We start from the raw sequence: 66,755 nt of genomic DNA on the forward strand, positions 1-66,755 counted from the left end.
TTTGATTGATGTTTGTGTGTAGCTCTACACTCCATAGTCCGCCGAACGTAATGAGAATTAAAATTGTTTTGCATAACAAAATGAGCAACAACAACAAGCAAAAACATAATTATTTAATGATCTGCCTACTCGTAGGTTTATTTGAGTAGCATATTTCTTTTGTTGGAGTATTTATTCTCTGGAGAATAAAAACATTTTTTTGTGGAGATTTGCTATGGTAACAGCTCTTTTGGGGCAATAAACTCTCCATCATCTATCTTTCCACCTGCACTTATGATAATTGTTTTAAGGTTTTTGCTGACTTTGATTTTTTTGGGTTTTAATGTTAAATGAAATGATCACGTTTCATCGAGACCGGAAGACTTGGTGGGGAGGCCAGAAGTGAGACCCGTTTTAACTTTCATAGCTCTTACAGGGTGAGAGAGATAAAAATAATTACAATTGGGGGTCACTGGGAAAATCGATAAAAATGAAGATATTAATAGATAACATAAATACATAAAAAAAATATTTTAACATTTTTTTATTCAAATATTCATGAGCTCTTTTATTTAGGTTAAAGTGCCTCTAGTACATATGTGAAAAATTTAAATATAACTTCAGCAGATTTTTTTTTTTTTTTTTTTTTTTTGAATTTAAATAGCAAATTCGCTGACCTTGCATTGTAGAACTTTGCTGCCAGTTGGTTTTTTTGGTTGGTTGGTTGACTTACGAATTTCCGTTTTATTTGCTAAAGAGACATAAGCTCGGTTGCAAACAGATAAATAATTGAATTTGTGTGGGCGTATTTTTTTTTTCTCTATTAACATAATTTAAATGTATTAAATCAGAACTTGAAAATGTTAAGAGAACAAATGCAGAATAACATGCTTTTTTTTTTTTTTTTGAATCGAATAACTCTTAAAAACCTTAAAAAAGTATAAATTAGAAAAACTGCCAAGAGTTAAATAAGATTTCAATTTTCAATAATATTTGGAATGAGTTTGATGATTTTAGATATATATTTTTTTCGAATTGTTTAAAAATTTCTAATTTAATTTTCGTAATAAGTACTACAGCTTATGAAAAAAATTGCGTATGTCGGTCTACGCCTCCGGATAACCTCCATATAAGGTTACATCTCTATATATTCGGTATTTTAAGGATTTTAGCGGAATTATTCACAAGAATTAGCATATGAGAAACAATTACCTATGAAGGAACACGTCTTCGTTTAGCCCATATATAACGGAGATTCATTTAAGGGGTATTTATACCCTACACCACAGGGTGGTCAGGGTATTATGTCTTTGTGCAGGTCGCATTTATTGAAATTTTGCACAGATCATTTGATTGGCCCAAGGACGAACCCTATTGAAATTGGAGATAATCGCTCAAAATTTAGATATAGCTCCCATAAATATCTTCTTCCGATTTGCCTTTTATTGTGCACCCAAATTAAGCCTGAAAATATGTATGCCGAATTTGATCGAAATCGGTTCAGATGTAGCTATAGCTCCTATATATCTTGTTCATCCGATTTGTAATTTTTGTCCACCGCCGCCGTAATATGCACTCTGCAACAACAATATTCAGGGAAATATATCAAATACAGATCAGAAATACATTTGCTAAACTTTATCGAGATCCAAATGGGATGGAATTTGGCACTTACGACCGAATTGAGTCTAGAAGCCAGTATGTCAAATTTTGTGAATATCGGCTCAGATATAGCTATAGCTTCCATATATAATGTTCATCCGAATTGTTATATTTGTTACCCACGACCGTAATATGCACTCCGTAACAACGATATTCAGGGAAATATATCAAATACAGCTCAGATTGCCAAATTTTATCGAGATCGGTTCAGATTTGGATATAGCTCCATATATATCTTTATCCGATTTCAAATTAATTGTGCACCAAATGGGCAATACAATTCCGAATTTAAAAATACAAATGCTTCGGGATATTTAGTCCTTTGAACTTTAAATTATAATTATAATCATAGCGTGTATGATTGAATTCTTCCATAAAACTTTTAGTTGTTATGTGGAGCTCTACTAAATTAGCAAAATGGTGTAGGGTATCACAAAGTCGGCCGCGTCCGACTTTAAGCTTTCTTTACTGGTTGTCTACGTATTTTTATACATTCGATACGACCAAAACGTGCCTCATCGAAATAACGGTTTTAGACCCTAGGTCTCTTTGAACCAAATCCGTTTCAGGACATTTGGAGTCGATCTAGCGATGTCCGCCCTTCCGTGTCTGGTTGGCTGGTGCACACGATAACTCTCCAAATGATTATCCGACTTGATCCAAATTTGGTACATCGTAATATTATTTTCAAACTTAGATCGAGTTAGGAGATGGGCAATATCAGTCCACTCCTTCTGGTTCCTCCCACACAAAATGTCGACATTTTCAAAGAAATTATTTGACTGCACAGAAAGAGAAATGATAATCCGATTTTGCTCCAACTTTGCAAATCCTAATATTTGCATTAGTGCTAGGTCGGCTGCGATGTAAGAGTCATATTATTTTCAAATTACACACATAACAATATTATTATTGACAAGGTCTAGTGTGAAAATGGAATATATCGGTCCACTTCTTCTGGTACCTCCCCCACAAAGGGTCAAAATTTCGAATATTTATGAAGCTCATAAAACCCGAAATTAACATCCGATTCCATTCCGACTTGGCACATCTCAATATTTCCATCAACACAAAAGCTGTTATAAAGACGGTAGAGATCGGACCATTCCTTCTGGTACCTTCCCCACAAAGGTTCAAAGTTTTGAATAACCAAAACGATTAAAAAATCCGAAATAAGCAACCGATTCTCTTCATATTTTACACATCCCATCATTTCTACTAACACAAGATCTGCAGTGAAGATGGGATATATCGGTCCCCTCATTCCAGTACCTCCCCCATAAAGGATCAAAATTTTGAATATTCATAAAAGGTGAAATTAACATCCGATTCCATTCAGACTTGCTAAATCTCAATATTTCTATCAGCGCAAGATCTATTATAAAAATGGTAGAGATCGGACCATTTCTTCTTTCGATCTTTCATCAGTTTCCAAGACGTCATTTTTGCTGCTACCCTCGTATATATATTTTTGTATTTGCCAACTATTTCATCAAATGTTAACAATATTTTTTTCTATTGATTTTAACGTCGTATGTGACTCAGGTGTTGCCTCCCCACACACACTCACTACTCACTCACTCCGACATACGAATATATTTAAATTATTTTTTTCATTCATTTTCTGAGGAGTGTCAAGTAAAACTACATTCATTGAATAATAATTGTTTCGTTTCGTTAGAACCTGAAAAATTACGTTTTATTTTTTAAACAATATATCTCCATGGGATCTCAAATAAATGAAACGATGGCGCGTTGTTCTAGGCTAAACAGCGTAAACACCGGTGTCATTTTGGAATGCAAAAAAAAAAACTGTTGTTGTAGGTGCCCAAATAGTGGGAAAATGTATGGCATTGGAATGCTTCTAACCTAACGGCTGTGGTGTGGGAAAATTGTGACATTTTCAAACGTTATGCAGTTGTTTTTTTTTATAACAACTGGCACCTGAAAGTTTTATGCGGAATGGTGTAGTCGCCAAAATTCTAAGAGATTATGAGAATTTTTTGATAAATGAATTTATTTTAGGAATTTTTATTTTGGTTTTTTTTTTATATACGAATTCAGGGTGAGATGAAAAAACTGCAATCAATTTCAGACTGCTGTCATTTATAAGCCACTCGTCCGACAGCCGTTAAAATTATTCCAGTGACACCTCATTCCAAGCGTACAAAATCATGTTGGTGAGAATTTTCCGGAAAAAAATTATTCGTGATGCAATTCAAGCGGGATAGTGTAATTTCTTTGTATTTGGCTGGAAATCACGAACGGCCATCGTTAGGGCACCCCAGCATTTTAATGTGAATAAATCTTTTGTGTCTCGTACCATCGCTCTCTACCGTGATACTGGTAGCGTAGCCCGACGTCAAGGAAGTGGACGGAAGAAAACAGCAACACCAGCAGAAATGGTTCGAAAAGAAAAAAAGCGACAAAACCCACGTCGCAATGGCCGGAAATGGCTCGTGAGCTGAAAATATCGAAATATTTTATTCAGCAAATATTGAAAAATGAGCTGGGGGTAAAGCCATTGAAATTCCAAAAATGCAAAAACTTACACCGCAACAGAAAGAAAATAGACTCAAAAGAGCTACAGAGTTGCTTCGCTTGGCCGAAAGTGGTTTTCTCCGATGAGAAAACATTCGTTGTCCAGCAGTTTCTAAACAAACAAAATGATCGTGTTTACTTGCCAAAGAGGTCAGCTGAAAATCTGCACCGATTCGGTTCGGCCACCAGAACTCAAGCACCGGCCAGGGTGATGGTGTGGGCCGACATAAGAGCCGATGGTCACTCTCCACTCGGATCAATCGACCGTGGCATCAGAATAAATGCGAAAATATTCTGCAGGGTTTATTAAAGCCTTGGGCACGCAAACATTTTGTCCGCAGATCTTGGACATTTCAACAGGACTCTGTACTCGGTAGGCGCCACCCAAGAATGGTTACAAAATGATGTTCCTCGCTCGTTTTATTTCCAATGCACAATGGCAGGCCTCCAAAATCTCCGGAAGTATTTTGGAAAGCAAGGTTGGTACTAAAAAATACCAAAGTGTCGATCACCTCAAGCAAGCGCTTCGCCGGGAATGAGCCAAAATACCGAAAAGCAACGTGTGACGGTTTCATTGGCCATTTGAAGGTCATAATTCGTGCCAATGGCGACAAATTCGGTAACCTTTTCTATAGAGGCGTCCTTCTGGTCGTCTATAGACACGTTTTCTAACCGTCTTTAGAGACATCTTTCCAACCGTCTTTAGAGACGTCCTTATGGCCGTATATAAAGATGTCCTTATGGCCGTCTATAGAGATGTTCTTTATTTCATTTTTAGATACGTCCTTTAGTCCATTTATAGAGACGTCCTTTAGGGTCTATAGGGACGTCTTTCGGGTCACCTGCAAAGACGTCCTTTTGACCGTCTATGGAGACGCCTTTCTGTTCGTCTAAGGACTGTGGACGTATATATAAATGTTCTTGGTTTCAAAAAACTGACATTTGCAGATTATTATAGTGGCCGCAAGTCAAAGGCAATATAAGAACTTTTTGATAGTTTAAATATTTTTGTCAAATTTTTTATTTCAAATTTTTATACAATTTTGAATAGGCCATCACTGACCTTTGACAAAAAATCTCCCTCGAAAACAAAATATGCCATGGCAACCCTACCCTGTCTCTTAGTCAAAATCCATACTTTCATTTGCCCTCATCTCTCAACACTTGAGTTTTAGTACGCGACGACTCCCACCCACATCCATGTGTTTTTTTTTTTCAAATGACATCCATATTTGTAGCTCTAAATATTTATATAACCTGGGGCGTTGTTGTTGTTGTTTTTGCCCTGCTGCTGCTGGAAATGTCTCACATAAAATTAACTTACATTTTTTTCCACATTTGCTTTCATTGCTTTTTAACGAAAAACATAAACAAAGGCAAAAACAATTGAAGAAAACCAAAATTTTTACTCTGTACATGTCATTGTGTTTGGTTTTGAGAAAAAAAAAACATCCAAGCCACTTCACACCATATCCACAGTATCGAATGGATAGATGGGTAAATATATGGACAGATTTTAGTTAGTTTAGGTAGCAGTGCATTGCTGTCGTTGGGAGCATGTGCAACAGCCACTTGAATTTTTTCACTGCCAAATGCAAATGAATCTGGGTTTAGTATTTGAGTCCAAATAAGAGCTGTTGTTGCTCTTGCTTTTTTATGTGTATCCGTTTTTTTTCTATTTTTAAATATAATTTAGGTTAGTTCTTGCATCTCTTTTTCCGGTAATTGTGTGTGAAAATTCCAAGCATATCCTGAAGATTGAAATTATAAAACCGGAAATACTAAAAGTCATATGGGCTACGCGCAAAAGACATTTTCGAAGCAGCTTTATTTGTTTTGGTAAATAAATGAGTAATAAATAAAACAAATAAAGTGATAAACGTTAACACGAAAATACAAAATAAAAAAATACACGAAAAGGTCTTTTATAGAATAAGGGCCTTCAAAGAGTCTTCCAAAAATAAAACATTTTGAAAAGGATATTTTAGAGATCGATGTCCTTCAAAATATGCCTTTAAAAAAATAATAATACATTTGAAAGTCTTCTCTCTAGAAGAGAAGATTTTTGGAATGTATTCAACTGTTATACAATAGAAAAAGAGGTCAGAAAAAAGTCCTTGAAAAACTCTGTTTGGAAAAGAAAACACTTTTGAAGGTCTTCCGCAAGACCTGAAAATGTATTTTTACAAAAAAAATACATATTTTCTATAGAAAATATAAATTATCTTCAGAAGACATTCTTTAGAAAAGAAGACCTAAAAAGATCTTCTATAGAAAAATACCTTAAAAGCAGCTTTATAAAAGGAATTCCCTTAAAAGGCCTACAGTGAAGAGTTCAAAGTGATTTCTATAGAAATAAAAAATCTCAAAAATATCTTCTACAAAAAAGAAGACCTTTAAACTATCTTCCGCTTGGTCGTCTATAGCTCTTTATATGGTGCTTCCATAGAAGAGAAGACATTCAAAAAAAGTCTTCCATTTTTACAAGGTCTTCTTTAGAAGAAAATCTTTTGGGAAAAGAAGACCTGTACTAGGCCTTCTCTATAAGAAAACACCTCCTAAAGACCTCAAGTTTTTTTTTTCGCAGGAGATTTATATTCCTGTACAACACCTCGTGAATCACTTCTTGATATAAAATACCTTTACAAGGTCTTCCGCAAGATCTTTTATAGCAAGAAGTGATTCACAAGTCGTTGCATAAGAAAAAAAATGTCTTCTGAAGACAAAAATACCATCACAATTTCTTCTAGAAACAGAAGAATTTCACAACGCCTACTATTGAGAGAACCCCATCTCAAAGACAAATAAGGCATTTACAAGGTTTCCCTTAAAAAGAAGACAGTCCTCAGCCAATGTTCGGTTATTTAAATATATTTTGACTGCAGTTGTGATTACTCAAATGTTTGACCCCCCTCTATGAGTAGGTTCCGAAGGAATGGGTCAATATTGTCCATTTCGTATCGCAATTAAATAAATGTGACGTAAATATTGCGACGTGGCAGTTTTGGAAAATTTTGGTGACTTCCTTCACTTTATATAATTTTTATATAATTTTATATTTATATAATTTTTAATTTAATTGGGTTAATAAAAATATTGTGTTGTGTGTAATTTTAAGACAATCCGACACCTACATCACATTTTATAAGAGTTATAATTATTCAAACTTTTGACTTTGTGGGAGAGGTACTTGATGGAGTGGACCTATTTTGTCCATGTTCGCACTTAACTTAGCACTGATGGATATATTGGGATTTGCAAAGTTGGAGCAAAATCGGATTATCCTTTCTCTTTCTGTGCAGTAACTTATTTTCTTTGAAAATTTTGACATTTGAGGGGGAGGTACCAGAAGGAGTGGACCGATACTCCCCATCTTCAAACTCGATAAGGTTATGATGTACCAAGTTTGGATCGAATCGGATACTCCCTTCGAGAGTTATCGTGCGCACCAGCCAGACAGAGAGGAGACCTACGGTCTCTCTAGCAATATGGCTGAGGGTATAAAAATAAAAAAAGTCAAATAGAATTAGGTCCGAAACTTCTGAAAATATTTTGAAAAACATTTTTTTGAATCTTCTTTCTGATTTGTATTTTGAGTTCTTAGCGAAATCCTTAATAAATTTTATCAGAATTCTGACCGATATGTCGGAAGAATTTTTTTTTGGGTGACAAAATGTTTTTCTAATTAAAGAAATACCAACTGTAAGCTATTCGCAAATTCAAGACCAATTCCAACCATTTCTCTAGAAACAATTTGGAATAATTTAATAAGAATTTTTTCCGACACCTCCGAATAAGTTTTTATCAAATTTATTGTAGATTTTTTATAGAAAGATTTCTGGCATTTATTTCGAAAAAAACGTAAATAAAATTCAATCAGAATTTTGTCCGACACTTCTGATAGTATTTTTGTAGCAGACATTTTTCAGGGTTCTCAGCGGTATCCTATAGCTTGATTTTTAGTATATTAAAAAATTCCGTCGCATTGCGTTATTTAACATGGTAAGTTAAGCTAATTGGAAAAACATTCAATGAGCGGTACCCTTAGATTTACGATATTTGATGGTAAAGGTCTCAATTTCCAAACAAGTCAGCCGTTGATGTACTCTTCTCTCCTGTAACGGAACATCTAAATTCTGGGCCATAGATCAAGCATTCACATGGCGGAGGGTAAAAAAAAGCGGCCCAGCCCGGAAGTCGTTTTTGTCCTGTTTATAGATAAGATATGTGCTGTAGGTTTCTTATGGGTTCGTCTTCTGCAGAAGTCCCTAAATAGAGAAAAATTTTGATTTTCCCACTTATGACAACTTTATTTTGTCTTTGTCGATTTTTATTCTGATTTATCAGTTTCTGGCTACCTTTCTCAAATTTCCGTATCCATATTTCAAACCCACGTAATTTTTCGTTTTTTTTTTTTTTTTAAATTGTCATTGATTGATTTCCCAAACTATTTTTCAAATCATAATTCCATCTTTATTCAAAGTGTAATCGTGGATAATAACAATAATAAAGTAATTCATAACAATGCATATCTAGACATGTAATTTACTTTGACATCTTCTCAGGGCTTATCCTCCTCCAACAACAACAACTTTAAAGTGATGCTAGGTATAACCCAAATAAATAAATCACTTTTTGATTGATCGTCGGTCAGAAAGAAAATTGCCGCGAAGAAGATATTCTTGAACTCCTTCTCAGTTTTTAAAAAGCAGAACAACAACTCTTAATCAAAAGCGAAGGTGGGTGATCGAGGGTGTGCCATGACAAAGAAATTTGAAACTTTTAACTTTTGAGGCTAAGCATCCACCATCGTTGCCTCCCTGCTCCTCCTCCTTCTTCTTCTTCGTTTGCTTCATTTTTTCAAAGCCATTATCTACGCTTATATATTTGTAACAATCAATTTAAAGACAAAAAAAAACATCTTGAAAAATGTCTAAACTAATGCTCCAATTTTTTCTGGTATCGTAAGAAAACAAAAGATGAAAATTAATCTTTGTGAGAAATAACAATGATTTTTCAATATTTTTTTCTTTCGTTTTTGTATGGATCGATTATTGAATATGATCCAGTCTTTGATGGTTCATGTTCTTAAGAAGGAGGGAAAAAAACAAGTTATGAATGACTTTTTAATTTTTTTTTTTTTTTTTGGGATAGAACAACACCCTCTTGACACCTCTTCTTACCCTCAGACAAAAATACTCAACGAAATCGGGGAGTTGAGGAGTGGTGAAGTAAAGTCGGCTTAGCTCTGTTCTGTTTTTTTTTTTTGTAGATAAGCACTTTACCTTTTTGTGTTTGTTTTTTTATTTTGCTTTTTCATTTTACAAAGATGCTGCTCTAATTCAAGGGAAAAAATGCTGACTATGCCACCTTCGCCTTATCATTCTTATCTGGCATTAATAATAAAAAATTGTTTTTTGTTGACTATCTTTTCTAAAATTTTTGGGTGGAAGTTACACACAAAAATAAAGATACGTCATTCAAAGATGGAAGGAAGAAAGATGAAAGAGGTATGGGTACTTTTTTTGGGAATTTGCATTTGTAGTATCTTCCCCTTTCCATACTCCAACAAAGTTTCATGGCAATGTCTTCATTTGAGTTCGTAGAGACTAAGTCTCGATAGCTTCGCCTAGATAAGAAAATTTAAGATTTTTGGACTTCAGGAAGAAATTAAAAAAAAAATCTCGAAACAGTGCTAATGTCCGAAGGAACCCCAAGAATTCTAGGGATATTCCTGTGTTTTAAACCGAATTTCATATTTTCTGGCATTTTGAGCTCTCGGCAAAACTCAATTTGAGATACATAATACGTCCAAGCAATGTATGACATCTTCTTCCAAATCTTCTCAAATTCGATCAGAAATCTTTCAGTGATTTCTGAACAAATTTTAATAGACCCTTTTACACGAATTTCTAGCCTAAAGAAGAATATAATATATTTAGATAGAGAAATAATATATATGGAGTGCTTGTAATGACGAAAATATATTATCTTTTCGGAAATTAAAGAAAGATTTCAGTGATGTCTTTCGAAAAAAATTCTATCAGAATTTTGTCCGACATTTCTAATGATACTTTTATGAAATCTTTTTTTAGTTTTTTTTTTTTTATTGTATTATATTGTATTTTGGATCTCAGTGCCATGAAATGTGGAATATATTACAGAAATATATAATACAACCCTTAATAAGTTCTATCAGAATTATGTCCGATAAGTCTGAGAACTTTTTTTGAGTGAACATTTTTTTCTAATTAAAGAAATTTTTACGGTAGATTTGTCTTTCGAAAAAAAATAAAAAAATTCTGTCAGAATTCTGTCCGACATTTCTGATGATATTTTATCAGACATTTTGTAAGGGTTTTTCCAATGCATTGTTTTATTTATTTCGTTGATAATTGAAGAAAAGTTTCAGTCATGTCTTAAAAATATGAAAAAAAAATCAGTCAGAATTTTGTCCGACATTTCTGATGATATTTTATTAGGGGTGTTTCTTATGTATTGTTTTTTGGATTCGTAGTGGCATCAAAATTGGCACATATTACAGGTCTAAGACAAACTTTAATAAATTACACCAGAATTCTGTCCGATATGACTGAGGACTTTCTTAGGAAGGCAAATTGTTTTCTAAATTAAAGAAAGGTCAAAGGTAAATTTGTTATTTATTCATAAATAAAAGATAAAATCCCAATCATTTCGTTCAAAAAGTAATTTGGAAAAAAATTGCAATCAGAATTTTGACCGACACTTCTGATGATATTTTTTATCAGATTTTTTATGTAATAGCTTGTTTTTTTGATTCTCAGTGATCATTGCTTTTGAAAATAAATATGAAAAAATGCAATCAGAATTCTGACAATCAGAAATCCGACACTTTTGACAACAGACATTTTTTCGGTCTTTTTGTATTGGTTTTTATTTTGGATTATCAGCGAACAAAATGTTGTACATATACTAGGTCTGAGCAATGTCTCAACTCTAAGGACTTAATAAATAAATAAATCCAGTCAGAACTCCGATTCATCTACGATTCGATTTATCTGCGTAATTTTTAAGGGAGACAAAAAATAACCAAAACGCCTTAAATAACGTGGACATATACATCCAACTTTTAATATCAAAATAGCAGCCATCTTTCGCCGGTCCGCATTTTTAATACACTCCACAATTTGGAAAGAACTAGAAAACTGTAAAAAATCCGTTTCTAAATTTTAGGTATTAGTTTTATAGGGCTACACATAGGCGGTAGTACCCCGTACGAAGTCCAAATACCAAATTTGATAAAATTCCGGTGGAAAATGTTACCCAAAATCCTCAAAACACAGAATATCAAGGGTACGGTTATACCTAAACTTGGATCTAAATGAACAATAGTTTGCAAGTATTTTTCCTACAAATAGGGAACCCAAACTGCCAAATTACAGCAAATTCTGTTTAAAAAATCGACTCCCGACAGCCGAAACACCTTAAATCTGGCGGTACAGTTTTAAATATATATGGTCAATACCAAAAATTCTACGGTCCTAAAATACATCTCAGCAAAATTTTATCCACCTACTTCATTTCGTTCGGAAGCTAAAGTGATTTCTACAGACGGAACGACGGGCGGACTTAATCGGCATAGAATCTAACACTTATCACAAATATAAATACTTTGTGGGGTCTAAAATGTTTATTTCGAGGAGTTACAAACCTAATATACCCCCACACAACATGTATTCTATTACAAAATGTTTTCGGCAGATTCCAGAGAATCCCACCAATTGCTTTGTTTCATCTCAACTTTTTCCTCAACACATGTTGTGAATGGTCACTTGCCCTAAATTATGACCAATTATGGAGTTCGTTTATTCGTCTGTCATGAAGTAATATTCATTTAACACCAAACACGTGAACATCTCTTGAGTCCGACGAAATTTCTCTCAGATCACTCGTCACAACATTTCTCGTCATCTACTTTCAAATTAAATTTACATACACCGGGCTATTATTAGTTGTCATTTACATATCTCGCAAGAAATTAATTTGAGTCTAACCAAAAATACCCAAACGAACACAATCGACATTCGGCGGTTTTGTTGAACCACGAATAATCAATTAGTGTAAATAAATTTACATAATGATTAATTGGTAGTTAATGTCTTCTTTTTCCGTCCACGAAAAAAAAGAAACTAGTATATTTGTGTACGAAAGATGTATAAAAGTGAGGAAATTTCAAAAAAGCGCGTGTGATTCCAAATGTGGTACACTTATTCGAAAGTTCAAAAATAATCAGCTTCAAAGAACTTATACAGACTGAGATGAGAAAACTGCAACCAAATTCAGACTGCTGCCATTTCTAAGCCACTCGTTCGACTGCTGTTACAATTATTCCAGTGACAGCTCATTATATGGTTTACAAGCATACAAAAGCATTTGGGTGAGAATTTTCCAGAAAAAAAGTAATTCGTGATGGAATTCAAGCGTGATAGTGTGATTTCTTTATATTTGGCTGGAAAACCCCAGGTTTCTATCGTTAGAGCACTCCAGCATTTAAATGTGAATAAATCTTTTGTGTCTCGTACCATCGCTCGTTACCGTGATACTGTTGTCGTAGCCCGACGTCAAGGAAGTGGACGGAAGAAAACAGCAAACATCAGCAGAAATGGTTGGATGATCAGCAGTTTGTAAATGAACAAAAAGATCGTGTTTACTTGCCAAAGAGGTCAGCTGAAAATGTCCACCTTCGGTTGGCCACAGAACTCAGAATTCAGAACACCATGGAGATGGTGTGTGTGGGACACCATGACAGCGGATGGTCGCTCTCCGCTCATATTAATCGACCGTGGCATCAGAATAAATGCCGAATATTATGTCGGAAATATTCTGGAGGGTGTATTAAAGCCTTGGGCACTCAAACATTTTGGCCGCAGACCTTGGTCATTCCAACAGGATTCAGCATCATTGCACTCAACACGCGCCACACAAAATGGTTAAAAAATGAGGTTTCCCGCCTTATTTCCAGCGCACAATGGCCACCAAAATCCATTGGACTATTGTGTCTGGAGTATTTTGGAAAGCAAGGTTGGCACTAAAAAGTACAGGGTTGTCCATATTCGACGGACCTTTGGGCCCATTCCAATTGACGAGGCTTGTCCGCAGGCAACATTCTTTGTGTCAATTGAATTTTGTTTTGGGGACCTCTCAACATTGGCTCGTACGGCAGCGATATTCTCGGCCGATCGCCTTGGTCGACTTTTATATGGCCTCTTCGGATTAGAAAGAGCTTTACCAGTCGAAAATTTTTCGTATAAACACTAATTGTGCTTAGAAGGCGCACTTCTCACATTTTTTAATGTTTTAAAAGCACGTTGAGTTTTCACAATTGACTTCTTCTGTTGAATGTAAATTTCAACTATTTCAGAGCGCTCGCGTGGCGTGTATTGGTTCATGGTAAAAATCTGCTTGGACTGACGCTTCAAACGCGGTATGTCATTAAGCGATGTGACATCTCTGTCAAAAGTTATGGCGTTGCCAGATGGGTCCGTCGAATATGGGCAAACCTGTATATCAGAGGCATTCTGGGCCAAAATATGGTATATTACGTTAAAAATGAGAAATCTCTCTAATTCTTTTTCAATTTCAAATAAACAAAGATATTTTAAAACAGTATGTCTCACAATAATTCTATTTATAGCTTTGTTGGATAGCAGAGCGCACTTTTCACATGACCACAATCTTGAGTCATGTTTCTTTATTTTTTCTCTTCTTATTTTTAATATCAGCAAGAAGTTGTTTGCCACAATTATCTTCATTATCTACATAATATACATGCCATTGTTAAGAAAATATAAAAACGGAGAAAAAAACGAGCGAATAGCTCCACTTTAATATGATAATCAGTAATTTGTTTACTAAAGCAACTTTCAGAGAAACTGGAAGAAAACAATAAAAAAAAAAAAAAAACAAAACTGAATTATTTATTATGACGATGGGAAGGAAGCATTTGAAAACCACTTCATTCATACCTATCTTCGTTTATGGCAAAACAAATTTGAAATCATAACAAAAATGCAAACATTTTGCGTCTTATGACTAACTATCCGAATTTAAAACTCTATTGTCTATTGTCGTCTCTTCGAAATAAACGTGGGAAATAAAATTGTCAGCAAAATTTTTATTAGCAAAGAAATATAAACTTACTCTCCTCCGACTGAAGCAGAATTTCATGACAACAAAATGATTATTCTAATTACAGTTTAAAAGAAGATATCATATCATTTTTTTTTTGCATGGCATTTCAAAACTGTCATCATTCCGGCGAAAACCCCAAACAAAAACTGAAACTGATGAAACATCAAAATTTGCTTGTCTTTATAAATTTATAAACAATTAGCAGCATTCCGGTCATAAAAACAAAAAACAATGATGGCAGCACATTTAATTCAGACCACACGTGCGCACTGGATATTTCCTTGGAAGAGAAGAGAATTCATGCAATTTCAGAAATGAAATTTCGAAATTCTTTCAACTGTAAAAATAAATAAAAGATAAGCTTTTCATATTTTTTTTTGTATTTTAAGAAACATGTTTAGTTAAATCAGTTAACGTTTTGTGTGGTTTGTCTTGGTCTGTGCACTCTTAAGAAGCGTTCAAAAAGCCATTAAAACCAACTCGGAGACAAAACAAAAGCGACAAAACCAGAACATAATGTTATTTTTTTTTTTTTCATTTTTCTTGGCTAAATAAAAATTTCTTTATTTTTTTTTTTTTGACATAGTTTTTACGTTTTGCTGTGAACACATTATTACATTATGGTATTGGAATTATGGGGGGAAGTATGAAAAATGATGTAAAAAATATAACATACAAAATAGTGTATTAGGTTAGTTTTGCCATCAAAAGATAAACAACTAATTAACGCCATTTTTTATTTGAGTTTTGAATTTTTCGCCCCAAAATAGCTCTATAATTGCTCAAAAGTCCGCGGAAGCTATAATCCCTAATTGTTTTCAAAAATTATATCCATAACAGTATATTACATTATAGCTAACGCCATCTATATTTCGAATGTAAATACTAATACATAGTAGCATATATTTGGCAGCTTAAAATGTTATTGAAAAAAGAGGAAATTGCAGGAATATTGAATTTAATTATTATTTTTTAATAAAAATTTATTTTTTCAGAATTAGGTTTCTTGGTGACAAGCAACGGCATCTACATTTCAACTTTGATTACACTTCCCCCATAGAATAGGTCACTAGCTGCTGTATTTGTATATATTGGATATATGAATTTGTATTTTGGATATATGAAATTCGACCATAAAAATTTAAAAGCACCCAAGTTCGGCCTGGCCCAACTTTTAAAAGCCTCCACCATTTGCAAGGACCTGGAAAAACTTTCAAGAAATTTCGTCGAAAAATACCGATTAAATGGAATACGTTATATGGGGGCTGTACGAAGACGAAGACCTGCATAAGTCGCAGAATGTGGTGCCCCATTGGGAACTTCAAATACGAAATTTAAAAAATACGAAAATAAAAAAATTCCATTGAATAATTTCGCTAATATCATCAAAATCCCGAATAAGAGAGGATTGTTATATGGGGACTATGCGAAAACGTGGACCGAAATGGTCTATTTACGAACATAATCTGGCAAAATACACATGTGTGAAATATTTTAGCTTTCTCTCTCAATACCATGATTACAACAGGCTAACGCCACCTCTATCTCAATTTTTTAATGACAAAAAATTAAATGATCCTGTCTCGTTTCCGAAGTCTACAAACGTCATCTATAATTGGAAGTCTCTTCTAATTTTTGTATACAGACAAAAAAGAATGACTTCTCAGAACGATCGACAATAAAATACCCGTAATGAAAATTAGTATTCTTGGTCACTTTTCTTCATACCTTGCTCCGCTTAGATTCAGACCTAACCGTCTTAGAGAGGAAGATGGAAAACCAGGTGGCGTTATATATTGGATTCGCTATTAATAAGACCCCATTCATAAAACATCCTTTGATTCTGCATGGAAAATGTACTCTTCGAACACACATATTAAAGAAATCAAACTTTAAATTAAATGCATTTCTGATTTTTTGTCTCTAGAAATTATTTCCAGAAATCTAGGAACGCCATTTCAATTTATACCCTGCTACATATGTGTAAGTAATGTTCTCTTTGTAGATTCCAAGCTATATCTAGGAAGGAAATTTCAACTCCTGAAAGAAAAATCACTTCAGGCTTTAGAAATTATCGAACAGATACTTGATATATTGATCGGGATAATGTAATGTCCTAACCCTACCACCGCCATCTATATTTGAACGGGAATTTCTGCCAAAGACAAGGACATTATAAAATGCCTATAAACGATGGGCAAAAGAAGAAAAGTCCTTTTCGAAAGATATGCTTTAGCTCTTGAAAATGCACTTTAGGCTTTAGAAATTATAAAAAAGGTACTTGATATGAAATCATTGATCTGAATAATGTCATCTGCGAATCCTACCACCGCCATCTATATTTGAACTATAATTTATACAAAGTCAGACAATAGATGGCCCATAAACGATGGAAGAAAGAAGATAAATCCTCTCTTCATAGTTAAAAACACTTAAATCTCGGAATAAAAATGTCTATCTGTCTTTGTGGTTCACTCCAAGTTTCAGATTACTTAGCTCTTCTCTGAAGATCAACAAAATATAAATCATAAATATTTAAAATAAAATAACTTTCTTTGGAATTTTGATTTTTTGGAAAACAAAACATTTGGTCCTTCGACTAGCTTAAAGCACTCACATTGTTTGACTTCTTTACCTTGCTAAAATTTAATGGGGAAAATTTATTTATTTCGATGTTTGACAAGTTCAAAAACAGGGGGAATTTCTGAAAATTTCTGGAATCAAGTCTAAAATTAAAAAATACAAATGCTTACTTAACGCCATCTATATTTCAGTTCTTGTTTGTTTCTTAATTGGCAGTCTGATGGCATTACTCCCGATGTGGCATTCGGTACCGAGAATTTTTTTAGTAAGAAAAGCATAGCAGCGCTGAAAATTATAAAAAATCCAAAAAATATTTGATCCTTCGACTAAATTATTTACATTTTTTAAAATGTGATGTACCACCTTGAAACTATGGGTTGCTTTTAATAAACGTTGTTTGTTTGACTTCTATGACTTCCTAAATTTTTCATCGGAAAATTTATTTATGTCTGTGTTTGACAAGTGCAAGAAGTGACAGAGTTCCTGGAAACTCGCCTTGGAAGTCGGCAATTTCAAAATAATCGACATGGAGGACGACATATATACTTCTGCACATGCATTTATATTTTTTATAGCCTCTACCTTTGAAAGGAGGGTATATTAACTTTGTCATTCCGGAGGTTATATTAATTTTGCCATAAATTTTACTAAAATGTCTGTATCATGATTTATTACTTTTCTCCTTGGAGATTCTTTTGAGAAAGTCGTAGAAATTCTCTATAAAATGTTTGGTCCTTCGACTATCTGTTGGAAACTTAAGGTTATTTTCAATGAGAATCAAACATTTTATTGTTTTTTTTTTTCAAAAGAAGTCAGCCAATTATGTTACTATACCGAAATAATTCAAATTTAAAATCAAAAGTATACCTCGAGGTATAAAAAATTATACCTCTAAACAACAAATTAGAGATGGCAACCTGCTATTGGTATTACGAAAAATTCAGATCTGGGTATTTTTATTTGAAATAAGGTCGCCCTGTATTTATTGTACCATGATTTTTCAGGTCGGACTTTTTTGCAAGTCAAAATATGGGTTTTATCATTTCATTATATCCTTCTGAAAATTAACAGAGACTCCAATCTACCACTTTCTTCCTTTATTCCAAGGTCTGTAAACCTTCCTAGCAAATTGCTGGCTTCTAGAACTTATAATTCTAATTCCCACAAGAAATGTTCTTAAGAAAAAGCCGCCAAGAAAATAAATCCCCCCAACCCCTCTCACCTTAACCACATACATTTTAATATCAAACTATTTATTTAATGATAACCTCCAGAGACCGCCTAATAAAGTGGAAAATTCTCCATCTGAAAATTAAACAACTAACAAATTTATTTTCCCTAAGAGATTAAAATGTTAGTGAAAAAATTCCCATAAAATTTGGGAATTTAATTAGAAAACTTAAGGGAGTCTTTAAGACAATATGAACTTCATTGACCTTTGCTCCAAGATTCTTAAATGCCTTAATTCCTTTGCTTTTCAAGTCAAGCGAGAAACCGAATTCGAAAACCTACAGAAGACAGGTCAGTAAAGTTTGGGGTTTTCTTCGTTTCGTTTCGTTTTTTTAATTTTCTTTAAGACGCCCCTTATTTACACTTGTCTACAGCGGTGGTGATAAGAAAATGAAACGTCATCTATGCCGGTTAAGGGAAATTGTTATGCATTTTGTCTGCCCTCTCCCTCCTTCCCTTTACTGTCTGACCTGGGGAATGCATGCTTGGTTGGAGCTTCGACTTGAAAACAATTTTGGAAGACCCAAACCTAGACACGCATACACACACACACACCTTAACATATTTACATTTGAGATCATAGATCATAAGTAATTAATTACACCTATGTTGTTTTTTCGGGAAACCTTTTTTTGACATTGTGGAAAATGAGAATGAGGGAGGGGGGAGGTAAACAAAAGAAAAGTTACATTGTCTTCAAGATAAGAAAAGAGGAAAAACGTATGTAGGAGGAGGTTACCCTCAAGAATGTTGTGTAGCCATGTTGTTGTAGAGCTCTACAGGTATTTCATGGGTTCGTCTGTGTGCGATGTATCTTGATTGATATGTTAAAATGTTATTGATTGTTGCCAGAACCACCATCCAACAATATTGACATTTAACAAATCATAAAAATAAATATTGAAACTCGGTTTGGAATTTATTCTTGTTGTTCTTTGTTCAAAAGTTTCTAGATTCTTACACCTCAAGTTATTTGTTAAGCTGACTAGACATGATAAAGGGGGAAGATCTACGCAAGGTATTTGAGTATGGTGGAGAATAATGAGTTATGTTTATTTAAAAGTGCCATAATCTGACAGCTAGAATTTTTCTTTTGTTTGAATACAAAGAGAATTCTTAGGAGTTGGAATTTGTCAAATCTGTTAGATTATTATTGAATTTTTATGGAAAGAAGTAAAGTCTTGAAAATTACTGACTAGGAAACCGAGCAAACGTATATCCGTCTATTCTTTAAAATCTTAAGGTTGTATCGCCAAAATTGTTGATAAGGTTTCAGAAGCTATGTCTATTGTTTCACTCAAGGATCTCTAATTTATATTATGTAAAAGGTTCTCCATTAAGAGGCAGAGCAACCCGTAAAAAATACGTCTATATTGGAATTTTGTGCGAAGTAAACAATGATAGTTATTGAATACCTAGTACGGCTTCAGATCCGCATACATTCAAAATTGGATGGAGCTAATATATGATAGCTATATCTCAATCGAACCATTGCCCTAAAGGATATATTATGACTTTGAGAAGATCGAAATATAAAATCGGATGAATTATATATTGGGAAGCTAGAGCTATATCAGAATCAATTCGGTCTAACAAATTGGCTTGCCTTACTTTCTGTCGAAACTTGATCGTATGATTCGAAATTCAACCAAAATGGATGAATTGATCTGAAAATTCAAAATGTCTGTATTGAGATCTCTGCTGGATTTTGGTTAAGAAATACGTTCAGGAAGCTTACGAAAGGTACTAAATTTGGTATTTCGTAAACAGATACTGCTTGAAATCTAAAACTTGGCATTAGGATCACTGTGTGTGGTGTTGAGATTTGGTTGTGGTTTTAAAAATGCGTACTAAAATTTACGAAAGGGTACAAAATTTGATATTTGGGTAAGGGATTTGTGATAATGAAATGGCTTTGTAAATCGATACTGCAAATGCACGAACGGTACTAAATAGTAGCATATATGCTACAATTTGGTATTGGATAAACAGATAGTGATTGAAATTTGGAATTAGAATCGCTGTTCATGTGTAGCCTGGACATATGGGGGTGATTTCGGAAATGTGTACCATATAATTGTACGAGAAGTACTAAATGGTACTATATTTCATATTGGGTGAAAGATAGAGATAAAATTCTAAAATTTGATATTTGGATAAGTGTTGGTATCTGAGGTTGAAATTCGATGGTGTTTGCGAAATGCGTCCTATATCTATACGAAAATTACTAAATGGTACTATATTTGTTTTTGGGTAATGGGATATATAATAATTGTACTATAATTGTACTAGAAGTACTAAATGGTACTATATTTGGTATTGGGTGCTTTCACAGTTGAAATCCTCAAGATTGATGAGGATGTTCCTATTGGTATCTGAGGTTGAGATTTGTTGGTAATTTAAAAATGTGTCTTATATTTGTACAAAAAGTGCTAAATGGTACTAAATTTCGTATTGGGAGAAGGGATAGAGCTGGAACCCTCAAATTTAATATTGAGATCTTTGTTGGGCATTTCGAATAATAAAAAGTGTAGCACGAGCTATTGGAACGAATCTTAAATTTAAGGGTGGGAGGCAACTCTAGTTTGGTAAAAACTCTCGATTTTTTTCAAAAAATTTCCAGAGGTATTTGTACCCTGAAGGTGTTTTTTTTTTCAGGGGAGCGGACTTGAATACTCGGACATTTGACCACAAAGTCCGGGTACAAGACCCGGGTTAGTATCATATGTGGTCACATTACGGGGTTATTTAAAACAATTCGGGAGTTATATCTACATTTTGGATTTTTCGGACCTGATTTTTTTTATAATATCCCCCAAAGTCGAAAAGCTACTCCCCAAAAAGTACTTCAAATTATAGTTGACACGATTACCTTTCCAAAAATGCTACAATATGTGCTATTATCTTTCCTGGCTCCAGCTATGTGGATATTTAAGCTTGTACAAACCGATTCGGTCCGAGTGTTGAATCCGGAGATTCAGGGTAATGGTGTCCCGGGTATAAATACATACCTCTGGAGAGAATCCCAGAGATTTAACTAAACTAAAGTTAAGCAAAAAAATGAGGTTAGCGAAGAGGCCCCATGAAAAAATGACTTTTCCGGATTCAATATATGAATACCTACCTCTAGACAAATTTTAAAAAAATTCGAGCTTTTTTACTAAACTAGAGTTAAGCCATTGCATTAAATTTCCAGGAATTCATACTGATCCCGAAAAAACAATTTTTTCTATGGGGGTCTGTTCGCTACCGCACTTTTTTCGTTGCTTAGCTTTAGTTTAGTAAAAACTCTGGGATTTTTCCAGAGGAACGTATTTATACCCAGGACACTATTGCCCTGAATGTTCGGGGTTTGTTCAGGTTCAAAAATCTATTTTCCTTAACTCTATTTTCCTTAAATCTGGGATTTGTTATAAAGGTATGTATTTATATCCCGGAAAGTATTTTTTTCTTGGGGGACTGACAGCCGGATATTTGAAAACCCAGGTCCAAGGCATGGATCTATTAAGCCGATATAAACAATATAAGAATCATTTGAAAGCTAATGAAAATACCTACCCACCACGTGGAGCTATATACAGCGTTTCGGAAGTTATATCACAATTACCGATTTTTTTATAAAACTCGAAAGTGGAAAATGTCCCATTTTGGAAGTCCACATGACTATTTAACCTTCCCAAAAGGCAACATAATGTTTTATTATACGAATTTCTACTAAAATAGAGTCAAAGGAAAATATCCTTTCAACATTCTATGTTTTTTTTTTTTTTTAAGAAATTAATTTCTCCCACATTTTTTTCTCACAAAAATAAAAAAAAAATATATCGGTCATAAAACGATTTCATCGTAAAATTAAACACCCAATAAATCACGGACAAACAAAAGCAAGAACAACAATAACGATATTATTGGCTTACCTTTCCTGCTGCTTTTTTATAGCGTCTCGTTGCTTCGTGAATTAAATCCTTAACCAGAAGATTGCCATCGCCACAAGGGACGAGAATGCGTGTGTCACCAAAACAGACGGTTACTTTCATGATGATGATGATGAATTTGAAATTTGTGATTCAAAAATTCAGTTGATTACAAAAATTTAAACTCCTCTAATTCCTTTTGTGAGGCGTGAGAGAGAGTTACACTTATTTTTTTCTGTTATTTTTGTTTAAAACTTCGTTTTTAATGCACTTGAATTTCCTTTTTTGTATTTTGTAGATTTTATTTAATTTCTTTCCACACAATAATATTTTTTTCCTCTTCACTTTTTTTTATTTTATTTTGATGATTAGTTATTTTTTAATGAGAATTTCGTTTCTACTGAGCAAATCAGTCAGTTAGTGGGGTTCGTTGTTGCTGTTGTTGTTGGTTTTCTCGTGGTTTGTTTAGTTACGCTGATGTTGATGATGACTGTTATTATTTTTGTTGTTACATTTGTGTAATTCTCTTACTCATCAACATTCTACTCATAGTATTGCATACTCTCCCGATGTTTGGCTACGTTAATTTTATTACAACAAGAAAAATGCAAACGTAAAAAAAGCAGCTGCATTGTTAACAGACACACACACACACGCATACACAGAGAACCAAAGAAATGTGTGTAGTTGTTTTACCACTCGTAACGTAGTAGTTGTTATTGTTGTATGCCGCGCTGCTGCTGCTGCTTGGTGGCCCTCTTGTCGGTTTGACACACAATAATAATACCAGTAATAATAATAACAACAACAATGCCAAGAGAGGGATGTTAGTTAAGAACACACGACGGACAACGGCAGCAATACAAAAGAATGTCGGCGACAATGGTTGCGTTTGGCTGGATGGCCCTTGTGTTGTGCTGGGTCGTTATTGCTGTTGGTGTTGTTGGTAGAAAAAGCGATGCAGACGTCTCTGTTAACGATTGTTTTTGTTTTTATTTAAGGACACTTGATCAATTTTCAATACGATCGAGAGACGACGTTAAGAAAACAAGTCAGAGAGTGACTAAAGGAGAGTTAATGTTAAGCAAACTTCCTTTTTGCATACACTTCAACACTTGTTAGAAAGAGTACACTACACAAACACACACGGAGAGTACAAGATAAGAATATCTTTTTTATGAGAGCGAGAGGTAAAAAAGGAATAATAAACAACAAAAGGTAAAAGAATTTGTTTAACTTGTTTTAAATTGCAAAGAAATTAATGGATTTTGGATAATCTTTCTTTCGTAATTATTCTTTTAAATATATTTTACTTTCTGTTTAAATCTGTAATACACAAGGTATGACCACTTTATTCTCACATATATACGTTTCTTTTCGGGGGAATATTCTTTTTTTAACGTAAAAAATTATCAATGTTTCAAAATTAACTTATTTTTCATTTCCTTCTATTAACTCCGTATTCTTTCTTTTATTTCTACTTTTTTTTTTCTGTTATTGGTCGTATTTTCGTATTCATACACCACACACTCGCTCGCTGATCGAAAATCAAACTAACTACATACAAAAACTTGTTTTTTGCACTTTTATTTGTTGTTTGTCTGCTTCTTCTTCTCGTCTTGTGGTGAAGTCGTTGTTGTTGTTGCTGTAAATTCTTTGACTTAACTTTATTGGTAAGGTAAGGTAATAATAATTCGTTGTTGGCTTTAATTAACTTCGCACGATTAAAAGAAAAACAATCACCGAATTCCCGCAACGGCTTTTTTAATACTTTTATTTATTTGTATTCCGCTTTTGCCACAATTTATTTTCTTTACTTTTTTATTGGTAACAAAAAATACAAGTTTTTTGTTAACGGCTTCTTCTTCTGATTGTAAACTACATTTTTTTAGGAATGCGCGCGCCCGAGCATCGTTTCACTTCACACGTTCATGTCAACAACTCGAATGAATTAGGGATAAATAAGCCGAGCTCGCATTCGTAGGGTTAGGGATATGTAAGTCGACAATGAAATAGAGATGTGTAGGTCTAAGAACAGACTCTATTAATGGAATGCAAGTTTATCATTTTTAAAGGTTTATTCAAGTAAATCGAATAGTCTTTTTACAGTTTCATATATTTTTATTTAACGGAGAATTAGTGCAATAAGATAAAGATAAGAAACAAAAGTAATATTCATCTTATACCTGTATACTAATCCACCATAAAATGATGTCTCATGTTTATGTCTAAAGTAGCATACACACTATGGAACATTTTTGCCGTTGGTGGAAAAATTTTCTTTTTCGCGTTCGATGCTTAAAAAGATAAGCAATTGCACTTCTTTTTTATACAAGAGAGTGACAGACAGTAGATCTGAATCATTTTTGTATCTTAAGCAGGTATAACTCAAATTACTGAACTTTGACATGGCATCTTCTCAAACCTTTACTCTTATACAAGATATCTTTTGTTGTATACCAGTCGTAAAATAAAGAACTCTGAGTAAACGTCATCGTCCAGAAATCTAAATAAATCAACATGGCTAATATCCGTACCTCCAGATATAAGGTATTCTGTTAGCCTCATTTTTCTCATTTTTTATTTAAGTCCATGATTTCCTATGGGCCCACAAATATTTGGTAGCCACATTTTCTATAGAATTATCGGTATTTGTAGTTCATAATGGGTTCTAACTCTAGTGACAGAACACTATCTATGTATGTTCTACGTTTTCATAAGTCAACCATATAACGATTCCTTCCGATATCAGGTATTTTGATGAATTTATCCAGATTATTCTACAGTAATTTTCCAAAATCTGTATTTGAAACCCGCAATAGATAACAGCTCTAGTAGCAGAAAAATGTTTATGCAGGCTATACCTTTGGTACAGCTTACCTATACCGGTACCGCTCAATTTGTAAAGATTTTAATTACATTATCCCACCTCTTGTTCGAATTTGAATTACGATACCTTTGATTGTAAATGATTTATGTTAGAGGGTATAAAAAGTTCGGCCATCATTTATTTTTCGGTTTTAAGGTCATTTAAAAAGTGAAAATAAGTAAAGGACAGGCAGGACATTTTAAATTATCATATTTAAAGAATAGATCAGGTCAGCAGGATTATTATTTAATAGTGTTGATGAAACTATTATTAATATAAGAAAAAAAGTACAACTGTCTCAAAAGTGAAGTGCAAAAAGCATTTAATTCCAAAATTTGCGTTTGCTATGAAAAATATTGCAAAAATACAAGAAGGGCTATCAATCCAGTTTACATGCCCTCAAAGCAGGCAACCAATTCCGTTGGCATACTCCCTTAAAACATATGTAACAATGCTATCAATTCCCTTTGCATGCAATCGATAGGTGCATATCTGTCTCTTTCTTGACTATCGTCTCTTTGTTATTCTTTATGATTTCGCGTTGCCAACCACAACTTACATTCATTGACTTTTCGTCCCTTCACGTGCATTTGTTTTGATTCCCTACCAAAACAACAGAGAAGCGTTTTATTTTTGCGCCCAAATAAATTATAATAAATAAATTTTAATTAGTGAACTATACATACACCAAGAACATGTCAATAAAACCAAAGAAACAAAAGAAAATTAAAAAATCTCCCAAAATTCCGGCAAAAGTTGTAAACGAAGATGTGGAAATGTCAGCTGAAGATGAGGACGAGGAAAACGAAGAAACCCCATTAAGAACTGACAACCACCAGGATGTATCCAATGATGAGCATGAAGACGATGGTAATGGTTTGGCCATTGAAAGTCCTGCAGAGGATGGTGACGACGACGATGATGATATGGATCTGGCCAATTTCCGTCCCGGAGAAGATCAACCAAAGAAAAAACGTAAAAAAGGCATTATTTACATTTCAAATATACCCAAGCATATGAACGTTACACGGATACGGGAAATTTTGGGTGAATATGGAAAAATTGGCAGGGTATATCTGCAGCCAGAAAAGCTGCCAGGAAGTAAGTCAGCAAAAGAATGATTTTGGAATTTTAATTAATTACTTGGATTCCTTTTAGGTGATGACAAAAAGAAGAAGAAAAAACGCAAACCTTTTGCCCGCCACTTCACCGAAGGTTGGGTGGAGTTTGAATCGAAGCGAGTCGCCAAACAAATTGTTCCCCTGCTGAATAATAAACAAATATCTTCACGCAAAAAGTCACAATTCTACGATTATATTTGGAGCATGAAATACCTGCCACGTTTCAAATGGTGTCATCTCACCGAACGCATGAACTACGAACAGGCTGTGCACAAACAACGTCTTATGGCCGAGGTGTCACAGGCCCGCAAGGAGACGACATTCTTCCAAAATAATTTGGATAAAAGTGAATTTATTAAGAAAAAAGAAAAGAAAATGAAAAAAATAGAGGATAAGAAAACAAATAAAGTGACTGTGGCATAAGCTAAGTGTAAATACGTACCAATTGGATAAAGGATATTGTTTAGAATTATGAAATATGAGACTTCTGGGTTGTAAATATGGAATTTAAAGATATACATTACTACACTGATTACGGTGTGGGGTAATTAGAATAAACAAGAAATATGTTTTTGACTCGAAAATTTGCCAAGGATATATCTATGAAGCACAAATTTTGCGGAATATATTTTAACAACTTAACGGATTATCAAGATCTCATAACTACCTTCAATCAACATTCATTGAATTGAGTACTATATATAATAGGAAAAAGTAAAAACTCAAGATATCTTCTTATGGCTCGAAAATTTTTCAAGATGATGTATGTGAAACACAGGTTTATTCCGCAAAAATATCACCAATCAACAATCATTTTAAGGATAATTATTTTTTGTGGGATAATTTAAAACTCAAGAAATCTGCTTTTGGCTCTAAATGTTAAGAAATGCAAGTTTTACCAACAATCAAGTCATAACAACTCAAAGGATTATCAAGATCTTTTTATAAAAATCTTCAATCAACAATTAATTTCAAATAGCAAGATACGAATCCTCAAGTAATTAAATGGGATCACTAACAGGTAATATTTGAAATATATATTCCCATCATATTTGAATGACAGATCCTTTGATTCCTATATGAAATCTTTAGTAAATACATAAGATTGAATGGGTTAAACTAGTCGAAGTGTACAATCAGTATATATCATTTGATAGTCAAATGTGTCTTTGGACCAAATCCGTTTCAGGGTATTTAGAGTTGGGCCCAATTGTCAATTCTTCTATTCGACTGGAGCCGACTTTAGCTTCATTTGGTAATAGCAAACTTAAATCTAGAGTTCAAAATATTCGATATTAATGTATCAATAAAGCGAAGGGAGTACCCAATAAAGCTTAACGACGGCACAAGCTTCAATTAAATCAAACTTAGGTCAGGTGCAAAAAATTTACTATATTGGATGACCCCTTATTGTTCCTCCCCTACAAAAGGTCAACGTATTAGATAAAAATGCTCGTAAAATGTGAAATCTGTTTCCGATTTACCTAATATAGATAGATAAATCTTGCGTAAAGTCGGTTCATATCTGTCCATCCCTTCTAAAAAAGGGTCAACATTTCTACAACTTATACATCACATATAAAGTGCATGGAGTCCAGAACAAGAAACAAACGTTGGATATAATAGTTGCTTTAAACGTGGGACCGTCATGCAAAGCAAATACTATATATTCTCCGATATTTGAAATGATTGGTAGATTCAATTTTGTTTTCTCAAAAACTACTGGGCTTTAGAAAAAAAAATACTTTTACAGAACCGAATTAAAAAAATATGGAAATTAGATATAGTTGATGGTAACATGCACAATACGTTTTTTGTGAAAATTGAAGACGTTATTATACCCTGATGGAAAGTTAATGGGAACAGAATGTTGGTTTAAGCTTTTATTACATTAATAGTCCTTTATAACTTCGGAGACCACCCGTTGATACACTATTTCCCTGTCATCTCAGATAGGTCTTTGTCTTCACGATTGCATCCGAAGTCCTAACGGATGTATCGGGGAAATTGTATAGTCAGCAACAACTTATGTTATCTCGGTGACAGCATCCCCACATGGAGGTGACCAACACTGAGCATTTGGTCATTAGATTATTTAGATTACTGATGATGTCTGTGTTTGATGTTTGTGGGTGGTTTGGACTTAAATTTGATATTGAGGTCTCTGTGCTGACATCATGAAATTTTATATGGATGTCACTGTGGTTGAGAGGATATGGATATGGGTACTCAAATTGTACTAAATGGTACTGGATTTGTTAATAGGAAAAATTGTAGGGCTGAAATCCTTAAATTTAATATTGAGGTTACTGTTGGTTTCTACGGTTTACATATTAAGACGTTGAAATAGTTTTAGACAGAAAAACTGGTTGTGGGTCCATTGTGCAATGGTTTTACTAATATCCTCCTCAGTAAATTTCAAAGTGATAGATTTGGAAGTTTTCTTGGTGTAAAAGGTAAAAAAATTCCTTTAATCTTTTCGAAAGAGGGAAACCTTAAATAATTTTTAAAATTTGAGAGGATGAACATTTTGTACGATGTATAAAGTTTTGATTATAAATTATTTCAAACCGATTAAATTGTGCATATTGACGCCTAACAAAAACTGTCGGAATCCATCTTGAATTTTAAGGTGGACTTTTTACTGACGAAATAGGGGGAACTTGCTAGTATTTATATAAATTATCTAGTCTGAGGATACATATCCGTTGCAAACCGAAAAATTGGAACTTCATACATCGGGTTTCTGTGTAAACATCAATTTTTATACCCTCACCCATATGGCTAGAGAGTATATACCATTCGATATGGCCAAAAAGTGCCTTATCAAAAAACGGTTTTAGACCCTATCTAGAAATGTCCGTCCGTCTGTCTGGCTGGTGCGCACGATAACTCGTCCATACTTGGTACATCGTAATATTATTGTGAAAGTTAGATCAAGTTCGAAATTAAAAAAATATATATTTTACTCCACAGAAAGAGAAAGGATGATTCGATTTTGCTCCAACTTCACAAAACCTAATATTTCGATCAGTGCTACGTAAGGTGCAAAAATGGACAATATCGGTCCACTCCATTAAGTACCTCCCCCACAAAGGGTCAAAATTTTGAATAACCGAAACGATTATAAAATTCGAAATAAGCATCCGATTTTCTTCACATTTAACACATTTCCTTACTTCTACCAACACAATATCTGCTGTGAAGATGGGCAATATCGGCCCACTTCATATAGTACCTCCCCCACAAAGGGTCAGCATTTTGAATAATTATAACTCTTATAAAATGTGATGTAAATTGTCTTCAAATTAAACACATCACCCTATTTTTATTAACCCAAGGTCTGGTGTGAAGATGTGATATATCGGTCCACCCATTCTGGTACCTCCCCCATAAAGGGTCAACATTTTTGAATATCCATTAAGCTCATAAAACGGGAAATAAAGATCCGAATCCATTCAGATTTGGTATATCTCAATATTTCCATCAACAAATATGGTGTGGTATAAATATGGTAGTGATCGAACCATTCCTGCTGGTACCTCCACCACAAAGGGTTAAAGATTTTGAAAAACAAAACCCTCAAAGAAAGCGAATCCAATTCTCTTCAAATTTCACACATATAAACTATTTTACAAGACGTGTTATGAGGATGATATATATCTGGGAATCCCTTATGGCACCTCACCTACAAAGGGTCACAATTTCCAATACTTTTATCTGTCATAACTTGCGAAACAAGTCAGCGATTTTTTACAACTTCCTATATCTAAATATTTATCTCAACCAGAGACTTGAGATGAATATATGAAATTTAATGATTTGGAATAAAATTGGACATAATTGTTTGATTTTCTTGTAATTTTGCCCATACCATTAAAGTGAAGGAAGTAGCTGAATGTAGTCCAAACCTGGCACGTCCCAATATTTATATCATATTTATACAGGGTGAGATAAAAAAACTGCAACAAAGTCTAGCTCCATAAAAAGTTTAGATTTGTTCGAATTGGCCACCTTTGATACGAATTATGGCCTTCAAACGGCCAATGAAACCATCACACGCTGCCCGAATGTTGCTCTACGGTATTTTGGCCCATTCCCGGCGAAGCGCTTGCTTGAGTTGATCGACATTTTGGTATCTTTTTGTGCCAAGCTTGCTTTCCAAAATAGTCCAGAAAGAATAGTCCAACGGATTGGTATCCGGAGATTTAGGTGGCCATTGTGAGCTGGAAATAAAGCGAGGAACCTCATTTTGTAACCATTCTTAGGTGGTGCGTGCCTAGAGCGACGGTCAAAATGTTTGCGTGCCCAAGGCTTTAATACACCCTCCAGAATATTTTCGCGATAATATTCGTTATTTATTCTGATGCCACGGCCGATTAATACGAGCGGAGAGCGACCATCGGCTGTTATGGCGACCCACACCATCACCATGGCCGGCGCTTGAGTTCTGGTGGTCAACCGAAGGTGAACATTCACGAATAACTTTTTTTCTGGAAAATTCTCATCAGAATGCTTTTGTACGCTTGTAAACAATATAATGGGCTGTCACTGGAATAATTTTAATTGTCAGACGAGTGGCTTAGAAATGACAGCAGTCTGAAGTTGTTTGCAGATTTTTCATCTCACCCTGTGGAGGGTCAACAAATTGAATAATCATAAAAAAATTCAAAATATATTTAAATAATCGAACATTGACTGAGGGTATACATCTGTCGGCAAAATCGACTGATACTTTTTAACTTGTTTAAAGGAAAATTCCCTTTGCACTGAAAATGAAATCTCAACTATTCACCTTTTCTTGCGATGCTCTATTGTTTCAAGGCCACCAACACACACAGAAATAGTTATTATACCCTCCACCATAGTATGTAGGGTATATTAAATTGGCCATTCCGTTTGTAACAACTCGAAACATTCATTTTAGGATATTTATTTTTAGCATAAAATTCTATGTCGATTTAGCGAAGTCCGCCCGACTGTGGAAATCACTAAAGCTTCCAAACGGTATGAAGTAGGTTTATAGAACTTTACTCAAATGTATATTATGTCTGCAGGACTTTTGGTATTGAAAATGGGCCATATAGGTCCACGTTTTGGTATAGCCCACATGTAATTGTACTTCCCTATTTTCGGTATTTTGATGATTTAAGCGACATTATTCACAGAAATTGTTTCAAATTTGGTATTTGAAGTTCGTAATGGATACTACAGCCTATGACAGAAAATTTGTCTATGCAGGTTCACGTCTTCGTATAGCCCTTATATAATGGTACCTCCCGATATTCTGTATTTTGATGATTTTAGCGACATTATTCCACGGAATTGTTTCAAATTTGGTATTTGAACTTCGAATAGATACTACAGCCTATGACAGAGAATTGTCTCTACATGTCCACGTTTTGGTTTAGCCCTCATATAATGGTGCCTCCCTATATTCGGTATTTTGATGATTTTAGCGACATTATTAACCGGATTTTGGTATTTGAAGTTGGTAATGGATACCGCAGCCTATGACAGAAAATTGTCTGTGCAGGTCCACGTTTTGATTTAGCCCTCATATAATGGTATCTCCCTATATTCGGTATTTTGATGATTTTAGCGATGATTTTCACCGGAATTGTTTCAAAATTGGTATTTGAAGTTCGGAATGGATACTACAGTCTACGACAAAAAATTGTTTCTGCAGGTCCACTTTATAGTACAATGGTACCTCCCTATATTCGGTTTTTTCATGATTTTAGCTAGATTATTTACCGATTTATTTTCAAGTTTGTATATTGTTATAACATAGAACAAAAGCTGCTTATGCAGATCCACGTCGTCGTATACAGAATTTGTAACGCATTTCTTTTTTTTTTCGAAAATTGCCAAATTCGTTACAAATGGTGAAGGGTATTCAAGGTTCGGCCTGGCCGAACACTCAGGTTTTTACTTGTTTCGTTTTTTTTTTTTTCAATTACGTCTCAATTGAACTCAAACTAGAACTTGTACCATGAAGTAAGTTGCAAAAAACAGGTTGTCTGTGTGTTCGGAATTTTTGAATGACTTGGTCCACTCTGAGTTGCCATTGCAAATGCGGTTCCTTATTCAATTACAAAACAAATAATTTGATTTTTTTATATTTTTTGCTATGGCAAGTAGTTTCATTTTTTATTATTTTGCTTTACAAAGAAATTTACATAAATCTTAGAATATAATTAACAATAATACATATAATAATAACAATAACATAAGTATGTGAGATTTAAAAGAAGTATTTTGTTTGTTGTTGCTGTTTTTTGAAGAACAGGAAAAAATATAAGTTTGTAACACAAGTTGTTCTAAACAAAGAAGTAAAAGAATTTGTTTTTGCACTTAAACACTATTTACAACTAGATTACACTAACATATACAATTTTACATAGAGATATTAACATTTTTTTATTTATAGTAATACGAATGATGGAATATTGGTTTGAAATGACGCCTCTCTCGCTCCACTCTTGATCTTTGGATGGGTATGAAATTAATCTTCATAGAATGCCTTGACAATTTCATGAATACTTTCATAGGTTCCGGTAATGATACCCAACAGGGCAATTATCAGGATGATCATGTTTTTCAAATAGACCCAGGTACCCAAATTCTTGGGGGTTTGAGCTCTTACCACGAAGTCAATGAATACGGGGAATACAAAGGCCAGGGAGGTGGAACAAAGGGCACCAATCAAAGAGATAAACAAATGCAATTTGGGTACCAAAAGGGCCACGCCAACTAAAATAGAAAATTGGAAATCATCATCACTCCTTCCCATTTTTAGGACATCTTTAAGGCTACTTACATGTCAACAAGACCATAATAAAACGGAACATAACCTGCACCGTTATGGGACGTCTCTGGGCCACGGCCATATTCTGCTTAACTGGGGGCCATATGATTTTCATCATAACAAAGAATTGTATGGGATAGCCAAAGAAGACACCCAAGGCGGCAGCAATTTTTACGGCTTGCGACAATCTAAAAAAAGAGAAATTAATTTTCAATTTCGAAAATTTCAAAGCCCAATTCTCCTTCCAACTCACTTATCATCTGGATTCAAATTCAAGGTGATGCTACCTTCCACATTTTCACCCCATTTCGTGTAGCTCACAAATCCGGTAAAGGTAAACAGCAACGTAATGATCAGCATTGAAATATTCAAAACACCAAAACGTTGATTGAATTTCTTGGGTTCTTTCATTGAATTGCGTATGGGCAAGATCAAGGCGATACCCTCGAACGAGAACAGGGCCGTGCCGAAAAACAACGACAATTCAGGTCCAAATTTAAATAGATTTCTTTCCGAGATCGATGGCATTGGTCCATCCAAGAAGGCCAAACACAAGGTGGCCACCAAACCAAAGAGCAGGGCAAAACTGGCAAATGCCGAGACAGGTGAAATATATTTCAAATTGGTCATCAAGGATGGTATCATGGCCGGCAGAAGGCAGATCAACATTGTTAGGCTCAAGCTTATGTCAATGCCATAGCTTTGGAGGATCTGTAAAAAGGAGTACAATTTTAGATTTTCTTAGAAAAAATTTCAGTCACAGAAAAATTTCTCTCTGGTGAGAATCGAGGCCCGAACTTTTTCTATCGAAAAATCTCAGCCTCAGTGAGAACTAAGGCCTGAACATTTTCTATCGAAAAATCTCAGCCTCAGTGAGAACGGAGGACTGAACTTTTTCTATTGAAAAATCTCAGCCTCAGTGAGACCGGGGGCCTGAATTTTTTCTATCGAAAAATCTCAGCCTCAGTGAGACCGGTGGCCTGAACTTTTTCTATCGAAAAATCTCAGGTTCAGTGACATCGGAGGCCTAAACTTTTTCTAGTGAAAAAATCTCAGCCTCAGTGGAACGGAGGCCTGAACTTTTTCTATCGAAAAATCTCAGGCTCAGTGAGAAGTGAGGCCTGAACTTTTTCTATGGAAAAATCTCAGCCTCAGTGAGACCGGAGGCCTGAACTTTTTCTATGGAAAAAATCTCAGCTTCAGTGAGACCGGAGGCCTGAACTTTTTCTATTGAAAAATCTCAGCCTCAGTGAGACCGGAGGCCTGAACTTTTTCTATGGAAAAATCTCAGCCTCAGTGAGACCGGAGGCCTGAACTTTTTCTATGGAAAAATCTCAGCTTCAGTGAGACCGGAGGCCTAAACTTTTTCTATTGAAAAATCTCAGCCTCAGTGAGACCGGAGGCCTGAACTTTTTCTATCGAAAAATCTCAGCCTCAGTGAGACCGGAGGCCTGAAATTTTCCTATCGAAAAATCTCAACCACGGTGAGAACTGAGGTCTGAACTTTTTCTATCGAAAAACCTCAGGCTCAGTGAGAACTTTTTCTGTAGAAAAACTTGAGGCCTCATCTCTCACTGAGCCTGAGGGTTTACCATAGAAAACCCCTGACGAGGGCCGATCCATAGAAAGTAAGTGATGAACTTTTGAACTTTTTAATTTGGAATATTTTCATGGTAGTTCGGTCCTTACCTGATGCAAATTCTCGGTGATGAAAACAAAATAAATCGAACAAAATCCAAATTGAGTGACACACAAAAACATTTCCACAATGAATTTCATTAGCTTAGCAAGACGGCGAAATGGTTTCGGACCGGCTTCAAAACATTTCTCAACGGTTTCGGGATAATCATAGAATGTGGCCGATTTGTTGCGTTCCACGGCCAACATGGAACCTTTGATCAACATTTGTTCGCAATGGACACAGATCACAGCAATGATGGGCATTAAAATTGTGGCACCAATGAGGCCACCATTTTTGTAGCAATCACCCATGGCAAAGAGACCGGCTCCGACACTGCCCTTAAATAAATGGGCGACTGCTTCAAAGACACTGTAACAACAACAACAAAGACAATTTGTTAAAAGAAAATGATATGGATTTTCTAGTTGTGGCCTTGATCTTACCTTGTTTTGTGTTTCGATTTCGATGTGGCCTCCACATCTTGTGTTTCATTGAGATCGGCTCTCTTGGTGGTGGATTCCATTGGTATGCCCATTTTGTTTTATTCTCTAGTTGATTCGGTGTTGTGTATCACAGTAGTTTCTCAGGTAGCAATAATTATTTGTTTCTTTTAATATTATACTAAATTTATTAAAAGTAATTTAGTTTTTTTTGAGGAGCCAGCCTTCTTAATACTGAAGTTTTGCGATAAAAGTTAATCTGGTAAAAAAAAAGATAAAACAAAAAATATAAAATTAATTATTGCAGAGGCCAGCTTCCTCTTAACAATGTAGGGTATTTTTCTGCATTGATCTTAAAGTACCGTTAACGGTTTATGCGCTCTTTTGTTTGACAGGCATTGAGCGGCCACTCAGTGTTGTAAAGTATTGCAAATGACAGGTGTAATCGATTACACAGTGCAACATAAAAAAATAATTATGTGAAAAATAAAAGTAAAGATAATGAAAATATAGCTAAAAATAGAGGACATATGTATAGGCGTTTTGAAAGTTTACATAGCAAAGTAAATTAAATAGAGAGAAAGTTCCCTCCTCTTCCACATTTTTATACCCTCTACCTTTCTATGGAGGGTATATTAGCTTTGTCATTCCGTTTGTAGCACCTCGAAATATTCATGATAGGCCCTAAAAAGTTTATGTATTCTAGATCAGCGTAAAATTCTAAGGCGAATTAATGACTTCCGTCTGTCTGACAGACGTGTGTCTGTTGCAAGCTATCTTTTGAACGAATTGAGATAAAAGGCTAAAATTTTGAACATATGTGTATTTTGCCAGTAGGCAGGTAAATGGGTCATGTCACTCCACGTTTTCGTATATTCCCCATATAACAGTACCTCCCGATATTCGGTATTTTTATGATTTTAGCGACCTCATTTACCCGAATTGTTTCAAATTTCGTATTCCAAATTTAAAATGGGTAGTACAGCCTATGTCTAAAAATTTCGTATGCAGATCCATGTCTTCGATAGCACTCATATAACGGTACCTCCCGATATTTGGTATTTTTATGATTTTAGCGACAGTATTCATCGGAATTGTTTGAAATTCCGACTTTAAAGATCTTAAGGTGTACTACAGCATATGACAAAAAAATACTAATGCAGGTCCACGTCTTCGTATAGCCCCCTTATAAAGGTCATAATTTAAATGGTATTTTTCGGAATTTGTTGAAATTTTTAAAGTTTCTTCCAAATGGTGGAGGGTATTAAAAGTTCGGGCTGGTCATACTAAACTGCTTTTTTACTCGTTTTTTTTTTGAAATCCCTACGTTTCCTATGTCTTTGACAATATTACAATAGGGATACGAGGATTATTTTGGTGGAAAACTTTAACCATTAAGCGAGATGGCGGACGAGTATTTTTGGTGTTTGTTTTCATAAAATGGTTAACCAAATCCTTTAAACGAGATCCTTACATGTGAAAATATACTACAACATTATTTGTTATCAAAATCTACGATGGGTCTCAGAATACATCATGACTATAAATCTTACCTAAGTGCTAGGATTACCAAAACATGATTTTAGAAGGATGACGCCAAAGACAAAACTTTTCCTTATATAATTTTCAAAAAGTCACCGCAATCTATATTTCCATCATAAATGTGTTTAACTGTTGCAGACAAAATTGTGCAAATATTTCTTATTTTCATTTTTCTTCTGTCTTTTTTTTTTTTTTTTTGAGTTGATTCATGAAAGTAACATAAAATTACATTTTAGACGGAAATAATCAAAAGAGGAAAAAATCTACACCAAATTTCACTATGAGTTTTCAAATGAACTATATATCTAGGTATAATAGTTTTTTTTTATAAAAATAATATTCAAAATTGTATATTGAAAGTTAAAATTATAGGTTAACGTTTTTGATCGTTTATACGTTTTATACCTTTTTTATCTGGGCCAAAATCTCCGATTGTGAGTCTCTTTCTTAATATAAAGAAACATTCCTTGCAGACTACGTAGGTCCACGTTTTGTTATAGCCCGGATTTTTAGTTATTTCGAGGGTCTTGTTAATATTTTCCAGATAGATTACTGAAAATTTGTATTTTGCTTTCTTCGAGGATAAAAATCCTTCCGACATAAGATATTTAATATAAGTGTAATTGAAGGGACCCCTCCAATAAACCTATGTATAGAAGGAGCCTATATATAAAATTAAAAATGGATCGGAGGATTCGAAACCCTTTTGTAGTTTTGCTCTTCTGATCTAATGATGACACCTGCATCAAGAATTTTTTGCACCCTTCCAAATAGCCATATCCCTATAGGCTCCTTTTTTCCAACAAAAATCTATTTAATCATTACTCAAATACAAATTCTAACAAGTTCAGTATCATTTTGAGTATTATCAAAATCAACTATTTAAGTGAATTTTTTTTTCGAAAATTTGAAGTTTTTTTGGGGTGGTACCAGAAAGAGAAAACCGATTAGAATTTGAAAAAAGTTAAGACAATCGGAAATTGATTTCCCATATTCAGGGAGTTAGTATTATTCAAAATGTTTACCCTTTGTGGGAGTTAGTGAGAATGAGTGGACCAATATTATCTATTTTAGCACCAGACCTAATTCTTATACAAATGTTATGATGTGGAAATGTCGGATAGTCCGATCGCCTAATGTGAGATTTTTTCAACAATTTTGAACTTTTATGGAGGAGGTACTAGAAAGAGTGGATCAATATTATTAGATAATATATCTATGTTTGGTAAACATTTCGACTATGTAAAATTTGGATGCAATTGGGTACTCCCTTTGAGATTTATAGTGGGCACAGATAGGCATATGGACATGGATAGATCGATTTCAAAATGCACTTCGTCCAAAGAGGCTTGGGATCTAAAACTGTTATTTCTATGAGACCGCAAGGCTGAGAGAATAAACAAGTAAAAAAGCAGTAAGTTCGGCTGGGCTGGAAATTGTAAAAAAAAAACCGAATATAGCCCTTATCTTTGAGGTCTATACGAAGACGTGGACCAGAATAGGCAACTTTTGTCATAAGCCATTACAATATTCAAATACGAAACTTGAAAAAAAATCCGGCGAATAATGTAGCTAAAATCATTAAAATACCAAGTATTGGGAGGTACCGTTGTATGGAGGCTATACGAGACGTGGGCCTGCATACGTATTTTTTTTCTCATAGGCTGTAGTACCCATTTCGAATTCTAAATACGAAATTTGAAACAACTCCGGTGAATAAAGTTCCTAACATCAACAAAATACCGAATAACGAGGGGGGTCCTGTTTTATGGGGGCTATACAATATCGTGGACCTATAAAGACAATTCTCTTCCAAGGGGTAAAGTGCTTAAAAAGAACTTATTGTGTAAATTTTCAGACAATTCCATTGAAAAATTTAGCTAAAATCACCACAATACCAGGTATTGAGAGTGTTATGGGGATATACGATATCGTGGACCTATATAGACAATACTCTTCCAGGGGGTAAAGTACTCAGAGAGAACTCCTTGTGTGGCTTTTCAGATAATTTCAATAAATATTTTTTTCCTACAATTATCAAAATACCGATATCGTGGACCGATATAGTCCACCTTCGAACTTGACCTGCCTGCAGACAAAAGACAGATCTGTGCAAAATTTTAGCTTCCTATCGCAATTCGTTCTGATTCTAGCGTGATTATTACATTCGGACAGACGGATGGACGGACAGGGCTAAATCGTCTTAGAATTTTATGCTGATAAATATATAGGTCTAAAATTATTATTTAGATGAGTTACAAACGGAATGATGAACTTAATGGAGGGTATAAAAAGTACCAACTACAAAAATTATAAAAGGATACAATAATTTTTTTTACTTCCAATAACTGTCGAGAAGTGACTTTCGTGATTATCAGAAGTAAGGCTGTGTGCGCTATTTAGTAACGCTTAAAAATATCGCGGGCGTGGTTCATTTCTTCCCGAAGGATGAAACTTCCGCGGTGAGAAAGCGATATCAACCGCGATGATTTCAATCTCTTTGTTAAGTCTTCTTAGTAACGTAGGAGATATTTACCACAAGGTGCATAGAATCACACTCTGAGTCGATGTATGCATGTACGTCCGTCCGTCCATGTATTTTTGTGAACAAAGCACAATTCGCATTTATTACCCGATCTAGATGAAATTTTGCACAAATCATTTGTTTGGCCCAAGGACGAACTCTATTGAAATTGGAGATAATCGGTAAAAATTTAGATATAGCTCCTATATATATCTTTGTCCGATTTGTATTTTATTGTGCACCAAACATGTTATATCAGCCCGAATAGTATGGAATTTTGCACATACAACCAAATTAGGCCTGAAAATAAGTATGCCAAATTTGATCGAAATCGGTTTAGAAATAACTATAGCTCCCATATATATTGTTCATCCGATTTGTTATTTTTGTGCTCCGCAGCTGTAATATGCACTCAGTAACAACAATATTCGGGGTAATATATCAAATATAGCTCAGAAATACATTTGCTAAATTTAATCGAGATCGGTTCAGATTTGGATATAGCTCCCATATATATCTTTATCTGATTTCAAATTAATTTTGCACCAAATGGACAATACAAGTCAGAATTTAAAAGACAAATGCTTCGGCATATTTAGTCCTTTGAATTTTAAATTATAATTATAATCATAGGGGGTATGATTAAATTCTCCCGTAAAATCTTTTAATTGTTATGCGGAGCTCTACTAAATTAGCAAAGTTGTGTAGGGTATCATAAATTCGGCCACTCCCGAGTTTAGGACTTTCTTTACTGGTTGTTTTATGAAGATTTGAAGACAAATAATTTTGTAGAATATTTTGACTTGTTACGATCCTTACTTACAATCTCTACTTTCATAATATTCATGGTTTTCCTTATACGGATATAATACGAAAATCCACTCTTATATCAACTTTATGTACCCACAGTGATTCACATTCCAAATTTCAATATTCTCTAGAAATGTAAATTATTTCGCTTATTTTAATAGTTTTGGTACCATTTTAGTTCAAAATATTTATATCGTAATTAAATAATTGTTGCATAGTGTAATGGAAACAATTCAACAGCTTGGTATTGGATTAGCAGTAACAAAAGACTGGTCAACAATGAACAAAAAGTGATCAGCTGTAGTTTTTCTTTGTTAAAGAATAAAAAATAGTGAAAGGAAACAAAATATAATTATTAAATAATTGTCTACATACATACATATGAATGTATGTTCTTTGTTATTAAAAACTACATTAGTCAACACTTTTTCTGTGCTATCATCGAAAGCCAAATTATTTAATAGAAAAGGAATATCACAGTGAGATAATGTCATATTCCAAAAATTGGGTTATCGAAATATTGCAATATTGAATTTAATTTTCATTAAATTAAAGTGGAAGAAGAGATAATGGAAATTATTTGAAAAAAAAAATGATTTGATATCACATAATAATGGCGCTTAGGAGGGCCAATGAGGATTCTTCAAAAAAAAAAATAAATAAATAAATAAATAAAAAATAAAAAAAATCAACAGACATTTATACAAACAAAATTTAACACTTTAAAAAATCATAATTTTGACAATAACTGTTATCTCTGGGAACCGACGATTAGATTTCATTATTCGGGAAATATTTGCGCACTATTAAACAATTAATTCTATTAATTCTACAAATATAATTTATTATATATTAAACTTGAAAAAAAAAAAAACAATTCTACCAAACTATGATATAAATGTCAGATTAGATTCAAATACTCAGGAAATATTTCCGCACTATTTAATAAAAAAATTCTATAATACTTTATACAATATTATGCAGGGTGAAATGGAAAAACGGCAACCAACTTCAGACTGCTGTCATTTCTAAGCCATTCGTCCTACAGGTGTTAAAATTATTCCAGTGACAGCTCATTATATTCTTTACAAGCGTACAAAAGCATTTTGGTGAGAATTGTGCAGAAAAAAAGTTATTCGTGATGGAATTCAAGCGTGATAGGGTGATTTCTTTATATTTGGCTGGAAAACCACAAGTGGCTATCGTTAGAGCACTCCAGCATTTAAATGTGAATGAATCTTTTGTGTCTCGTACCATCACTCGTTACCGATTACGTGATACTGGTAGCGTAGCCCGACGTCAGGGAAGTGGACGGTCAAGAAAACAGCAAAATCAGCAGAAATGGTTCGAAAAGTAAAGAAACGACTTGATCGAAACCTGGGCAAACCCGCAAATATTGAAAAATGAGCTCGGACTAAAGCCATTGAAATTCCAAAAAGTGCTAGAACTTACATCGCAGCAGAAAGAAACTAGTAAAGAAAGTCTTAAAGTCGGGCGGGCCGACTTTTTAATACCCTACACCACTTTGCTGATTTAGTAGGGCTCCACATAATAATTAAAAGTTTTTATGGGAGAATTCAATCATACACGCTATGATTATAATTATAATTAAAAGTCCAAAGGACTAAATATGCCGAAGCATTTGTATCTTTTAAATTCGGACTTGTATTACCCATTTGGTGCACAATTAATTTGAAATCGGATAAATATATATATGGGAGCTATATCCAAATCGGAACCGATCTCGATAAAATTTGGCAAAGATATTTCTGAGCTGTATTTGATAAATTTACCTGAATATCGTTGTTAGGGAGTGTATATTACGGCGGTGGGTAACAAATATAACAAATCGGATAAACAGTATATATGGGAGCTATAGCTATATCTGAACCGATCTTCACCAAATTTGACATACTAGCTTCTAGCCTCAATTCGGTCATAAGTGCCAAATTCTATCCCATTTGGACAAATATTAGACGTTTGGTGCACAATAAAAAGTAAATCGGACGAAGTTATATATGGGAGCTATATAAAAATCTGAATCGATCTCCATAAAATTTAGCAACTGTATTTGTGAGCTGTATTTGATATATTTCCCCAGATATTGTTGTTACAGAGTGCATATTACGGCTGCGGAGCAAAAAAATAACAAATCGGATGAACAATATATATGGAAGCTATAGTTTTATCTGAACCGATTTCGATCAAATTTGACATACTTATTTTCAGGCCTAATTTGGTTGTATGTGCAAAATTCCATACTATTCGGGCTGATATTAAACGTTTGGTGCACAATAAAAGGCAAATCGGACGAAGATATATATGAGAGCTATATCTAAATTTTTACCGATTATCTCCAATTTCAATAGGGTTCGTTCTTGGGCCAAACAAATGATTTGTGCAAAATTTCATCTTGATAGCGCAATAAATGCGAACTGTACTTTGTTCACAAAAATACATGGACAGACGGACAGACGGACGGACATGCATAAATCGACTCAGAATGTGATTCTATGCAGTCAATCTCGTTTCCTTTTGTCTGTTACAAACAAATGCACAAAGACATAATACCCTGACCACCTTGTGGTGTAGGGTATAAATAGACTCAAAAGAGCCAAAGTGGTGAACTGCCGAAATTGGTTTCCGATTTTCTCCGATGAGAAAACATTCGTTGTCCAGCAGTTTGTAAACAAACACACACAAAGGTGCGGTTGGCCACCAGAACTCAAGCGCCGGCCATGGTGATGGTGTGGGGGGCCATAACAGCCGATAGTCATTCTCCGCTTCTATTAATCTATTGTGGAATCACAATAAATTCCGAATATTATCACGAAAATATTCTGGAGGGTGTATAAAAGCCTTGGGGACGCAAACATTTTGGCCGCAGACCTTGGACATTCCAACAAGACTCAGCACCATCGCATATATCGCACACGCCTCCCAAGAATGGTTACAAAATGAGGTTCCTCACTTCATTTCCAGCGCCCAATGCCCAACTAAATCTCCGGATACCAATCCGTTGGACTATTGTGTCTGGAGTAATTTGGAAGGCAAATTGGAATTCGGAAGGCGAATGGGCTAAAATATCGCAGAGCACCATTCGAGCAGCGTGTGACGGTTTCATTGGCCGTTTGAAGGCCATAATTCGTGCCAAAGGTGACCAATTCGAAGAAATCTAAACTTATTCTAAAATTTGATGTTATTTCCGACATTTTTGCTTTCATTCAATATTTTTTTTTAAAAAAATGTAAAAATTATGGCTTTTGACTTTGTTGCAGTTTTTTTATCTCACCCTGTATTATTTAAACCTCGGACTAGATCCCAATATTCAGGAAATATTTCCGCACTATTAAAAAATCTGTAATACTTTATACAATATAATATATTATATTTTCAAAAAAAAAAACAACTCTACATAACGTTGATGTAATTCTCAGATTAAATTTCAATAGTCAAAAAATATTTCCGCACTTTTCAATTATTAATTATACCAAACTTTAAAAATATAATATAAATTATTATACATCACATCAAACAATTAACAATTCTTATCCAATCTAATTTCCTTTTACCTGTCTATACTATCTTGGTTTTTTCGGCTTCACTAAGTCCATTACTGGCTTAGCTGTTATTCTTTTGTTGGGAAATAGAAAAATTTAAACAAATTGTTTTTTTTTTTTAAGACAACCTCTCTGTAGGAGATTACAATTAACACTGTTTGGCAATACAGGCAGTCTTGAACTATTTAAAAGAATCCAATGGCACACAGTGTTTGCGTTTCAAGTACCCTACTGACTGGCTGCCATTGCCAGTTTATCTCTAAGTATCAAAACATTATTATTATCAACTAATAATACTGTCAATAATAAATGTCACTGAACCTCCCTCAATCAAATGACTTGAAGTTCTGAAGAAATTGTTACTATTTGCCATTTTCAAGTTTTCCACTTAGACCTTTTGAAAAGTGTACCGCACATGTTCCAGTTTTTTTTTTTTTTTTTTGATATTTTGTAACAAACAATTCAAATTCTATTTCACTTTTCTTCTAGTATCCAAGGTATATGTTGGCACATGTTGATAGTAGGGCACCTGTTGTGGAAACAGTTTTAGATAAACCCGATAGGTTCCTTTGTACTCTAGTACTTTTAAACCCCATTTGCATTGGAAATAAGTCGGAAAATATAGGGTAGGGAAAGATCTCTCCTCTCCTACATTTTTTTTTGAAAATTCCGAATTAGGATCTCTTAAAATCCTTATTATTATGGCCAAAAATTAAATTAAAAAAAAATCCTCTACAAATCTCATTTTACAAGGGTGACGCCAAAGACAAAAATTACACTGTGCGACAAAATTAATGTTTTAAATATTTACGGGGAAACTCAAGCAGATTATGAAAGTTAGCAAAAAATACGAAAAAAAAGACACGTGTATTAGCATTTTGAATGTTTTTTGAGTGAAAATAGGTCGCCAAGTAACCTAACTAGGGGGGGGGGGGTCAAGTTACACCCTCTTCCACACTTTTGATAATTATACCCTACACCACACGGTCGTCAGGGTATTATGTCTTTGTGCATTTGTTTGTAACAGGCAAAAAATAAACTAGATAGACCCATAGTTCCTTTTGATGATCTGCATAGAATCACATTCTGAGTCGATTTATGCATGTCCGTCCGTCCATCTGTCCATGTATTTTTGTAAACAATTTACAGTTCGCATTTATTGCCCTATCCAGATGAAATTTTGCACAGATCATTTGTTTGGCCCAAGGACGAACCCTATTGAAATTGGAGATAATCGGTCGAAATTTAGATATAGCTCCCATATATATCTTCGTCCGATTTGCTTTTTATTATGCACCAAACGTGATATATCAGTCCGAATAGTATGGAATTTTGCACATACAACCAAATTAGGCCTGAAAATAAGTATGCCAAATTTAATCGAAATCGGTTCAGATGTAGCTATAGCTCCCATATATATTGTTCATCCGATTTGTTATTTTTGTCCTCCGCAGCCGTAATATACACTCTGTAACAACAATATTTGGGGAAATATATCAAATACAGCTCAGAAATACATTTGCTGAATTGTATCGAGATCGGTTCAGATTTGGATATAGCTCCCATATATAACTTCGTCCGATTTACCTTTTTTGTGCACCAAACGTGTAATATTCTCTCAAATGGAATGGAATTTGGCACTTACGACCAAATTGAAGCTAGAAACAAGTGTGTCAAATTTAGTAAAAATCGGTTCAGATATAGCTATAAGCTCCCATATATATTGCTGACCCGATTTGTTATATTTGTTCTGCACAGCCGCAATATGCACTCCGTAACAATGATATTCATAAACAGCACTCCGTAACAATGATATTCATAAACAGCTCAGAAATTCCTTTGCCAGATTTTATCGAGATCAGTTAAGATTTGGATATAGCTCCCATATAAATATCATTATCTGATTTCAAGTTAATTGTGCACCAAATGGGTAATGTAAGCGCGAATTGAGAAGGCGAATATATTCAGAGGAGGATATTCCTCTCATATATTAGTTCTTTTGGACTTTAAATTATAACTATAATCATAATTGGTATGATTTATTTCTCACAAATTCCCCAAAAATTTTTCTGTTGTTGAAGGTCTACTAAATATGCAAAATGGTGTAGGGTATCATAAAGTTGGCCTGCCCGACTTTAAGACTTTCTTTACTGGATCTCCTATAAAGATTCCTCGAAATCTGTGCATTTTAGGTATGTAGGGTCTTTGGCAATATTACAGATAAAAATAAGAGGCATATTTCGATTGGACATTTTAACCCTCGAGCGAGTCAATAAAGGGGTCTTTTTTGTACTTTTTCTAAAATATGGTTAAAAACTCAATTTAAACGGGATCGTAGCAAGTCAAAATTGTCTACAAAATTATTTGTCATAAAATTCTATATATATACTATAGGTCCTAAAAGGCCAGAAATTCATATACAGGGTGAGATAAAAAAAACCGGCAACAAAGTCAAGCGCCATAATTTTCAATAATTTTTTTTTTTTAATTTTTATTGAATAAAAGCAAAAAATGTCGGAAATAGCGTCAAATTTCAGAATATGTTTTGGATTTGTTCGAATTGGTCACCCATGGCACGAATTATGGCCTTCAAACGGCCAATGAAACCGTCACACGCTGCCCGAATGTTACGCTGCGGTATTTTGGCCCATTCCCGGCGAAGCGCTTGCTTGAGTTGATCGACACTTTGGTATTTTTTAGTGCCAACCTTACTTTCCAAAATACTCCCGACACAATTGTCCAACGGATTGGTATCCGGAGATTTTGGAGGCCTGACTATTGTGCGCTGGAAATAAAGCGAGGAACCACATTTTGTAACCATTCTTGGGTGGTGCGTGCTGAGTGCGATGGTGCTGAGTCCTGTTGGAATGACCATTTAAAATTCCACGATTTTAACTAAGAATTTCTTAAAAATATGGTCAGTAAAAAATCTTAAAAAATCTGATATCTATGCAGGGTGAGATAAAAAAATGCAGGGTGAGATAAAAAGTCAGACGCCATCATTTTTATTTTTTTTTTAAATTTTATTTAAAAATAAGTTTAGAAATTTTAGAATAAGTTTAGGTTTCTGCCCGAATGTTGTTCTGCGGTATTTTAACCCATTCCCGGCGAAGTGCTTGCTTGAGGTGATCGACACTTTAGTATTTTTAGTGCCAACCTTGCTATCAAAAAAAACTCCAGACATAATAGTCCAACGAATTGGTATCCAGAGAGTTTGGTGGCTATTGTGCGCAGGAAATGAAGCGAGGAACCTCATTTTGTAACCATTCGTGCTGAGTGCGATGACGCTGAGTCCTGTTGGAATATCCATAATATTTGCGTGCCCAAGACTTTAAGACACCCTTCAAAATATTTTCGCGACAATAATTGGCATTTATTCTGATGCCACTGTCGATTAATACGAGCGGAGAGCGACCATCGGCTGTTATGACGGCCTACATCATCCCCATGGCCGGCGCTTGAGTTCTGGTGGCCAACCGAAGGTGCACATTTTCAGCTGGTCTCTTTGGCATGTAAACACGATAATTTTCTTTGTTTAAAAAATGCTGGACAACGAATGTTTTCTCATCGGAGAAAACCAAATTCGGCAGTTCACCACTTTCGGCCAAGCGAAGCAACTCTTCAGCTCTTTTGAGTCTATTTTCTTTCTGTTGCCGTGTAAGTTCTTGCACTTTTTGGAATTTCAATGGCTTTACCCCGAGCTCATTTTTCAATATTTGCCGAATGGAATATTGCGATATGTTCAGCTCACGAGCCATTTTTCGGCCACTGCGACGCGGGTTTCGATCAAATCGTTTCTTTACTTTTCGAACCATTTATGCTATTGTTGCAGTTTTCTTCTGTCCACTTTCTTGACGTTGGGCTACGCTACCAGTATCACGGTAATGAGCGATGGTACAAGACACAAAAGATTTATTCACATTTAAATGCTTGAGGGCTCTAACGATAGTCACTTGTGGTTTTTCAGACAAATATAAAGACATTACACTATCACGCTTGAATTCCATCACGAATAACCTTTTTTTCTGGAAAATTCTTACCAAAATGTTTTTGTACGCTTGTAAACAATATAATGAGCTATCAGTGGAATAATTTTCACTGCTGTCGGACGAGTGGCTTAGAAATGACAGCAGTCTGAAGTTGGTTGCTGTTTTTTCATCTCACCCTGCATACCCTCTCTAGCTATATGACTGAGGGTATGAAAAATATAATTTTTTCGCACAATGTAATTTAGGGGGTCTCCGTCAAATAAATCGAGGTGAAAAATGTAATATACACTTCATTCAAATTAAAATAGGTCGTACCTCAACTTAACCTTGTTTCCCAAGAAATGATGCATTAAATACTTTCAAGCATTTCATACTGCTTATGCGTCTTTGCCTCAACTGTCTCGTGACCACCCTATTGCCCAAATGAAAGTCCACTGCACCTTTTATACCCATAAATATTTCAAATTTCGACTTTGCTGCACACACACCTGCTAGGGGGGGTTAGTGGCATAAATTTTCTCCCACAGGCCATTAATCATATTTCCGCAAAAGATTAATTAACATAATAAATTAATTAGTTTTATTGTTTTAGAAAAATATTCCAATTATGAGATTTATGATTTGTTGACAATTTTTTGATTGACCAAATCGGGGGAAAAACAAGCCAATCCGATAAGAAGTTATCGGCGACTGATTTTTTAATTGGTTCTACGTAATAAAAATTCTATGTTGTGTTCGCCCCCGCGCTGCTACTACTGATTAAAAATTGGAAAATAAAAAAAAATCGTAAAATTGCTATATAACGATAGACAAGAGCTGTTAGAGACGCTATATACTTTGATTACAGACCGACTTTGTTCAGACAGTCAATATTAAATTTTGATATAAAATATTTTTTTATTTTGACACTACCCTGAAAAAATGATGTTTGTTTTGAGATTTTGCCTCAGATTTGAAACACTTTTGAAACACAAGTAACCGCTACTTTAGTCAGCGAAAAGTCTTCCTTTAAATTTTTGATTCGTTTCAACAATTCGTGATTGGCCTTTTTAGTACTCAAAATTCACAATTTGTTTAGTTTGACAAAAAAAAAAATTAATTAAAACCTCATACACCGTACTAAATTTTCAGATTTTCAGGGTTTTATATATTATCCAGGTTTTAATTTTTTTGAAAAGTTTAATTGGAAAATGTTTACATTTTACACCAAAAAGTCTCCAAAATTTTTATACCCTCCACCTTTGAAAGGAGGGTATATTAACTTTGTCATTCCGTTTGTAACATCCTTAAATATTCGTCTTAGACCCCATAAAGTATATATATTCATAATCAGCATAAAATTCTAAGTCGATTTAACGATGTCCGTCTGTCTGTTGAAATCACAATACAGCCCACATTATTTGACGAATAGCGCCAAAATTTAGCGGAGTTATTTGTATTGTGTCTAGGATGGTTGGTATTGAAAATGACATATATCGGTCCACGTTCTGGTATAGTCCCCATATAACGGTACCTCCCGATATTCGGTATTTTGATGATTTATGCCACATTTTTTCACGGATTTGTCTGGAAATTTGTATTTGTAGGTCATAACGGGTCCCTGAGCGTGTGGCAAAACATTGTATGTATAGGTCCACGTTGTGGTATAGCCCCCACATAAAGGTACCTCCCGATATTCGGTATTTTATTTTTTTTTGCCACATTTTTTTCACGGATTTGTCTAAAAATTGGTATTTGTGGATCATAATGGTTTCCAGCTTCGGTGGCGAAACATTGCATGTATGTGTCCATGATTTGGTATAGCCCCATATAACAGTACCTCCCGATATTCGGTATTTTGATGGTTTTTGCCACATTTTTTCACTGATTTGTCTAAAAATTGGTATTTGTGGGTCATAATGGGTCCTAGTTCGTGTAGCGAAACATTGTAATTATAGGTCCACGTTTTGGTATAGCCCCCATCTAACGGTACCTCCCGATATTCGGTAATTTGATGATTTTTGCCACATTTTTTCACGGATTTGTCTGAAAATTGGCATTTGTTGGTCATAATGGGTACCAGCTTCGGTGGCGAAACATTTCATGCATGGGTCCATGATTTGATATAGCACCCATATAACGATACATCCCGATATTCGGTATTTTGATGGTTTTTGCCACATTTTTTCACTGATTTGTCTAAAAATTGGTATTTGTTGGTTATAATGGGTCCTAGTTCGTGTAGCGAAAATTGTAATTATAGGTCCACGTTTTGGTGTAGCCCCCATATAACGGTACCTCCCGATATTCGGCATTTTAATGGTTTTTGCCACATTTCTTCTAATATTTCTTTTACCCTAAGGTGGAGGGTATTACAAGTTTGGCCCGGCCGAACTTAATGTCTTTTTACTTGTTCATTTTGAAGTTTAACCAGAACCAAATCCATTTTTTCTGTCCAAAACTATTTCAACCTAAACAAAATGTAAACCGTAGAAATTAATGTCAAATTTCAGGGTTTCAGGTCCATAATTTCCCCATTACCACATTTAGTACAATTATAGTACACATATCTAAAACGAGCTCCTTTTCTCAACCACAGACACCAACAGTGACATCCATATCAAATTTCAGGATTCTAGTTCTATCATTTGACCCAATACCAAATTTAGTAGTATTTAATATTTTCCTACAAAAACCACCTCCATATCTCAATCCCAGAAACCAACAGTGACCTCAGCATTAAACTCCTTCAATATCTATACCTTCACTCAATACCAAAAATAGTAACATTTAGTACGAATATTTAAAATAATCTACATGCCTCCATCCTAGATACCAACAGTGATACAAATATACTAAAATATACATTTCCAAAAGCACCTCCCCCTATCTCCATCAGTTACCAACAGAGACATTAATACCAAATTCTATCCCTTCAGCCCATACCAAATTTAGTACCATTTAGTACTTTTCGAATAATTATAGTACACATTTCCAATACCACCCCAATATCTTAACCACAGACACCAACAGTGACTTATATATTAAGTTTCAACGATTCAGCTCACTACCAAATTTAGTACCATTTAGTATTTTTCATACACTTATAGTACACATTTCCAAAACCACCTCCATATCTCAATTCCACATGTCGACAGAGACCTCAATATCAAATTTGAGGATACCTGCTTCATCTCTTCACCCCATACCAAATTTAGTACCATTTAGTACTTTTCCAATAATTATAATACACATTTCAAATACCATCCCAATATCTTAACCACAGACACCTACACTGACATTTATATTAAATTTCAGAATTTCAGCTCTATTCCTTCACCCACTACCAAATTTAGTACTATTTAGTACTTTTCGTACAGTTGTACAGGGAACATTTCCAAAACCACTTCCATATCTCAATTTCACATACAGAGACCTCAATATCAAATTTGAGGATACCAGCTCTATCCCCATCACCCCATACCAAATTTAGTACCATTTAGTACTTTTCGTACAAATTTTAGGACACATTTCTAAACCGCCGTCAAATCTTAAACACAGATACCTTCAGTAATCTAAATATGAAATTTTTGAATTTTATCTCTATTCCTTCACCTAATACCAAATTTAGTACCATTCACTACTTTTCGTACAATATAGTACACATTGCCGAAACCATCTCCATATATCCTGGCTATACACATATATACAGCGACTCTAATATCAATTTTAAGATTTTAACCAATAACAGTTCAACCAATACCAAATTGTACTAAATATAGTACTATTTAGTACTTTTCAGGCACTTGTAGTACACATTACCAAAACCAGCTCTTTATCACAAACCTACCACCAACATGGACCCCAATATAAAATTTCAAAATTCCAGATTCATCCGTTCACCCTAAACCAAACTGTTCCAAATTTATTACCATTTAGTACAGTTCGCACACTTGGTACACATTTACAAAACCATCTTCGTATATTAGACTTACTTTCCAAACTTGATTCTAAAACCAAATTTCAAATGTTTAGGTCTATACGTTCACATAATACCAAATGGTACGATTTTAGAAGTTTAGTACCATTTTAGAATTTTTTGATACCTTAAAGTTCGAGTTTTATAAAAATCTCTCCTGCGCTCCATCAGGGACACATTCCAAATCTTAGCTCATTCTGTTTGTCGAATACAAAGTTCTAATTTTTTTGTACATTTTAGCACTTTTTGTACCCTTTTAGTACGAATATGGAAATTTCCTTAAACTCAGCCTTACCACATGCCTTCGCACCAAGGCTGGTGCAAAAGAATAAGTCCAGATATGTTCGAATTGGTCACCTTTGGCACGAATTATGGCCTTCAAACGGCCAATGAAACCGTCACACGCTGCCCGAATGTTGCTCTGCTGTATTTTGGCCCATTTCTGGCGAAGCACTTGCTTGAGGCGATCGACACTTTGGTATTTTTTAGTGCCAACCTTGTTTTCCAAAATACTCCAGACACAATAGTCCAACGGATTGGTATCCGGAGATTTTGGTGGTCATTGTACGCGGGAAATGAAGCGAGGAATCTCATTTTGTAACCATTCTTGGGTGGTGCGTGCTGAGTGTGATGGTGCTGAGTCCTGTTAAAATGTTCAAGGTCTGCGGTCAAAATTTTCGCGTGCCCAAGGCTTTAATATACCCTCTAAAATATTTTTGGGATAATATTCGGCATTTATTCTGCTGCCACGGTCGATGAATACGAGTGGAGAGCGACCATCGGCAGTTATGGCGGCCCACACCATCACCATGGCCGGCGCTGGAGTTCTGGTGGCGAAGGTGTACAATTGTACGAAGGTGCACATTTTCAGCTGACCTCTTTTGCAAGAAAACATGATCATTTTTTTTTTTGTTTACAAACTGCTGGATAGCGAATGTTTTCTCATCGGAGAAAACCAAATTCGGCAGTTCACTACTTTCGGCTAAGCGAAGCAACTCTTTAGCTCTTTTGAGTCTATTTTCTTTCTGTTGTGGTGTAAGTTCTTGTACTTTTTGGAATTTCAATGGCTTTACCCCGAGCTAATTTTTCAATATTTGCCGAATGGAATATTGCGATGTGTTCAGCTCACGAGCCATTTTCGGCCACTGCGACGCGGGTTTCGATTAAGTCGCTTCTTTACGTTTCGAACCATTTCTACTGATGTTGCTGTTTTCTTGCGTTCACTTCCTTGACATCGGACTACGCTACCAGTATCACAGTAACGAGGGATGGTAGGAGACACAAACGATTTATTCACATTTAAATGCTGGAATGATCTAACGATAGCCACTTGTGGTTTTCCAGCCAAATATAAAGAAATCACCCGAAACACGCTTGAATTCCATCGCGAATAACTTTTTTTCTGGAAAATTCTAACCAAAATGCTTTTGTACACTTGTAAACAGTGTAATGAGCTCTCACTGGAATAATTTTAACAGCTGTCGGACGATTGGCTTAGAAATGACAGCAATCTGAAGTTGGTTGCAGTTTTTTCATCTCACCCTGTATTTTTTGCTTTCCTTCTATATTTTACTCATATTTTCTTATAATTATTTTTTATGTCGCACAGTGTAATTGTTTGGAAAACTTTAGAAAATACATTTCTTATCAATCTCGACTTACTTCCGTTATCTTGGTTTAAAATCTCTCACTGTTTATATCGTTTTGAAACTCTTTAAGGCACTGTTTTCAATTCCACAAAAAATCACAATTTTACCCCTGATTCAATACACCTGTGGCATTTGTATAACTTTTTTTCTATAACACAAAATTTTCCATTAACTCTCTACGTTACCCAGTTTGAACATTTAAAATAGATAGTTTATTGGGCTTCCTGAATAAATATTTCAAATTCTAAATTTTTATTATTTTTTTAATTGCATTTCAGCACGTTCCAGAGATACATGAAATTACACGATTTATTGAAATCAAGGCATACATTAATTGACAATGTACAGTTAGCGTTATTTTTACATTTTCGATCATCTATTTTTTTTTTTTTTACAAAATATGGAAATTCGTTACACATTCTTTCACGTTTTTTGTTTACTCGTCGTTTATTTTCCATGACGTCGGTGCGATTTGTGACGGAACTTATACAAGTAAAAGTGGCAAAATCGTTCTCTTTTTTGACACGATCGTTATTATTAGTTTAATAACATTTCCGTAAAAGGTAAAAATATAAAAAATAGATATAGAAGTTGTTGTCATATATTCTCTGAGCCAAAAATAAATTTTCAAAACATTTCGGGGCTAAACCGATAGAATTTATGAGGGGAGCCAGGCAAAGGCAAAGACATAAAAGTATAAAGCAAAGACCTAAAATGGTAAAAACTAAACAAAATGCATTTTGAGCAAATGGTTTGTGTCTACAGCTCATGGCAGTGGCATGTTAATATAAAAACCACAATTACAGAAACGAATAACAAATAAAAATTTGAAAAATCCAAAATTTTGGTTTCAAAATTCTATTCCATAGACCTTTCCAAAAATGTGCATATTGCCTTGGCGGTTTAAATCACATTAAACATTGGGAACTATGTTGTTACGATATCGTAACAAAGGAGGCATTTTCACAGGGCTGCCATATTTTGACTCTGTCTTGTCCTATAAAGATGGGACAAGACAGATTTAAAATATGGCAACCCTGTGAAAATACCTCTGTTGTTATGATATCGTAACAACATAGTTAGCAATGTTAGGCGATTTAAACCGCTTAGGCGGTTGATTGGAAAATCTATGGAATAGAATTTTGAAATACTAATTTTGTATTTTTCAAACTTTTATTTTTCATTTTTTTCTACAAATGTGGTTTTTATATTAACATGGTGCTGTCATGAGCTGTTATTCTAGATAGTATAGACACAAACCACTATTCAGAATGCATTTTGTCTAGTCTTTACCATTTTAGGTCTTTGGCAAAGGCTTAAAATGGTAAAGACTAGACAAAATGCATTTTGAGCAAATGGTTTGTGTCTATACTATCCAGATAACAGCTCATGACAGGACCATGTTAATATAAAAAACCCATTTATAGAAATATAAGACAAACAAAAATTTGAAAAATCCAAAAATTGGGTTTCAAAATTTTACTCCATAGACTTTCCCAGTTAATTGCATATTGCCTAAGCGGTTTTAATCGCTTAACATTGCTAACTATGTTGTTACGATATCATAACAACAGAGGTATTTTCACAGGGTTTCAGGAAATTTGGAGTCGATCTATGAATGTCCATCCGTCCGCCTGACTGGCTGGCTGGCTGGATAACTCTCAGAGAGTATTCAATTTGATTCAAACTTCGTACATCGTAGTATTATTGTCAAACTTATATGGAGTTCGGAGGTGGGCAATGTCGGCCCACTCCTTCTGGTACCTCCTCCACAAAATGTCAACATTTTCAAAGAAAGTAATTTACTGCACATAAAGGAAAGAATATTCCGATTTAGCTCGAACTTTGCAAATCCTCATATTTGCATCAGTGCTACGTCAGGTGCAAAAATGGACAATATAGACCCACTCCATCAAGTCCTCCCCCACAAAGGTTCAACATTTTGAAAAATTATAACTCTTATAAAATGTAATATAAATATCACACTTCACAATATTTTTATTAACCCAAGGTCTGGTGTGAAGATGGGATATATCGGTTCAATCCTTCTGGTACGTCTCCCCCGCAAAGGGTCAAAAGTTGTAATATCCCTGAAGTTCATAAAACGCGAAAATAACATCCGATTCCATTCAGACTTCGAACATATCAATATATCAACTCAATATCTGTTATAAAGTTGGTAAAGATCGGACCATTTCTTCTGGTACCTCTCACACAAAGGGTCAAAATTTTGAATAAGCAAGACGATTATGAAACCTGAAATAAACATCCGGTTCTCTTCATATTTCACTGTGAAGATGGAATATATCGGATCTATCCTTCTGGTACCTCCCACACAACGAGTCAAAATGTTGAATATCCATGAAGCTCCTAAAAAGCGAAATGAGCATCCGATCCCTTTCAAACTCGACAAATCTCAATATTTCTACCAACACAAGATCAGCTGTGAATATGGAATATGTCGCATTAATCCTTCTGGTACCTCCCCCACTAAAGGTCAAAATTTTGAGTAATTATAACTCTTATATTACTCGAAATAAGCATCCGTTTGTTTTCAAATTTTGCACATCTCAATGTTTCTACAAACTCAAGATCTTAAATTAAAATGGTAGATATCGGCCGACATCTTCTGGTACCCCACAAAGGGTAAAAATTTTGAATTATTATAACTCTCATAAAATGTAATGTAATAGTCCGATTGTCTTCAAATTACACACATCACAATATTTTTATAAATCCAAGATCTGGTGTGAAGATGGGATATATCGGCCCACTCCTTCTGGTACCTCCCCCACAAATGGTTCAACATTTTGAATAACCATGAAGCTCATAAAACGTGAAATGAGCATCCGATTATTTTCAAACTAGGCACACCCCAATATTTCTATTTACACCAGACCAAGTGGGAAGACTGAATGTGTAGGGCTACTTCTTCTGGTACCTCCCACACAAAGGGTCAGAACTTTAAATAATTATATCCGTCATAAAATACGAAATTAGCATCCGGTTCTTTTCAAAATTCACACATCGGAATATTTTTGCCAGCAAAAGATCTGGCGTGAAGATGGTAGATATCGATCCACTCCTTCTGGTACCTCCCCCACAAAGCGGTCACATTTTTGAATAACAAAACCCCCATTAAATGCGAAAAATAGCGTTAGATTCTTTTCAAATTCCACACATCTCAATTTGATTTTCAATTATTCGCATTAAATCGCAAATAAATGTTTTATTTTCTTTAAATTTTGCACATTCCAATATTTTAATAAATATAAGATAAGTGGAGTACAACGGTCCAACGGTTTCTAAAAGTTATCACATATATCATATAGAGTGAAGTAGTAGTGGTAGTGAGTCCGAACACGATATAAGTTTTGTAAAAATATTATGAAGAACTAAATTTGGATCGAATATGACATGTACTCCCTCTCCAGAGACAAATTATTTTAACAATTGCAAAAAATAATAATAAAATTATATATTAATTTTAAAAATTCTAATTTTTACAGCAGCAGGAGAAAAACTAATGGAAACCAAAAATAATAAATTTTTGGTTTCCATTGGTTTTTCTCCAGAAATATTGTAGTGTTCCAAAAATTTTTAGTATTTACTTTTCTCGAAAAATGCTGGGCCTTAATTCTTGTTCTATGAAAATGTGAAATGAAAACTTTTATAAGGGAAATATTTTTCATTTCATATTTTCATAGAACAAGAATCCAGCCCCTGGACTGTAAGGATGATATTCTGTGTATGTGGTATTAAAATACAGCACTTTTTCAAAACATTTCTACTTCAGAATTGTATTTATCAAATTCCCCTACCTTGAATTTTTCGTGCATTGAGGACAGATTTAGAATTTCTTTCACGAAGAAAAAACATTTTATTTTTTTTTTACTGCCCTAAAATTTAAACAGATAGAAGATTCAAAAAAATAGTGAAGCATTTAACTTTCCTAACACAATTACCTAATTGAATTATTTAAATGAGTCGTAAATAAAAAAGGAATTCCCCCCTTCGGAAATCTGTTTACGTTTTAATGAACCTGTATCTTTGGATCAATGGCTTTAAGGCATGTGTTGTGATTACTGACTAATTAAAAAAATAAAAATACATATATTTTATTTAAAACATTCCTTTACAGATTAACTTGACACCAACTCAACCCCTATCACATGAATTGCAATACCACAAATAGACCGACCTGTGCCATTTTTAAACAAAATGATGTATAATGGACATATTAATGGACATTTTGGCTCAGATTACAACTGTATAAAATAAACGGTCAAAAATCCAACCGCTTTTATTCGAATGTAATTTTCTTTAAAAATATTATAATTTTATTTATAGTTCATCCTGAGATCTGTAGGAAAATTTGACGTAGAATATATCAAATGTATAATTTTTAAGATTACCGAGGAGGATAAAAAACTCGCATCCAATTTTTCTGTCCACAACTATCTCAAAGTCTTCATATATATACTCTGAAAACCTACACCTCCATATCAAATTTTAGGATTTCCGCTCTATTCCCTGACCCAATACCAAATTTAGTAGCACTTAGTGCAATTTCAATTTCTCTATCTTAGACACCAAAAGTGATCCAAAATTTGTACTACTTACTACTTTTTGAATAATTATACCAACAGAGACCAACGGAAATTTCGGGATTACAGGTCTAGGCATTCACTCAATACCAAATTGAGTAGTATTTAGTACTTTTCGAATAATTGTAGTATTCATTTTTAAAACAATCTCCATATCCTAACCTCGGATACCAACAGTGACCTTAATATCAAAATTCAGGATTTCAGGCCTTCAATTTTGCCCATTGCCATATTTAGAACAATTTAGTGCAAATATAGTACGCATATTCATAACCAGCTCCTTCTCCCATCCGTAAACACCAACAATGACATCCATATCAAATTTCAGAATTGTATCTCTATCCCTTCATCCAATACTAAGTTTGGTAATATTTTGTACTTTTAGTGAAATGTGCACTATACTTTTCTTAAAGCATCTCCAAACCTCTATTGTGGATACCAATATCAAATTTGAGGATTTCAGCTCTATTCCTTCACTCAATACCAAATTAGAAATATTTAGTACATTTCGCATAATTTTAGTTACAATTTCTATCCCCCACCTAATACCAAATTTAGTACCCTTTAGTTCTATATGGGAAGCATTTATAAACCCACCCTCAAATCTCAACCTCAGATACCAGCAGTTATATAAATATCAAATTTGATGATTCCAGCTCTATTCCTTCCCTCAATGCCCATTTTAATACCGCTTAGTATCTTTTTAAGCAATTATAGTACGCATTTCCCAATCCACCTTCAAATCTCAACACCAAATACCAACAGTTATCTAAATATCAAATTTCTGAAGTTTATCTCTAACCCTTCACCTAATACCAAATGTAGGAAAATTTAGTGTTTTTCGTACAATTATAGTACACATTTCCAAAACCACTTCCATATCTCAATTCCAGATACAAAAGGGACCTCAATATGAAATTTGAGGATTCCAACGGTACCACTTCTCCCAATAACAAAATGTAGTACCATTTGATACTTTTCGTTTTCCAAACTACCGCCAAATATCAAACACAGATACGATTGGTAATCTAAAGATCAAATTTTAGAATTGTATCTCCTCTATTCCCTCACCCAAAAGCAAAATTTATTTCGTACTTTTCGTACAATTATAGTACACATTTCCGAAACCACCTCCATATGCCCAGGCTACAAATGAACCTCAACCCTAATACCAAATTTCAAGCACCCTATACCGATTTGTGCCAAATTTAGTACTATTTAGTACAAAGCCACCTCTATATCTTATCCACGAACACCAACAGTGACATCTATAATAAAATTTGAGGATTTCGGCTCTATTCCCTCACCCAATACCAAATTTAGTATCATTTAGGACTTTTCGTACAATTATAGTGCACATTTCCAAACCCACCTACAAATATCAGAGATCAGATACCAAAGTTTTCTAAATATAAAATTTCAGAATTACATCTCCGTACCCAGTACCACATTTTCTATTATTTAGTTATTTTGGTACATATCCAAAACCACCTCCATATTTCAATTCCAGATACCAACAGGGACCTCAATATTAAATTTGAGGTTTCCAGTTCTATTCCTTCCTCGAATACCAAATTTAGTACCATTTACTACTTTTTATACAATTATAGGACACATTCCGAAACCACCTCCATATATCCAGGCTACACTGGAGCAGCGACCTTAATATAAAATTTCAGATTTCAAGCACTATCTGTTCACTCAATATCAGTACTTTTTGTACTATTTAGTACTTTTCGTGCACTTGTTGCACCTCTTTTCTAAAACCAAATCTTTATCACAAACCTACCACCAAAAGGGATCCCAATATAAAATGCTAAAACTGCAGGTTCATTCGTTCACAATAAACCAAATTTAGTACCATTTAGTACAGTTCGCACACTTAGTACACATTTCCACTTTCAAGTATCGAACTTATTATCCATATTTCATGTATAAAACTTTTAAATCTCATACCAAATTTCAAGCTCTATCCGTTCACATAATACCAAATGGTACTATTTTTGAAGTTTAGTACCATTTTAGAACTTTTCGTAACCTTAAAGTTCGAGTTTCGAAAAACCCTTTGATTTACTTATCCTTATCACTCATTCCAAATTTCTAAATTGTAGCTCATTCCTGTTGTTCAATACATTGTATTCAATTGTTAGTACACTTTTTAGTGCTCTTCGTACCCTTTTAGTACGAATTTTCAAAAATTTTATTTAAAATATATAAAACATATAATTTAAATTATTTTCTTTCAAAAGTTCATTTTATTGTTTATAGTTTTTTTAGTTCATTTGTTCACATTTTAGTTCTAGGTTTCAATTATTTTTGATTTTGTCGGTTTTGATAATTACCAGAGATCATTGAACATCAACTAATTGAATAATGAAATATAGAAAAAAAAAAAAAACAATAAAACATAAAAAACAAGTAATTACATTTTTTTACATCCGAGAATGTTGCGCACACACACATACACATAGACACTGTGAGATTTGTTTCAATACAGTTAATTATTTAAACAATAGCTTTACGGGCGCATTTAGCCAGGAATTAATTATTTCGATCGATTTTTTTGTTATTTCTGTTTGTTTCGATTTGAAAATGTCAGTTTTAATTTCCCACAACAATGCCAACAATGTACCGAACACGTCGAGTACACGAGAACGACTCAGAGCTTGAAAACTTGGCCAAGACTTTGAACGAGAAGTACTGACGGACGGTTGAAACACCATCACTGACGACAGTGGCAGCGGCGGCAGCAGAAGGTATTGGCGCTGCTGGCGTCAAATGGTGATATTAGCCGACTGACTGAAGTAATGAAAAGCAACAACAAATGATCGCAAATGAAAATCATTACAAATGGCAATAACAACAACAAAAAATAAGAACAATAAGAACAATGACAACAAATGTTAGTACCAACAAACCTAAGAAAAAAAAAAATAAAAATAAAAACAAAAACATAATTAAAACCCAGACATTAGGACGTATTCGTGGGTGAAGCGATATTTCCCACTTAAGCTTGTAATATTTTTTTTTCTGATTACCGGCATAGATTTGCCGTCAAATGGCGTACCCCTTCTGAAGGGTCTTATGATCGCGGATAAAGTCAATCACTTTAAAAGTCTCGTGGTCATTTATATCAGGATATGTTTTTTTCCACCGACCTATCCAACTTGTTTTGTGAATGGAGAACATCTAATCTGGCAGTTGATATGATATTCTGACGTATCGAAGTGGTTGGAGGTGGTTGGAGGTGGCGGCGGCGTTGTTGATATTGATAACAGAGATATAGCGAAATTCCCATGCATAGACCATGACTTGGTCAAAAAACATTGTTAAAACCAAATCGATTACGAATTATGCGAATCATTGTAAATCATCGTCGTGATCAGTTATCGGAAAAGAAAGACGAAAAAACAAGGTCATTTGATAGAGGGTTCTATCTAAATTGTAGTTGCTTTGAAATTTGTTGGAATGTCTTATAACTAATGAAGCACTTTAAAAAAAAAAAAAACAAAAAAAAAACAGTAAAGAAAGTCTTAAAGTCGGGCGGGGCCGATTTTATGATACCCTACACCACTTTACTAACTTAGTTGAGCTCCACATAACAATTAAAATTTTTATGTGAGAATTCAATCATACACCCTATGATTATAATTATAATTTAAAATTCAAAGGACTAAATATGCCGGAGCATTTGTCTTTTAAATTCGGACTTGTATTGCCCATTTGGTGCACAATTAATTTGAAATCGGATAAAGATATATATGGGAGCTATATCCAAATGTGAACCGATCTCGATAAAATTTGGCAAAAATATTTCTGAGCTGTATTTGATATATTTCCCTGAATATCGTTGTTACGGAGTGCATATTACGGCTGTGGGTAACAAATACAACAAATCGGATGAACAATATATATGTGAGCTATAGCTATATCTGAACCGATCTTCAACAAATTTGACATACTAGCTTCTAGACTCAATTCGGTCTTAAGTGCCAAATTTCATCCCATTTGGGCAAATATAGACGTTTGGTGCACAATAAAAGGTAAATCGGACGAAATTATATATGGGAGCTATATCCAAATCTGAACCGATCTCGATAAAATTTAGCAAATGTATTTCTGAGCTGCATTTGATATATTCCCCCAAATATTGTTGTTACAGAGTGCATATTACGGCTGTGGAGGGCAAAAATAACAAATCGGATGAACAATATATATATGGGAGCTATAGCTATATCTGAACCGATTTCGATCAAATTTGTCGTACTTATTTTCAAGCCTAATTTGGTTGTATGTGCAAAATTCCATACTATTCGTGCTGATATTACACGTTTGGTGCACAATAAAAGGCAAATCGGACGAAGATATATATGGGAGCTATATCTAAATTTTTACCGATTATCTCCAATTTCAATAGGGTTCGTCCTTGGGCCAAACAAATGTTGTTTGGAAAATTTCATCTCAATCGGATAATAAATGCGACCTGCATTTTGTTCACAAGAATACATTGACAGACGGACTGACATGCATAAATCAACTTAGAAAGTGATTCTATGCAGATCATCAAAAGGAACTATGGGTCTATCTCGTTTCCTTTTGCCTGTTACAAACAATTGCACAAAGACATAATACCCTGACCACCTTGTGGTGTAGGGTATAAAAAAATATGTAGCTGCTGAAGACCTGTATAAGGACTTCCAGATCTGCAATAGGTCTGTGAAGACGATCTTTGGTCTTTAAAAGACTATTTTATCGACACTTTCCTGTTTGAATTTAATCGAAGATCTGTAAAGGTCTTCTGTATTAATAAGACCTCTACACCTTCTTATAACCTCAGCCATATGGCTAGTTACGGTAGAGGTCTTATTTATACAAAAGACTTTCTACAGATCTTCCAAATCAAATCATGCCTCATCGAAATAACGGTTTTACACCCTAGGTCTCTTTGGACCAAATCCGTTTCAGGACATTTGGAGTCGATCTAGAGGTGTCCGTCTTTCCATCTGTCTGGTTGGTGCGCACGATAACTCTCGAAGGGAGTATCCGATTTGGTCCAAACTTGGTACATCGTAATATTAGTATCAAACTTAGATGGAGTTCTGAGATGTGCAATATCGGTCCACTGCTTCTGACACCTTCCCCATAAAAGGTCGAAGTTTTCAAAAAAAAAAAAAAATAAATAAAATAAAATAAAAAAACAATATTTTACTGCACAGAAAGAGAAAGGATTATCCAATTTTGATCCAACTTTGCAAATCCTAATTTTTGCGTCTGTGCTAGGTCAGTACCCCCACCACAAAGGGTCAAAATTTGGAATAATCATAACTCTTATAATATGTGATGTAAGAGTCCGATTGCCTTCAAATTACACACATCAAAATATTTGTAGTAACCCAAGATCTGATGTGAAGATGGAAAATGTCGGTCCACTCCTTCTGGTACTTCCCCCACAAAGGGTCAAAATTTTGAATATCCATGAAGCTCATAAAACGCGAAATTAACATCCGATTCCATTCAGACTTGGTACATCTTAATATTTCCATCAATATCTGTTATAAAGATGGTAGCCCGATCGCTATACATATTGACATATCGGTCCACTCCTTCTGGTACCTCCCCCCCACAAAGGGTCAAAATTTTTGAATATCTATGAAGCTAATAAAACGCTCAATTAACATAAGATTCCAATCAGACTTGGTACATCTCAATATTTCTTTCAACACAAGATCTTTTATAAAGATAGTAGAGATCGGACCATTCTTTCTTGTACCTCCCCTAGAAAGGGTCAAATTTTTGAATAACTAAAACGAGCATAAAATCCGGAATAGGTATCCGATTCTCTTCAAATTTCCTACATTCCATTATTTCTTCTAGCACTTGATCTGCCGTGAAGATGGGATATATCGGCGCACTCCTTCTGGTACTTCTCCCCACAAAGGGTCAAAATTTCGAATATCCATGAAGTCTATAAAACGCGAAATTGACATCCGATTCCATTCAAACTTGGTACATCTCAATACTTCCATCAAAACAAGATTTTTTATAAAGATGGCAGAGATCGGACCATTCCTTCTTGTACCTCCACCCAAAGGGTCAAATTTTTGAATAACTAAAACGAGCATAAAATCCGAAATAGGCTTCCGGTTCTCTTCAAATTTCATACATTCCATTATTTCTACTAACACAAGATCTTCAGTGAAGATGGAATATATAGGTCCACTCTTTCTGGTACCTCCCCCACAAACGGTCAAAATTTTGAATACCCATGAAGCTCATAAAACGCGAAATTAATATTCCCATTCCGTTTAGACTTGGTGCATCTCAGTATTTCCATCAACACAAGACCTGTTATAAATATGATAGAAATCAGACCATACCTTCTGGTACCTCTCCCACAAAGGGTCAAAATTTTGAATAATTATATCTCTCATAAAAAGTGAAATAAGCATCCGACTCTCTTAAAATTCCACACATCCTAATATTTCTGTTAACACAGGATATGGTGTGAAGATGATACATATCGGCCTACCTCTTGTGTTTACCTCCCCCATAATCGATCACAATTTTAAATTTTTAAATCTCCGAAACGTATGAAACAAGCCAGTGATTCCATTCAAACCTCAACTTCAACTTGTTTTTTTTTTTTTTTGAAGAATTTAAAATTTTTTTGAGGTAGGTACCAGTAGGACTGTCGAACAGATGTCGAATGAGAAAACATTCGTAGTCCAGCAGTTTGTGAACAAACAAAATGATCGTGTTTACTTGCCAAAGAGGTCAGCTAAAAATGTGCACCTTCGGTTGGCCACCAGAACTCAAGCGCCGGCTATGGTGATAGTGTGGGCCGCCATAACAGCCGATGATCGCTCTCTGCTCGTATTAATTGACCGTGGCATCAGAATAAATGCCGAATATTATCGCGAAAATATTCTGGAGGGTGTATTATAGCCTTGGGCGCGCAAACATTTTGGCCACAGATTTTGGACATACCAACAGGACTCAGCGCCATCGCACTCAGCAGTCGCCAACCAAGAATGGTTTTCGACAGCAAGGTTGGCACTAAAAAATACCAAAGTGTCGATCACCTCAAGCAAGCTTTTCACCGGGAATGGGCCAAAATACCCAATAGCAACATTCGGGCAGCGTATGACTGTTTCATTGGCCATTTGAAGGCCATAATTCGTTCCAAAGGTGACCAATTCTAACAAATCTAAACTTATTCTAAAATTTGATGCTATTTCCGAAATTTTTTGCTCTCATTCAATAAAACTTCAAAAAAAAATGTAAAAATTATGGCGTTTGACTTTGTTGCAGTTTTTTTATCTCACCCTGTTTATCCTCATTAACCCCATGACTAAGGGTTTAAAAATAAAGCCCTTTTTCCTATTTCCATTACGCCTCTTAATTACCTTATCACAAGCCTACTCAATCTAAATCAAATCTACTCCAAATAAAATGCATACCATTAATATTTAGTTAACGTTTAACGCTCGCGCACTTGATCTTGACCCCTTCGCCAAACGCCCGCCATCCGCATTTATATTTATGTTGTAAAAATGTTCATCACGTTGTTGCGTTTTCCATTCATGTTATTGTTTTTATTTTTTGTTTGTTTTTGGTTTTGTTTATTGATTTGTTGTGGTCGCTTTATGGTTCGTCAATCTAAAAGCCGGCAAAAACAAAACAATTGATTTGAGTTATGTGACAAAAGTAACAACAAGCCCCAACGAATGACAAGCTGGCTGGCTGGATGGCTGACTGTTTGATTCTTGGCTGCCCGGCAGTTCGTCACTCAATCAGTTAATAAACCGGAAACAATGAATGAAATGACTCGCCAGTAGTAGTAGTAGTTCCTGATTCTCGGGCGGGTTCAATGATTAATGGCCATTTCGAATTCGGTACAACGACATTTCAAATCGCATAAAATAGTTGAGGTGGCGCCCAAATGTCTTGATTTTTTTACAATTTTTTATTAATTAAACAATACATCGATTTTTTAATGAAAATTTTGTTGTTGTTGAAATAATTTGTAGCTTAATTTGCATTAATGTGCATTGGGATAATATTTCATTAGAATTGGAATTTGAATATGATTTTTTTTTGGAATATGAAACAGGTTTGAAGGCATGAGAATTAAAAGACTGCTTTAACCCTAGTTCACCTAGATATTGGGTATTCAATGACCTTGAAACAATTTAGGAGAAACGTCAATAGCCACAAAACAAAGAAAGGTGAGTTTATTTGATGCACATGAAATTCGAATAATCCACTTTCTTTCAGTTATTTTCGGAATTTTTGCGAACGCACTTTTTATACCCTCCACCTTGGAAAGGAGGGTATATTAACTTTGTCATTCCGTTCGTAACATCCCTAAATATTCGTCGTAGACCCCGTAATGTATATATATTCATAATCAGCGTAAAATTCCAAGTCGATTTAACGATGTCCGTCTGTTCGTATGTCCACGTTTTGATATAGTCCCCATATGACAGTACCTCCCGATATTCGGTATTTTGATGATTTTTGCCACACTTTTTCACGGATTTGTTTGAAAATTGGTATTTGTAGGTCATAATGGGTCCTAGTTCGTGTGGCGAAACATTGTATGCATAGGTCCACGCTTTGGTATAGCCCCCATATAACGGCATCTCCCGATATTTCGTATTTTGATGGTTATTGTCACATTTTTTCACGAATTTGTCTAAGAATTGGAATTTGTTGGTCATAATAGGTCCAAGCTCCGTTGTATAGCTCTATATGGAGGTACCTCCCGATATTCGGTATTTTGATGATTTTTGCCACATTTTCCCAAGAATATGTCTAAAATTTCGTATTTGTGGGTCATAATTGGTCCTAATGTTTCCATTGCCCTAAGGTGAAGGGTATTAAAAGTTCGGCCCGGCCGAACTTAATGTTTAATGTTTTTACTTGTTTCTTTTAATGCAGTGGTCATATGGGATAGCCTTTAATTAAAATCAATTTATGCAGAACTTTATACATGGCTCTTTATTGATTGTTTCAATCAAAGAGTTGAATTATCTTGTTTAGTTTTACTAAATTGTACTTCCGTAGAATGCATCTACTGTAATTAATGCTGAATTATTGCCTTGCCACCTCC

At 34.6% G+C, this 66,755-nt stretch overlaps 2 protein-coding genes across 4 annotated transcripts; one reads left to right on the plus strand and one right to left on the minus strand.

Annotated features, from left to right (window-relative positions):
• The first annotated feature begins 25,519 nt into the window (after positions 1-25,519).
• Positions 25,520-26,523, plus strand: LOC101891501 (uncharacterized). Its single transcript, XM_005176132.4, has 2 exons — positions 25,520-26,049; positions 26,107-26,523. Exons 1-2 carry the CDS (start codon positions 25,644-25,646, stop codon positions 26,490-26,492), a joined length of 792 nt encoding a protein of 263 aa, XP_005176189.2. The 5' UTR covers positions 25,520-25,643; the 3' UTR covers positions 26,493-26,523.
• A 5,756-nt stretch (positions 26,524-32,279) lies between these two features.
• Positions 32,280-60,302, minus strand: LOC101889281 (neutral amino acid uniporter 4). Of its 3 annotated transcripts, none has more exons than XM_020039282.2 (6): positions 60,067-60,302; positions 35,005-35,260; positions 34,570-34,930; positions 33,134-33,591; positions 32,893-33,068; positions 32,280-32,825 (listed from the first exon to the last, which is right to left on the minus strand). In XM_020039282.2, exons 2-6 carry the CDS (start codon positions 35,094-35,096, stop codon positions 32,578-32,580), a joined length of 1,335 nt encoding a protein of 444 aa, XP_019894841.2. In that variant the 5' UTR covers positions 35,097-35,260; positions 60,067-60,302; the 3' UTR covers positions 32,280-32,577. The 3 variants fall into 3 exon arrangements, with proteins under 3 accessions (XP_019894841.2, XP_019894844.2, XP_011295206.2); XM_020039285.2 differs by lacking the exon at positions 60,067-60,302 and adding an exon at positions 43,450-43,596; XM_011296904.3 differs by lacking the exon at positions 60,067-60,302 and having other exon boundaries at positions 35,005-35,353.
• Positions 60,303-66,755: the final 6,453 nt, after the last annotated feature.

Source organism: Musca domestica, unplaced genomic scaffold (assembly GCF_030504385.1).
Source record: "Musca domestica strain aabys unplaced genomic scaffold, Musca_domestica.polishedcontigs.V.1.1 2, whole genome shotgun sequence".
In the NCBI taxonomy this organism is placed as follows: Eukaryota; Metazoa; Arthropoda; class Insecta; order Diptera; family Muscidae; genus Musca; species Musca domestica.

What these genes read in the sequence shown, in the direction of transcription:
- LOC101889281 (XM_020039282.2), bottom strand. Translation starts at nt 35,096, where the DNA reads ATGGGCATACCAATGGAATCCACCACCAAGAGAGCCGATCTCAATGAA. An exon ending in TCACCGAGAATTTGCATCAG is followed by an intron (nt 33,592 to 34,569) that starts GTAAGGACCGAA and finishes TCCTTTTTACAG; the next exon opens with ATCCTCCAAAGCTATGGCAT. An exon ending in AATTTGAATCCAGATGATAA is followed by an intron (nt 33,069 to 33,133) that starts GTGAGTTGGAAG and finishes CTCTTTTTTTAG; the next exon opens with ATTGTCGCAAGCCGTAAAAA.
- LOC101891501 (XM_005176132.4), top strand. Translation starts at nt 25,644, where the DNA reads ATGTCAATAAAACCAAAGAAACAAAAGAAAATTAAAAAATCTCCCAAA. An exon ending in GCCAGAAAAGCTGCCAGGAA is followed by an intron (nt 26,050 to 26,106) that starts GTAAGTCAGCAA and finishes GATTCCTTTTAG; the next exon opens with GTGATGACAAAAAGAAGAAG.